Here is a 72,089-nt window from a genome sequence, read left to right on the forward strand (position 1 = left end):
CCAGAGAGAGAGAACACAGGTACTTGAGAATCACTGTTATCTGGCATGTTAAAAAAATAGATCTCAGTTCTAGAAAAACCTGAGTATTTGGAAATGTGCTGAAATGAGTTAACGTTTTATTTCTATCTAAGCATTACACTTCCAAACCTGCATGTGTTGACATGCACTTTGCAGTGAAAAAACGTTTGGAAACTTGTTCTGAGTCCCAGATGATGCAACGATCACGTTATGTGGATTCTTCGAGAGATCCAGTTGATGTGCTGGAGAGACAACTCCCAGCCTCTGTACTGACTGAGGTTTGAGGTGCCATACCAGCATGAAGAAGAGAATCCCAAAGTCTTAATAGCCCAGCATACTGGGACAACCGTGAAGACAACGGAAAGACACGCTCCGAAGAGACAGGTACACAGAAACCCGGGAACGTTTGCCTTTATGTCAGTGTCCCTGCAATCATCAGTGACGAGGGAGTATCGCTGGGAAAAGGCGAGCAGCTTCACCGAGAGGGGATTATGGATATTATGCATTATACGACCAACAAACAGTGAACCGTGAAGACATAACGCTGTGCGCGTTTTATTGAGTCAAGATCTGAGACTGCTTGTTACAAGCTGCTGTAAAATTTCATTCGCAAACAATAAAAAAATATTTTCAAAGGGACATCAAAATAATGTTATTCCTGACTCCGTGGTTGGATTCCAAAAGCAGGCCTCGCAGCAATGAGAGATTGGCTCAATAGGACCACAACTATGAAACGAGTGTTGGAAAAAAACGACCACTCCCAAAACGAGCGCAAAGGTGACCTCCTTTTTGCAGCTGAAATACGTTGCCTGTAGCTTTTCATTAGCTACAGCAAGTGAAATAGGAGCCAGACAAGTCTAATATAACTCCATTATCTCCTGCTACTGGAAGGTGAAAAGTACTGACAAAACACTGCCTTTTTTTTTTTTAAAGCACCTGTTGGCATCTGGTTTGAACAATATATAATGCTCTCACTCCGTAACCCTCTGGAAAGCAGTCACCGAGATGGAGTTTGTCGGTGGGAACCACACGGAACTACAGTCATCGTTTGCCAAACGAAGTAGGGGCGACAATGACATGGCGGGGGCGGGGGGAAGTATTTTCAACTTATGGACCTGAATCCCAGGAAGAAAACCATGGAATTGGGCCAATATAGGCACTCTGAAGAAGTATTTCAATGTCCTTGCCTTTCCCACCTGCGGGGTTTGCAGCCTAACAGACAGCCCTTGCTTTACCTCCGGCACCTGCCGCCCGGCTCAGGAGCCGCTCGTACCGCGGGGGGTTGCACTCCCCTCCCGTCCCCCACCGTTCCTCCTCCTGCTCCTGCCTTAACAGGTACAGGGGAGAAATTAGGAAGGTGGAGGGGGAAGTTTAACCTATGAAAGGGGACAAAAAAATTGCAATGCCTACCATGGAAATAAACCTAGTATCATGTAATGGCTTATCTAAGATTTTCAAGCCTGAAACCAAATGTAAGCTTCCCTTTCTCCCGCAGGCATAGGGGGGCACCACTTACCTTCTGCAGTTGCATTCTGAATACGTTAGTTCCCTTCTCGGAGCGTACGCGTTTTTCCTTTTCTTCCAGAATTCTTATGTCCAACCTAGAAAACCATTTAAATCTTTAAAAAAACCCAAATAAGTTAAAAGTAAGTTAAACAAAAAGAAAGTCTAGATTTTTTGTAAAAATTGAAAAGTTTAGATGCTCTAATTCAGACACTTTTGCATGTTTTCTATTATCATTCTGCCAGAGCTGACAGCATCAGATGGATTAGGAGTTGTAATCCCTCATAAGGCGTAACAACAACCTACGCCAATGCGTTAAATTTTACCCTCTTCAGTATTTCACGTTTTACCCTTTTCAGTATTTCACATTGTAGTTGTCTGGTCGTTCCGCTCCCAACTCATTACACCTTCATGTGTTCAGATGGACCGAGGAGAGAGCAAAATAACCGAGAGCTCCGAAAAGGCCACTGTTCTCTAGTAGAGGAGGTTGGAAGCCTCGTGATTCTCTAAAACTGACCATTATCTCTGCATTTACAGTCTCTCTTCATTGTTTGTTATTGTTAAAATCTGCAGGAAGCAAATGAGCGTCTTCCATGTCATTTGTCAGCACGTACTTTTGTAGGATCCCTTAATTCACCACACATAATAAATACTTGTCGGGAGCCAGGCTTTTTTAAAAAGGTCGACCTTGTCTTTTGAGCAAAGGACAAAAATACAATATTTTGCACATGGAGAGCAAAGTTTAACTGTACGTACTGCCAACCCCTGCCCATCCTTCAGGGGAGGCAGCTTTCAGACTTGCAAAGAAAGTTTGTACACGGGTTCCACAGAAAATAACTTCAGTCTGCACCAATCCACCCGTCTGCTTAAAATAAAAAAAATAATTTCAGATCTTCTCGTGGTCCCTCTTCTCCCTTTGAACCAACAGGTGTGGACAAAACACATATTGCCCGTGCAGTAACTTAACAATTTCTACAAATACAGATTTCTACGCCTACCCAAAGCAACACAGGACGTGCCAGCAACTCCTGCAAGTGGGCATGACGTCGGAAAAAGATTCTGAATTATTTTTGCAGCTTCCTTTGGTAAATGAGTACATACTGATTTGCTATTTATTTTTTTTAGTACTGCAACCTTTGGAGAGGTGAGCACACAACCCCCACCAAAACCCTTTATGAATAATCCTGTATTAAACTTGTCACTTCTAAGCAAAATGTTTATGCCTTGCATATCTGCAAATCCATCGTCGGTGTCCATCCCCCGATTTTGTTTTGCCATTCTCCTATTCCTATGTTTTAATAGAAGACTTTTAACACAGTCTTTTCCCCAGCCATTAAGCAAAAGGATTTTCAAAGACTTTTCCTCTCCAGTTCAATTTAAGAACTGTCAAGTTCTCCTCCCTTCCCAGTTTCTGTTACTTTTTCTCATTGGTCTTGGAAACTTACGCTGAGTTTTGACATCTGTCGCCACCTGCCTTTATTGAACAAGGAGGCAGAGACTGTTCTTCCGTCTCCGCGCACTAAATCGCAGCGATACTCTCTCACTTACGAATACAGCTCAATATGTGAAAAATTTTGATAAGGCCCAAGCACAACCAATTCAAGCCTATTTCTTTTTCTCCTCTCTGATTTTTCTGACTTAATACAGAAATTTTAAGTGCCAGCTTTCCCTACCCCTCATACAGTAAGCCGTGGCACCTGAAGGAAACTACATTACCCGTCAACACTTTCTAATCTTAGCTCCTGCCTTTTTAATTCTGCTTAACATTGCTGCCTTCCAACAGAACCAGACGGGAGACTCGGAAACAAGCACAGATTTGTCTCATATCTTCAGTGTTTAAGTAGAAACTGAACAACTTACCATCAAGAAGTACCAATTCAAAAATAGTAATGGGTCAGTATCAGCCTCATAAAGCTCATAAAGGCTCATTTATGCCACTACTTAGATCTATGGCTACAAAGTTTTCACCCTGAACGCCTTAATTAATTCTTTTACCAGGTTCACATTAACATCAGAGTTGTGCTGAATTCTTCTGAGAAAGTAACGAATAAAATAATTGCTAAAGAAAGAAAGAAAAAAAGCCCTTACTCTTTGCCAAGCTGTTGTTACTCCGCTGCTCACCAGCAATTAAACTTTTAGTGGAGCTTTCAGAATACAATTTTGGGCAGCTAACGATCACCCAAACCAAACCCATTTCCCATTAAAGAACCTGTGATCGTCCTTGTTTTCTGTCTCTAGGGCCAACTGCTGCAAAACATCATCTCTCAGGTTATTTACTCAGACACTGAGCACATCAACATTCCGGACCAGGTTTCCTTGATGTATAATATATTCCTCTCTCTGGCTGCAAAGTCTCCACGTTGGCAGACCGTTTGCATTTTAATGAAAGTAAAGGATAAATAATTTGCAATATAGTACTAATCATTTTTACACTGCAATAAAATACTTCATTTTGTCATTTTCCATAGATTATTCCCCCTGAATCAAATATACATATATGCGTATACATACACGTAATGTGTGTGTGTATACACACACACACAATATATAACTAAATTTTTGGAGAAGTACTTCAGAAACTGACCGAAATTAGGCAATTTTATACACTGTCAATCAATACGACTGATTTACAGAGACTGTCTTTATTGTGAGGCACACCATGCTCCAATTAAAACTCTAATCAGGGCTTTCTTACACTGAAACTAAGCCGCTAGACTATTTTCTAGACTTTACTTACAGCTAGAAAAAGTACATCCATTATCATAAAACTGAAATAATTTGGACTTACTTTAAGAATCTCACCAGGAATTGAAAAAAGTAACCCCATTTTTACAGTTGAGCACTACCGCAAGAGTCCCACGATAATATTTCCCATAAGCTTCTCCCAGGTTGTAAAACCACGAGTTGAGGGCACAGATCTGCAGGACCGAATGAGCTTCACACGGCAAATGTACAAATTTCAGAACGCTGCACTGAAACGGAGACAACTCATACATCCCTGTAGGCTCAGTCTACCCATGGCTTTCTGTTCGTCAGACAAGTCCAAAATGATACAGATGTCACCACAGGGGTAACCGCCACTAGCCATGCTGTAAGGTGTTCTGCATCTAGAAGTTCTCCATCTAGACAAGCCAAATGTCCAAAACCCACCTTATTTATGGACAAAGGTCCTGGCCTTTTGCAAATGAATCTTAAAATACTGAATAATCTCCTCTGATAATCAAACATCACGCTTACTATAAGACACCTGTTCAAAGACAGATGAATAAAGAACCTCTATACATTGGGTGGCGAACCCAAATCCTCTACCGGTTCTTCATTGCCAAGAACGGACAAACACAGGCTCCAGAATTACGGCTGCGTTACAGACTTCACTGTTGACAGAAGCCTCAAAATGCCAAACCTGGAAAATACAGATTATACACTTCAGCTGCTACTTCAACTATTCATAATGGTTTGAGGAAGGAATTTTCAAAGGGATTTAAAGGAGTTAAAATCATATTTATCGGAAACTTCTAAAAATTCATTCTGTTCACCTTCTTTGTATGTTCCAAACTCTCAGGCTTGTCCTTCAAACATACAAGTGAGAAACTTCTCACGTTTCATTCTGTATGAGCCAATTATCCATCAGATGTTTATCTGTATTTCCTTAAACAACTTCTAAGCCAACGTAGGAGAAGCATCCTACGAGCCAAGAGGAAAGGTATGTGAACTAGGAAGCAGAAAACAAGACTTCACTGACATGGGTCTCAGCACAGCTGAACGCATTTCATATTTTGAGAAGTTGATTATCCACATTGACGTAAGTGTACCTGCCTCCTAGACAAATCCCAGACGCGCAATGCTTGTTGGCAGCAGCTGAGAAGCAAGGAAGAGTCAAAAAGTTTTCTATCAGCAGTCTGCGGGGTAGCACGACAACGGAAAGGAAGTGGTTTTCTTTCACCACTTATTTCCATGCTTTTAAAAAATCATAAAGCGCAGGCAACGTCCCGCTCTAATTTAACCTGTGCAAATTTTATGTTTGCTAGTAAAGGCTGGGAATTAATATTACTCAAAGCCAACACTTCATTAGTAATAATATGGAAGACGTGACTAATCTGTACAAAGGATAACCTCTACTAAAACCAGCCCTAAGCATTGTGCCAGCCCAGAATAAAAAACAACAACAAATACACCATCAGCGTTCAACCCCAGTGCTACAGATGACATCTTTGTATTAAATAAAGACACACAGAGATTTTTAAAAGTTTGGTTTTATTATTGTAGTGTGACTGCATTCTTATCTAAATAAACTCTTCAATCACTTTTACAGTGTATTTTCATCATAAAGGTTTCAATACGGAACGCCACACAGTGTTCTCCAACCTTCACACTTCGAAGTATATAGAAACATTCAGTATTAAAAGGCCTTTGCAATGCGTTTCTTTTAAAAACATCAGGTTTATAAATCCAAGTGTATATTAAAGCAGATTTTTTTTCCAGACACCCATTGACAAACAATTCTATGTGATCTGTCAAAGAACAAGTTTGCGTGTGCTTACATTAACTCTGTAGCAACCTTGTCCGCGAGTACCGCGACCAAAACCAGGAGTGTTGAGGAGTGTTGTAGTCGTCAACGCGAGCCAGAATTTACCCCACCGGTAATGACCATTAATTTTGCTCAACTCTGTTGCTCACCAGTTAATACTTAAGGCAAATGCCATTGTATACTTATTTTCCCAAGCTCAAGTAACTATATAAGCATTGTTTGTAATACAACGAACAGAAAGTATTTTACGGTGCATGTAAAATCTGGCAAGAAGAAATAAGCTACTTTGCAGTTAAACACTTCTATTCAGAGCACTGAAACTCACATTTTCAATTTGTATAAAAAAACATCATTACTGAAAAGACTAACCTTTCAAATTTAATCATAAATGCTATTTTAGATTTGAACTAAAAGTTTTATGGAGTTAAAGAGATGTCTGGAAGCTGGTGCTCCTTTAGGAAGGAGTGTAGAAGACTTGTCGACAAATACTTGAACATAAGGAGAATCCAATGCACTATTATTTGAAGTAAACAAGCCATGACTTACATTCAAATAAGAGACCTTTTACAGAATACGATTCTTTTCACAACTGCGTACTAAACTTCAGTAGCTCCAACAACTTGGTAAAAAGAAGAATTTTATTTTTTAGCCTAAACTGATTTTCACATGCCACAGTCTTCAATTTGCAAGGGTAATTCAACATCAGTATCCACTCTCAGCTGTGGAATTTCTCAATCAGTAATAAATAGAAAAGATACATCTGACATAAGAAACAATAATGCAAAAAAGTACTTAAATACTGAAATACTGGCACAAAAATGAGAAAAGATGTTATTGGTGGCATCCTTTATTACCTGGCCCATAAGATGTGTTAGCGCAAAAACTATCTAATTAAAAAGCTAGCATTTGGCTTTGCACAATGCTTTTTTTTTTTAACCTGTTGTTAATCACACATACAAATAACAAAGAAAACATTAACTGGAGACAGCGTTAGCAGTCTCCTGAGCATTCTGCAGGAGCCTACCTTGCTGCTTTTGAGGTAGGATCTTCTCCCCTCCTTTGATCCCACGAACCAGCCAACACAAGGCAGAATTTAGTCCCTAAAGTGTCCACTCCCTGCTCACCTGAGAATAACACGGAGCATAACAATACCTTAATTGAAAAAAAGGGACGTTTTGTGGATTTTTGGAATGTCAGGAGACTTTTGTAAGTAAACCTGTTAAAGATTCTGTTCCAGACAGTTATGAAAATAATAATACAGAAAACCGATTTAAAATAACAGTAATTTTAAAGAGAAAAATTGGATTGAGAAAACATGATGTTCCAGGAAAGAACTGTGTGTTTTGACATCTATATTTATTCTTTAAATATATTTATATTTTTATAGTACAGATTGAATCATTTATACATATAAATACAACAGTAGTGAAGAACTATAAAGATCTGATTTTTAGAAGTAAATGGAGTAGACTTTTACACAGGTACAGAACTCTTTCAGCACATTTTTAAACTTGATTTCTGCTGTAGTCGAAAAGGTTGGAAATATTCTTGTATAATTTTACCATAGGCTTCTTTCCCCTCTTGTGAAAGCGAAGACAATTTTAACATAAAACCAAACATAAAACAGGTCTTAATCTTGCCTCCACACACACGCTTAACATTTGCTCAAATCACACATATCCGCTATTACAGTGATTCAAGAGAAAAATGTGTTTTCACACAGTGGAATCTCAGTCTGAAAGACAACCCAAATCTCCTCATAAACCCAAAATTCTTACTCTTGGGTCACTTCCTCTTTAGGCTGTTTGAGCTCCATCAGTAACTCTTTACCAGTTTCTCCTGCTTTTGAGGCAAAGAGAATAGCTCCCTGTTTAAAGCCCAGCAGCTTCAAGCTTCTGGCATAATCTGCATATACGGCGTGGATCAGTTTATGTAAACGAAGCATTAAGGAAAACACAAATGAATAGCAAACTGGAAAAACTCAGACTTTTGGGGTTTTTTTTCTCTCCTTGCTTCTTAGCTCTCCCAAGCTGAAAACGCTGAACATTGCTGTCAATTGTGCTAACCCAGTATTTTTCAGCACAAATAAAGATAAAAAAGTTGCTTTAAATTCTACTACTGAATGCGCATTAGCATTTCTCATGCAATATGCCGAGTTCTAGAAACTAAACCAGACAGATTTCAGATAAGCATAAGTACCTACCATAACACCACATCATAACTAGCAAAAGAAATTAAGAAACTGTAAGGTCATACTACAGGATTTGGTTGTTAATTAAATGTATCTGGAGTTGTCTATATGACTTATTAGTGGCTTTTTATAATTTACAAACCGACATCAGTAATGACTCCATAAAAAACAAGCAGGTATTATTTAAATATGCATTATTGCTTATTGCAGATACCTAAACGTAAATGTTAGAGCAACTATTCAGAGTTTCCAGAACAGCAGGTCAGATGTGCAGTCCGTACCGTCCAATACTTTAGACACCTTTTAAAACACTTACTGCATTTTCAGCTCATCTGATCTTGACCTTTAATTTTCTCTGTTTCCACTGTCTCAGAAGTGACTCCTTCATAAAGCACTTCAATCACTAAAACAGTATGTTGGTGGACAGAAGGGTTCAACGCGGGGATTTTTCTTCCTGAGATACAGTGTTTAGAAGACAGAACCACAGATTTCGTTACACAGTCTGCGGTAATAATTTCCAAGTTCTGCAAAGAATATTTTATCATCTGTTATTTTCTCTCCTATGTTTTTTGAGGGTTTTTTTTGTGGTTTTTTTTTTTTTTTTTTTTTTCTCCCCACTTTTAGTTTGTTTTCCAGTTCCACTGGCCTCACAGAGATCAGGAGGAGGTAATGTTATGGATTTATGCAAATGGCTCCCTTTTACTTGTTTCCTCATACTTCCTTCAAACTATACAACCTGGAAAATGAAAATAGGAACTCTATTCCTGCGCAGACTAGTTCATCTAACATTGGCTCACTGTATATGAGCACACAGATGCAAAACCAGGATTTCAGGAAAAGGATATTTGTGTCATCATTAACTTCAAATGCCCCATACTTCAGACAAGCTTCAACAAATAAAGCCGCTCTATCGAAGTACCTCATACTGTTAAATGGGAAAAAAAAAAAAACAAAATTAGAATAATTTGTTAGGACAGGAAAACAGCAAAGTACGGCAGGACATTGCACCAAAACACTTGCAGATAAGCCTTCTAAGATTTTGCACCTAGGTCTGGAGGGGCAAATCTCTTCTGCGCGGAGGGCTGAACAAGGCTTCTGATCACCGCCAAGGTTAAACAGTGCCACCATGGCACATATTTGCAGCCCCAAATCACACACTGCTCTCCGTTTCCAACATTGCTCTGCCTTGCTCTCTGCGCCTTCATGCTTTGTAGGCCTTAAGGATTCACTAATCAGGACACGGCAGCTTTCCGGATGGCAGTGAACGCCGTATCCTGCTCCCAGGCAGGACAGAGAACAGGTCATACCCTTCCCACGTACTGCCTCCTGCTCCTCCGGCACCCGTTACAATGGGTGCTGACAATCTGAAAGCCTGCAGTAAATTTAAATGCCAATATACTTTCTGAAATTGCAACAAAAACATCAATTCCAGCACACAGAAATGACGCGTTGTTGAGGTCAATTAAAGAAAAAATGCTAAAATAGAAACAAGTGTCAGAAATCAAACTGCAGGCCTCCTCCCACCCCCTTGAATTCTGAGTCACAAATGCTTAAATAACATTTTTGGACAAGATAAAATACGGATTGTGCTGTTTCTTCTTTACCTGTGCAACATCTCTGCAACTTTCGTAAAGCATCCAAGTGACAAGAGGACAAGAATGGCTTTGGACTTCTGGTTGACTTGTGGCGAGCAAAGGTGATCTACCCAACGCTTTAACACATCAGCACACTCCTCTGAGTTCAAGCGAACCTTTAAGAGAGGGGAAAGTCAGTTATGAATTCTCAGCTGCTAACTAAAGACAGCACTCTGCCTATGGTTCATTCTTTTCAGTGAAACACTTTGGGCAGAAGTAAAAGCATCTCAAATTACCAATTTCTTTATAAAAAGTACACCAACCCCTTGAATGAATACAGTATGAATGTATGAATACAATACATACAGAAGAAATCTATAGACATTAAAAACTCCACTCTGGACACTTGATATTTACATCTGATTAACATTATTTTTACCATATGGCTTTGTTAAAACCTAAAGTATCAAGAGGCTAGAAATCTTTATCCTTTACTGAAAACTTAAGAACAAAACAACTTCATTTTTCTTATGAGTGAGATTCACTCATTTAGAAAATCTGAGCATGACTTTTTCCATACTTTCTGCAGGAAGCACAACAGAAACTTTACTCGGAGACACTGAAAGATCACCCTGACTGACTCCTGTCCATTATAAATTTGGAGAATGACTGCTTTGCTTTGTCTAGGCTAATGCTTTGCTTTTACTGGAATTACGTCTGCATACCAAACCAGAAGTTGATGCAACTTTATGTGGTTGGTGATAACTTTAAAATCGGCATGCATGCTACATGGAGCTCAGCAAAGTCACTGCCTAATTATTTATCCACTTCCAGGAGTGGTTTTTTGTAGTTTATGATGAACTCTGTACCGCTGCAGCTACATGCAACTTTACAAACCACTGCTCAAAAATTAAAAAATTGATGATTCCAACCATTTTTAGGCCGCAGTCTTGTCTTTTGATGACCAGAGCAGACTTTTGTAATTCAAAAGGCTGAAGAAGAACCTGTCAACTCTGATTGAATGGATTGGCTTGTTATAGATGAACACATGGAAAGAACTGATGATGATATTTCAAACCGATGTTTCAGTTTTTTAAACTTTGGAGAACTTCAGCGCCCGCATCGGCCTTCATACCTACATATACTAAGTAGGTAATTTATGCTAGGAAACTGAAAACTGAGAAATTACATACCTTTGCAAGCCATGCTGCACGATTCCATTCGCCATAGGTTTGCAAGTAGCGACAGGCATCAGCAGCCTTATCGATCAGACACAGTAACTGTACACCCTCTGGAAAATAAAACCCACACAATATAATAAGTTAAGGGAAAAAAAAGAGTTGCTACATAAGTGCGCCCAGGACCTTCAATCCCAGAAAAAGGATCTCTCTCATATCCTTCTTAGCATATTAAGATGTTGAAACACCCTAATTTCTACCACCTGGCTCTCCACATAACCAGGGTGTCAGTTACCATATCTTTTTCTTGGGCTACAGAGCTTAGAAGGACCTAACACAGCTCTCATTTATCATTGTCCTGAATATAAATGACAGGGAGTTCACTTGACTTCTCATCATAAAGAGAGAGTGATCTTTCTAGGTCAAATAAACAGATTTCAAAAATAAGCCTTTATTTTAATTTAATGCTATCCGTAGTGTAATTATTAACAGTGAAGTGTTAATTCTCCACAGAGTGGAAAGCATCTTTTTTTCAGGCAATTACAGACATTTGTACTTTCTCTGCATGCCATTGAATACTTCAGTCAATCATATCGTGACTATCTATCTCTTGCATTAAGCAAAATTAACCTGTACGTGTAAGAAAACACACTTTTAGAAACAAGCTATGAAATGAAAAGGAAAGTCCATATTTCAGCTTGACTTATAAGAAACCATTTTTTAATTAATTCTGTAGTTAGAAAAGTGGGAAATACATAGCTTTATGTGCTTGGCCTCTTTTCATGCAAACAATGGCTAGAGAATTGCTCCAGAAATACATTTTCCAATGAAAGTTAGTCTAAAGAAGTTAAACTTCATAACTGAGTTACCGATAATTTTTGTGTTAACTACACTAGGTAGTGCACACTATAACATATGCAACATGTAAGATCTGTTACAAGAGGACTTTCTCCTCTCCTATCTCCATCAGCAGCCTTAATAATGATTAGAATTCCTAGTTTACAAGCAAACGGAAAATTCAAGTCACATTGTACCTGCGAGCTTTCCATTGGCTATCATGTTGGTTGCTACCAGTTTAATGGTACTTTGAGACGGACCTGATGAGGTGACGGTTGTGACCAAGCAAGCTTTGAGGGAATCGCAGTAATAATGGGCGTTCTCTGAACTTGTTTCTAACAATAGCTGCACTGCTCTGTCAGTCTGGCAAGAGACAAAAAAACAGCACAACTTTGACCACAACATACTCACTTTTAAACAAAAGTCTTTATATTTTTACCCTTTTTAAGACATGGAACAAATAACAATGAAAGTTATGCTAAAACAGACCACAATGATATTTACCAGCATAGTAATAATTAAGATTCTATTTCAATAAAACATCCTTAGTAAGGCTGGCATTTCAACGCACATCATGATTATAATGTTTAATCACAGACTAACATTCTAGAAGAGGCCAACGAAAAAATTTAATTCAGAATATTCATTTCCTTGTTTACACAATCTTTTGCGGAGTTATAAAATGAAGAGAAGCATTTTTATGATTCTATGCTAATTTAAAATAAGCAGAGAAGAAACAAAATTGTGAAGATGCAGAAACTGGCCAGGATGTCAAGGACTGATTTAATACTTGATATTTTAAAACAAAGGTAGAATTCACCCATTTAAAATGTTAGCTACAGCTGAGCACCTAACCAGTGGGGCTCATTACACTGGCTGCAGACACCTGTCTCCGAACTGAATGAATGACTGCAGGCACGTCATCGCTGCCTCTTACTAAAATGAGGTGCCTAACTTTTAGAGAGGTCAACGTAGTGTGGTCGATCAAGCTGATGGCTTAGATAATTACTGAAAATAATGAAAAGCCACATTAAATACATGTTAAAATACAGCAATCTTTTAACTTCTATAAACTGGCATTTTACTCAGACCATCTTAAGAATAAACATTTCTGGCATCTTTTACTGATAACATTTGTTGACATGCCCAAACGCACGGTAGCACAGAAATCACCGAAGTTCGAGCTAGTAACACCAAAGCTATTTTTGGAAATGCAGCACAACCGCATTAGTATGGAACTGCTCGTGATATGTACCGTACAAATGCAACAATATTCTTATCAGGGTCTCAGTGAGCAGCTCTGTACAGTGTCTCACTGCTCAGAACAGATCTGCCAGAAGCTTAGGTACATCCTTTGTTACCTAAAATGAGAGCACTAGGTGCAGACTGAGTTATCCCAAAGATGTTAAGTTTTAGTTATTTCTGTGAAACTCAAAATGTAATTTTTCTTTTCTAATCACAAGATAGAAAGAAAGGTTTTTATAGGGTTCCTACGAAAATGAAATAGTCTGAAGCAGGTAATACCAAACATTACCATATACCATGTCATTACACGGAGCCTGCAGTGTAATAACATACAAACACAGCAAAAACTATCCCCTGGGTGAACAAAAGTATGAAACAACACGTATGAGTTAAGCAAAACTTTACTTGACTAGGATATATACATAAAACGGACAGGGAAGAAGAATAAAAAATTCAAATATTACCCACAAACCTGGCCCAAGAGAAGAAGCTGATCAGCACATTTCCTGGTATGATCATACGTTGATCTCTTCACTTCCTGGAGATTTACCCTTTCAAGTTGGAATTTCTGCACGAAGAAGGAAAAATATTTTAAATGTAAGATGAACCATAAGAAATAAACCAAAGCCTTTAAAAGATATGGAAGTATTTTGAGAGTTTTTGGAACACCCCCTATTTTTAAGTAATAGGGAGTGATTTAATCCAGAGTGGTATATTACTAATAAAAGTGAAATAAGTCTAGTGAAAAGCTATAAGATAGTAAGGTTACGCTGAGCGTTTATTGTGCTGAGGACATTCTTATTAAATATATTTTTGAACTCCTTGAAATACCTGGAAGTAATAATTTTCACACAGTATGTCATAGCATATATCCAAGGGATTAACCAACTGTTCTTGAAGGATAGCCGTGTCTGTTGGTTTTGCAGGCTTTTCCTGGGATAAGCTGTGCAAATAGTGGGCAGCAATAGTCCAGAAATGCAGTTCTGATTCATCCCCATACAGTCTGAGAAGACACAAAGCCGGATGTGAAATATGTTTGTATTTTTTCACGTCACATGAAAATAGCGCACATTTAAAATATCTTTTTACAAAGACCACACATTATTGCGGGCACCACAAGTACTTTCAGTTATCAGTGGGACAAACTACAAGAAAAGATCAAGGAATGGCAATAAGCAAGCTAAACAAATTGGCCAGAAGATTGTACCAACAGCAATTAAACTCAGTAACTGTTCAACATATAAATATGTGGAAATTGATTTCATTATTATTTTACACTTAATCACTAATATCCTCTTTCAACTACAAGAAAGTTACTAAGTTGAAAAGCACCTCTGAATACAGAGAGACTAAAATTAGCTACAGTTTAAGTAGACTACCACCCCAGAACAAATATGTTTGAAATAAAAAACAAGCCCTCCCTTGTTTGCATGTAATCTATTGTGTGCTTGAAGTTCTGAATTACGTTTTTGGGCATTGGGCAACCAAATACAATGTAGTTAGCAGAACTGCATTTATGCAGGTACCACCAAGACTGAAAAAAGTTCTCTATACCCACCAAACAAACAAAACTGTTTCAGTAAGGTAACATTTCCATTCTCAGTCCTGAAAACACTCTGATAACAAAGTACCTTAGGAATTGTGCTGAGTTAAAGGACAATTAGTTGAGTACTTAAAATTCAACACATTCGAATGCATTAACAGGACCAAGATTTTATTAGGAAACCTTTGATACAGTTATCTGAATCTCTACTACCTGGCAACCAGGAGACATCTTTGCAAGAGAGTAAAATCCGGATTAAGCAAAAGTTTCTTTATGTCACTGCAAAAAGAGAAAGCCATAAATAATTTGTAAAATACTGTGCAAATTTTTTTGGTTTGTTTTTGAACACAAATAGGATATGTCACCTACAAATTAAAAACAATCAAAACAAGAAATACACAGTTTCTCTTCTGAACTGAAAATAAATGCATCTATCAAAACAATTACAACAGGAAGTATACATAATTTCAAATATAATTGATCTCAAGCAGCATGTCACCCTACCAGTTTAAATACAAGCAGCGCGTCTGTCAAGAACTCCTTCTTCTTGTAATAAAGGCAACAACCACAAGGGTGTAGACCAAGCTATAAATTAGTCTGTAGTGATTCTACAAATTACAAGATTAATTCAATTACAAATAATTTTGCAACTACGTAGTGTCATAGCAAAGAGGTCTACATGCATAAATTTAGGTTTTCTACATATGTTTCAGACTGGATAAAAATACTCTGTTCTCTCTTCCATCCTACTAAATGAAAGATGGAAAATGGAAAAACTTCCGTTTACTAGCTTCAAATATAATTTTCATAGTTTAAATGGAACATCAAAATCTGGATGAACATGAAAGAACCATACATCACTGACAAGTATTGCCCAAAAAAATTATGAATGCTCACTGCTCTATTACAAATTATATACTAACCTAATCAATATCTTTAAATCTCTAGTTGTTAGTCGCCATTAAGTCAACGTTAAAAATTCAATACTGACTTCCATCAGACTTTATATGGTCAGAACAGTACATTTTGACTGAAGAGTCAGTATTTAACCAACTACTTTGAGATAGTTTGCTTATTTAAAAACATATTTTTGAGATTGCATCATGGTTAATTTTTAATTTGAAAAAATAGAAATAAAGATGTAAAATCTTCAATAAAATGAATAAAGCATCACCCTTAGGAATTGCATAAAAATAAAAATTAACTGTGTTTAAAATAAAAGCTGTCACTACTCAAGCCTATCTTTAGAGAGGCAAAAAGAATTCTTTCTTCATTAAGTTGTGAACTGACACAAATTTCAGGATTTTTGCTTTCTCTGAATTCATTAGCTTACTCAAATATCAGTAGGAAAACTCTTACTTGGACAATGAATTCAACTGCTCTTGAAGAAGGTTTTTAATATTTTCATTCTCTGGATAATCACTGGATTTAAAAAAAAAAAAAAGAAAAAAAAAAGGAAATTTGTATATTAGCAAAATGACAGAATTCCCTGAAATGGAAGAGTATTACTGGTAATAGAAAAACTCAACAACGTATATAGAAACAATCTTTCCTATGGTAAGCCATTCATACAAAATTCTTTGTCCAGTTACTAGTTCCGAAATAGTAATAAAAGACTGGTTTTGCTTTCTCTCAACCTCAGTCATTGCCACCAATCCTTCTTATCACGTTTTTCTTTTATTCATTAACCTTGAAATGAATAAAAAATGACAATGCCTAGCCCATTATCACGCGATCACCAACAGTACGCAAACACAATAAAGGATACAGAAAGGTGCTCCCAGTGTGATGTGAAGTATGGCTCACTAGAAGTAAAGACATACCCATTAGAATCATAGAATCATAGAATTGTTGAGGTTGGAAGGGACCTTTAAGATCATCGAGTCCAACCTTTAACCTACCCTGACAAAAGCCACTTCTAAACCATGTCCCTCAGTGCCCCATCTACCCTTTTTTTAAACACCTCCAGGGATGGTGAATCCACCACCTCCCTGGGCAGCCTATTCCAATGTTTAATAACCCTTTCAGTGAAAAAATGTCTCCTAATATCCAATCTAAACCTCCCCTGACGTAACTTGAACCCGTTTCCCCTCGTCCTATCACTTGTCACCAGGGAGAAGAGGTCAGCCCCCATCTCTCTACAACCTCCTTTCAGGCAGTTGTAGAGGGTGATAAGGTCTCCCCTCAGCCTCCTCTTCTCCAGGCTAAACAACCCCAGCTCCCTCAGTCGTTCTTCATAAGGTTTGTCCTCCAGGCCCCTCACCAGCTTTGTAGCCCTTCTCCAACTCCTCAATGTCCCTCTTGTAGCGAGGGGCCCAAAACTGAACGCAGTACTCGAGGTGGGGCCTCACCAGTGCCGAGTACAGGGGGATGATCACTTCCCTAGTCCGGCTCACCACACTATTCCTGATACAGGCTAGGATGCTGTTGGCCTTCTTGGCCACCTGGGCACACTGCTGGCTCATATTCAGCCGGCTGTCAACCAACACTCCCAAGTCCTTTTCTGTCGAGCTGCTTTCAAGCCATTCTGCCCCAATCCTGTAGCGCTGCATGGGGTTGTTGTGACCCAAGTGCAGGACCCGGCACTTGGCCTTGTTGAACCTCATACCATTGGTCTCAGCCCATCGGTCCAGCCTGTCCAGATCCCTCTGCAGAGCCAACCTACCCTCAAGCAGATCAACACGCCCGCCCAGCTTAGTGTCATCTGCGAACTTACTGAGGGTGCATTCAATCCCTTCATCCAGATCATTGATAAAGATATTAAAGAGAACCGGCCCCAGCACCGAACCCTGGGGGACACCACTTGTGACTGGGCACCAACTGGATTTAACTCCATTTACCACCACTCTCTGGGCACGGCCATCCAGCCAGTTTTTTACCCAGCGAAGAGTACACCTGTCCAGGCCATGAGCAGCCAGTTTCTCCAGGAGAATGCTGTGGGAAACAGTGTCAAAAGCTTTGCAAAAATCCAAGTAGATAACATCCACAGCTTTTCCCTCATCCACTAAGTGGGTCACCTTATCATAGAAGGATATTAGGTTTGATAGGCATGACCTGCCCTTCACAAACCCATGCTGACTGGGCCTGATCACCCTGTTCTCCTGCATGTGCCGTGTAATGGCACTGAGGAGGATCTGTTCCATGACCTTCCCAGGCACCGAGGTCAGACTGACTGGCCTGTAGTTCCCCGGATCCTCCTTCCGGCCCTTCTTGTGGATGGGTGTCACATTTGCTAACCTCCAGTCAGCTGGGACCTCCCCGGTTGTCCAGGACTGCTCATAAATGATACCAAGTGGCCTGGCGAGCACCTCCGCCAGCTCTTTCAATACCCTTGGGTGGATCCCATCCGGCCCCATAGATTTGTGCACCTCCAGGTGCTGAAGCAGGTCCCTCACCTTTTCCCTTTGGATTAGAGGGGCTTCATTCTGCTCCCCATCCCTGTCTTCTAGTTCAGGGGTCTGGGTGCTCAGGGAACAGCTGGTCCTACTGCTGAAGACTGAGGCAAAGACTTCATTAAGTACCTCAGCCTTTTCCTCATCCTTGGTCACTATGTTGCCTGCCCCATCTACTAGAGGACAGAGATAATCCTTAGTAGGATTATCTTAGGCTATCATTAGAAGATCAATTTCAATTAAAATTTAGGAATCAACTCTGACTATTCTTACTTTAACTTCTTGAACAAAGAGAACACACAGAGTTGTCCTCTGAAGTAATATAACCTGTAAATGACATAAAAATATTGCCAGTACCTTAAAGTAAACAGGGGTTTTCAATAGCCAAGAGCTACAGAAAGTCAAAAGAAATAAAATACTTCACCTTAAAGCTTTTTCTATTTGTTACTTTTAGTAATAAATAGTGAAGCTATTATCTTTTCGGCTGTCCCAAAGACTGAGGAAACTTATATATCCAACAGTTACTTGCACAGACTAATAAAAGGCGTAGGAATTAAAAAAAAATAATTTTATATAAAGATATATATTTCTCCTTACGTGTTTATAATATCTAGAGAATATTTCTCATTCCACGGCTGATGCAACAAGAATGCTTTTAAAGCTAATGAAGCCCTTGGAGCAAGCAGATAGGGACACCATGCAGGTTCTGAAACAAAAGGAAAAGATTCATTGTGAGTAGCTAATGTGCAATAATGCTCTGTTCAGTAACCATAAAATGTATCACCTTGTTTGCAAGCACCAGAAGAAAAATCATAAATCACGGTCTTTTCATATACACAGCATGGGTTACTCGACATAAAAGCTTATCTTTACACTCAAGCAAAAACATTTCATAGAAGGTACAGGGTTATCAACCATGCCCAAATGAGAATTTCAGGACATTCTATATTGAATTTAGCCATAGGCTCCTGGAATACACTACAGTGGCGTTAAGTAGAGCTGTATATGATGATTATTGCTACTACAAGGACATACTGGGAAATAGGTACAGCTATACCAAAATGTACCACAACGGATGTTTTAGTTTTCCTTTGCAATCATAGTTTCTACAGTATAATACAAGGATTAATATCCCTCACCCCAAAAGGATGTTGTGAAGTTTAATACACGCCTACATCTGCAAAGAAATAAGATGAAAATTATAGTACTACCTGTTGTCATACAAATTTACAAGTCAGTAAGTCTGCATTCAGTACAAGGTTTGGATGACAGGCTACCCAGTGGCTTAGGAGCAAAACAAGCACCAGCCAGCTACATCATTAAATATCCAGCAATTCCCTGCACTGAATGATGTAGGAATCTTGTAAACGTGATTTTGTAATTCCAAGATTATCACAGCGTAGAGGCAGAAGGACAGCTAAATCACAGCCACCTTAACCCTGGCGCATCCTAATTTCAGTCTGCTTGGCTTTGGAACATTCATTTGATAGTAAAAATAGCTGCAATAAAATACGTTTTTCCTTAAACGGCCCACACCACAGCTCCTGACATCCCCATGTTGTTTATTAAATATGTCTTAGTCAGAATCTACATTTTTAAGGGAACTGTATGAGTAAAGGGAGGATTGACCAAAGAGATCAAAACAAAAGTAGCTACATTGGGAACACTTGTAATGAAATAAAAATAATAATAAAAAAAAGCTTAGTTAACTATTGAAATAGTTAAATATTTAAATTCCCTTCTTAAACATACAGCAAAAAAAAGTCAAAGAACATCAACATTGCTATTTTAGAGTTCAGTGGGAAATCTACTTTCAAGAGCAATGAATTGGTCTACAAACTGCCTTTGATATCTGGAAATACCAGAAAAGACATTTTCATCCATTAATAAACGTTTCAAAATCATGTAATGAATTTCAGTGGTATAGGTACTGATACCCAACTGATGTGCTGACGCTTTTTAGGCCAACTCGCTAGACATCTGTACAAAAAGCTCTTATTTTGCTAATTTATATTCCAATTAAGATAGTAAAAGTATAGTTTATTTATAAGGTTAAGCTTGTATAAAAAAACCTACCCATATGCCCTAAGCCTAGAAAATTTATCTGCATCTATGAAAATCACTCTAGGGACACCAAATCCCCTACATAGGACAATCCTCTGTTCTAATAGAAGTGCTGAACATTTTTATGGTCCACTTTCAAAATGAAATATCTAGCAGTCAATCGCAAAAAGGAAAACAACGTACCTATTAAGTCCTGTTCATCCATTCTAAAACACGATGGTTTCATGGACAACTCTAGAACTCTAATGCACCCATCATCTGACGCCAAGACCACTTTGTCTGAAGTGCACCAGTCCACATCCAGGATTCGGAAGTTGACGTTTCTTCCACTTCTTAAACTGCTCACCATTTGTACCTTGAAAAGTTGAGTTATTTTTCATTTTTAGTAGGCTCTCCATCACACGGTGTAAGACTCTGTCACACGCCCATGAGGCATACCAGAAAATTTGCAATAAAAGGTGAAGTAAGTTAATCATAAATCATTTTAATGATGGTCTTTTCTGGAGAGTAGGGAATTTAGAAACCTTGGAGTAGGGCACATGGTTGCTCTGAAACAATACTTTTTCCCCATTGAGAGCTGAGAAAAGATCCTTCTGAGCACAGCTGTACAGCTGTCTTTTTGTTACCTTTTCTGACATAAAATTTCCATGGTAAACTGGTGGAAATTTACATTCCCTCTTTAATTCCAATCCCTGATCTATCATACGAGCCTCAAGGCAGAAGTGAGGTTCTCATTAATTAACTCATGCTCTTCATCAACACATACTATCTTGATAAATACTGAACTTGTCTAGAAATACATTTAGACACACTATTACCGTAACATTATGGGACACACAGATAAACAAACCCTTCTAAACCGCACATTTAACCACAGGTCAGTAGTTAGACGTTTCGTAACCCTTCTGTAGCATCACAGAACATTACAATTGTTAATATAAGGAAATATTAACAAAACCTCCACTGCAATCAACATTCCGCTGTCTCCTTTCACTTGTTCTAGAGCAAAGCATGGAGTTAGAGAGATGTAAGATGCAACAGCTCGAGAGCACGATTACTCTTAGCACTGGGAGAGTTAGAGAAAAATGTGGAGATACTGGATAACTGGTTGTAGGCAAAGGTGAAGTTCTAAGGAATGGATTATACAGATAACAGGATTCATGGTATAATATTCTACTCTGCCTACATAATTCATGGTTGTTGGTCGTATCTGCTGTCCAACTCTTACCATCAATGGAGAGTTTCACATTGCTCAAATTAACCGTCTGAGTTTAGAACCGGTGCTCACTACAAACTACACAGGAAAAAAAAATAAAATTCTTGTTCCATACCCTCATAACCTGAACTTCCTCTGGGGGCTAAGTTAAACCAGTACAATTATCTTTCCTTCCCCATGGTACTATAATCCCCTGAAAGACCTGTGAAGCAAGCCCCAGATGATTTGTGAACATTAGTACAGAATTTTTGAATAAGATGAGAAGCTAGACAACGTTAATTAACAAGTGTCTAGATTTTGGGTATTCCCTAACAAATTAAATCCATGCACTGAAGAATACACACTCTTGAATATGCACAGATGTTAAGAAACTTGTAGTAAAAATATTCTCTTGTCCACAGATTAAATTCCAAGATTGAAGATTCCCCCTTAAATTTTCAACATCTGCCTCAAAAACATTACAAGAGAATGACAAAGAGCATCTCAGAGACACTGTCAGCTTTATGAGCGAAAGGTACTTTTCATTGACGACAGCTTAAAAATGCTTTATAGGAACTAAAAGCCTTCTGAGAAAAGACATAATTTTATTATACAACTGTCAGAAAGAAATCATGACTAAGTAAAACTTAATGCCTGACTCGTCCTGATTTTCAGAAGTAATATGTGTATTTTGCAAAGAAGCACAAAATCAAAACAACAGACACTGACCTCTTTTGAATCCCAAATTTCTGCTCCATCATTGTACATTGCAAGAAGTTTTTGATTTCCTTTCCCTGGGGCAAAACGTATCTTTTTCACCCAGCTTCGGTGTGTAGGAATCCCCCTAAGAAAAGTACAAGATTAATATCAATCCTTCTATATCTAATACTGTGGGTAGTTAAATTCTTTCCATGAACATTGCAGAAACACAAAAAATGAAACGTAGAGGACTGTAATACAGTAGGCATTTTCTTAAGTTTTACTTCAACATACATCCATTTTTCTCCCCAAACTCCTACAAAGATGAACAAAAATGAAGGCGGGGAAAAACATTCTAACACTCGTTATCTCTGACTTCATTTGCGTTCATACCTGGATACTCTAGCTTTCAAATCCCAGAAGTTTAAATTTCCATCAACATCGCCAAGAACCAGGATATCCCCTTTCCAGGCAATACATGTAATGCTACCCATACTTCCCTGGAAATATGTAAGAAGCGGAATAAAATTTTGTGATTAATAGAGCCAAACACAGGAACAAACATTTCACCATTAGTATTTAATTTAACTATTGTATGAGACGATAGACCAAATTCTGCTCAGTCAAAACAAAACCAATTCTATTGAATATAAGCATTTATCAAGTCAGTCATATTTGCTTCAAGACGCTTCAAAAGAAATCTCCTTGTAAGAAATTTTGGGTTTAAGGCAACGGAAATCACTTCTCTGTCTCTTGTTGCAAGGAAAATACCAACATGCCACACCTCGTTAAACACAATGCTAGCATATACTAACGTAGGAAACAAAAAAATAGAAGAATTCCTCTTTGTAAGTTCAATTTATCAAAGCCTTCAAGAATAACTAAAAAAAGAAAGATTGCTCTTCCGAGTAACTGGAAAAAACCCAAACTTAAAACTGACAAAAGAGTGCTCTGGCCCACTCAAGTCCTCCTTATGATAAGATAAAATCCATTAACAGCGCATAAACTTGTTTCAATAGCACCCTCTCTGTCGTTCAAGCTTTTTGTATACTCATTACTAAAATTCTTAGAAGTATTTCATGTAATTTATTCAGAGAGCAAGTCAGGGCCCATGAAGATTCTAACTTGTAAAAAGATAATTTATTTCAACACTGTTTTCAGTATAAAAACTATAAGAATGTGAAAAGAAAATTGCTACCGTTTTTGAAGTTGGAACTTTTATTTCGAATTTCAAACTACTGTGTTAATGACCACTTGCCACTACAATGCATATCCCTGATTTTCTTTTCTGGCATTCGTAGCTTAGAAAAAAAATTAAAGCTTTAATGACCCTGCTTTGGCAGGTTGGTTGGACTAGATGATCTCCAGAGGTTCCTTCCAACCCTATGATTCTATGATATAGAAAACTGGAACTCACATCAGGAGGAATTCTTGCACTGTCTTTTACTGTGTTTCCTTCTACTGTGAGATGATAAACCTGCCCATCAGCACCTGTAAACACAAAGTGCTCTCTGGCAGAAATGTTCTGGCTCAGCTCCGATTTGCTTTCGGCTTCCTGTAACAAGCTTTAAAGAGAACACAGTGAGACACAAGTATTTCTTTCTTGAAATTAGAATCGTGAAGCTAATTTTCCCTAACTAATGCACAGAGGCAGCACAAAAATGTGTACTTCCTTCAAAACAATTTACCAGAAACAACGTTTAAATCATTTATATACTTGTGGAATCATTCGGGGGCAAATAAGAGTTTTACTTCAAGAAGCAGGTAACTAATGGACTGCTACAGACACACCTGAGAGAAAGAGGTATACTGCGTCTTTCCTTCAGCAGTCAATCAAAGATCCACACCTAAAACCTAAAGGGAGGCCCAGAAAGTTGTTTTCCTGGTATATACTCAAGAATCAGGTCCAAAATACCCTGTTCTATAGAACAAAATGGCGCATGGTGGAAAAACATCAGCTGATGCAGAACAGCATTAAATCAGAATGAGAAATACCTGATAACAGAAGACTCTACGCTGCTGACTTCAGTATCTGACGCAACCGTCTGTCGGGCCATGGCCTCCCGGGCTGCCAACTGCTTCTTCCTCAGGCTTTTTAAGTTATGAGAAGGTGACCACTCCTGTGAAAAATTGTCCAGGAAAAATGGAAGAGACAAATGTTTACTCCCTGAATTTACTGGGGACTTTTCTGTTAGTTATAATGATTTCAATGAAGATTGCTTTCTACGACGCCTCCCTCCATCACCCAAGGAGCAAACCAGATTTTTACACCACTACCTCCTTTTTACTTGCTTCTATTGATGACAGATGAAAACAGAAGAGCAAAAGCACTTATCTGTATCCTACAGATTCAGTAACGTTTTGCCACAAAATTGTTCATAGATTTTTATACTGTCTTAACATATTACATTTAATAAACAGTAAGTAATAGATTTTATTCCTTACCAAAGCAGTTGCTGTAGGGAAGTTTTTAGACATTTCTCTGAGCAGAGTGCATGTTCTGACATCCCAGATCTCCAGTGGTTTGTCTTTAAATACTACAGCTAGATACTGCCTAAAACAAATAAGAATTTACTACATCAAAAGTAATCACTCAATTTTAATTTGAGCATTTTAATTCACATGTGTTGTTCATATCAGCGCTCTGGAAACCCTCAAAAACTAAGAGGAAGTGGAGTAAATTGATTTGGCTCAAATCCCACTCTGAAGCTTGTGATTTCCTTGAGTCGTTGAGGTACAAAAGAGAGCCTGAAAAAGAGTCCTCCTTCAAAGCTAAAAGAATTAGAAATTTCTGTCAGGTGGTACTGCTCAATTACTGTAAAGGAGACAAGGGAAGGAGTTCAGTGAAAGCAGCAGTACCTCTAATTTAGCCATATTCAGCCCATGTCGATGACTGCACAAGATAGCAGAAAGACACACCAAGACTGTAGGTTGGATAGATTTTTTCTTTATTTACTCCAGACGCATGCCACCTCCCTAATCCAGTGATAAATGAACATAAAATCCTCTTACGCTAAAGCACTTGTCACTCATGTCTTCAGACCTTTCATCTGTGGAGCTAGAGGAATAAAATACCTTCAGTCCCTCACTTTTCACAGGTTACTTGCAAATCCAGAGAGGCTCTGCAGCTCTATGCGCTCTTCACCTGCATTAATCTCTATTCAAATGAACTATCCATTCTTGTTCTCACGTAACATTCTAGTCTCTTCATCTAAGCCTACGGCTGTTCTTAATTTTTAATGTATTAATAAGACCATTACGTGCTTGAACTCTTCCAAATTCTCTGGAACACATACATACTTCCGAAAATATTCTTATGCGAGCTAGAGAACATTAACTTTTATCCTCCACTGTAAAGAAAAAAACTTTTAAAATTTAGAGACAATGCCTTATTAAGTTCAACACTACGTTAATTTAATTTACCCAGGAAAGCAAAGTGATCTCACACAGTACTACTGTTATTATTCTTGATACTATGAAGACCAGGGTTTCCTGTCACAGGCCTGATCTCAAAATAAACAGGATTTGATGGTAAAACAATTTCATCATTTATCAGACGACTTCTTATAGCCCCTTCCAGTACTCAATGGGAGCCTACAGGAAAGATGGGGAGGGACTCTCTACTGGGGAGTGGAGCAATGAGGGGTAACAGTTTTAAACTGAAAGAGGGGAGATTTAGATTTGATATTAGCAAGAAATTCTTTACTCTGAGGGTGTTCAAGGCCAGGCTGGATGAGGCTTTGAGCAACCTGGTCCAGTGGGAGGTGTCTCCTGCCCATGGCAGGGGTCTGGAACTAGATGACTTTTAAGGTCCCTTCCAGCCCAAACCATCCTACAATTCTAAGATTCTCAAACTATACCTCACGTCTGGTCTTCCAGTAGATAATTATTATAAAGGTGTGAAATACATACTTAGAAAAAGTAATAAACATGTGAAAAATCATCCCACCTTTAATGCCCATCCTCTAGTTTTAAATGAGGTTTAAGTTTCAGAACAGGGATTAACTCACAACAAAATCAAAGTTGAGAAAAATTGTTCAGCACTTTTATTCTCCCTAATATTATCAAAATGTCCAATCACTGAACACAATCCTTAAAAGAACTGAAATATTAATGACTGACCTCGCAATGTGTTTGGATCCTGAAGTGACAAAGTCAACGACAGAAACATCCCCAGCTTTTGTATTTTGAACTAATATTCTAGAGTATTTTTTTCCCCTGTTGCTGTTCCACATTTTTCTATACTCTCTGGAGTGGTTTTGCCTGCAATTTCTATTATTTTTATTAAGTCATGAGGATCTTCACACAGTACAGTAAAATTTATACACTTCCCAAGGCTAATCTACTCACTTCAAATGAGACACCTTTATCATTTCAATAGCTGGCTCGTCATTGCCTCGCTCCCCACGAAATGCGATGCTCCTGCCTGGAACACAAAAACGACATGGGCGAAAACAGAAATAGTTACTATACTAAGTACAAAGATAGAAACAAACAGTTTAGTTTACAAACTAAAATAGAACATTTTCCAAGTAATCTGGCCTATCGTACATTACTCTTGTCACTGTCGCAGTTTTAATGCGTTTCAAGGGACTAAATATAATGTAAACTTCATTGTCTAATGTAATACCTGACTGGCTTCCAGAGCACAACTACTGAAACTGATGCATAATCAGCATTATGTAAATATATAGAGAGAGTTCAAAGAGTTATTATTTTCCACTGAAAGCCAATGAGATATACTCAATTCCCCAAGGAAGAAATCAATGAGTAGATTTCAGGTTTTGTAAGATAAATTAACTCTGCCATAAACTGAAAGCATTTCCATGCTGAAGGACTAACTCATTCTGCATTTCGCAGAGCCATTCTTTCTCTCTGTCTAAAAGAATGGACACTGCTGAAAAGTCCTAAGAATTTATAATCTTATCCCCAACAAAATTTTGACTCACCTGTAGGAAGTGTTGCAGAATTAAAGGCATTATACATATCACTAAAATAAATAATAAAAAACATCAGGGTATCATACCATCTCCCATGCAAATTTCATTCTCCTTACCTTTCAAGGAAAATTCAAAGTTTTCAGACTTCTAAATTACTCATCTTATGCCAATTATGTGAATAAATCTAGTTATCAACAATACTATTTAGAGCTCTCATGTCAGAGGCCACCCTGCAGGAAACCTTCCAGCTCTATTTTCTTCACTAGTGATCAAACACCACAGGAATTTTCTTTCTTCTTGTTGTTCAGAAACATAAATGAGAATTCTGTCAAAGTGTTCATGAAGTAAATACAAATCAGCACAGCCTTCCTAAAACTAAGATAGAAAGTTGGGCTAATTAGCGATGGAAGACCCAACGATCAGTGCAGTAGCTGTGCCTTTCTTGTGAGTTTTAGAAGGGGAAAAGTAACTTTTTTTTAAGCAAAACATATGCTAAGGTGTCAGGTATTCACATTTACTTGGAACGCAGTTGGCTGCAGAAATACTAAACCTTTTATCGCTTACATTTATAAATGTTTCAGTGCTGATTTACAAGCTGAATGAAAAATCAAAATACCACTTTACATGAAATTAATTTTACAAAGCGTGTATCTTCTGTTTTGATTTTAAACAAACGAACAAAAGACATTATCAGGAAAAAAATTAAGATATTTTTATGTTAAAAGAACAGCCTCTTTATGCAGCACCTGCAAATACAAAAATTGAATCTTTTCCATAAGCTTAATAAAAATAACTAAAAAAAAATAAATCACTTTATGCTCCATAAAGCAATTCAGAATTAGCCACGTGTTAAGAGACCTAGGCTCTTCAATTAGAAACTAAATGGCTCCAGGTTTTCCCATTCTAAAATAATTTAAAATTATTGAAGTGCTTCCTATTTGGGGCTGTCTAGCCTTCCAAATTGTACCTCCTGGTATTGTGCAAATATAGAACTCAATCACAAATATATTTGTCATCCATTATAAGGCTGGTGCTTGAAAAAGACAATCTGACTGTTTTGCTATCAACTGTATATTTTAAAAAGTTATTTATTTTTTTACCCTTCCAATTCTTCACAAAAATATCCTTTTTTTATTAAAATATGCTTTTTACATTCATACACTCAAATTCCGGCCACGCGCCTGGCCTACCTTGAAATATTACCTGCTGCTGATAGAAACCACAATAAATGGTTCAACACTGTTTCAGGTGCACATGGAACTATAGGCTATGACAAAACACATTTGGAAATATATTCATTTTTTGACCAAAATACAGCACTACTACCCATGCTGCGTGAATGCTTCTAAACCTCCTGCTGACACATATTCACTCTTTTAAGAAGTCCAAGCCACAGACACCTTTGCAAAGGCGATGTTTCAAGTCTGTAGAGCACCAGATGGAAAACATGCGGCTTCACAAGGACGGAAGAACAGAACCAGTTAAAATTCCTACTTATTATTTTACTTTATCATGACAACAGAAGGAAAAAAAAGTAGTAGTAAGAACTTGAACTTATGTCTGTCGCTCCCCAGCAAATCTGTCAGTCGCTCGTAGAAGTTTCCCAGGAAATACTAACCTGTTGGTAGGTCCACCAGCTGCAGCTCATTCCTCACCAGCCCCAGATTGTTAGGCGTTGATGTGGCAAAGGAAATAAACCCAGTCAAGCTTATCCATTCAATTCCCCTGGCATCGGAAGGGAGGACATGGAGCACATTAGGCTGAAATATTCAAATGGCTAGAAAATAGCCTGGACTGAAGCACAATAATTTTTTTTCATGCATATTCTTCAATTTGAAAAAAGCACAGAAGTAATTTTCTACATCTCATGGAAACACTATATTTAAGCATAAAAAAAAGCTACGCATTTACAACTATAATGTAAATATAAAGTTACCAAATTAAATTAAAGAACAGCTTTCTTTTCAGACTGCACCAGTTCTTGTTTGGTTAAAACAAAAATTTCAATTAGAAACGCTGGTAACTTCTGCAAAAATCCCTCACGGATATTCAGCACTACAGTAGACTAAAATCACTGCTCTCATTAAATCAGTGATTTACCAGATGGGAAGAGCAATCAAATAACTCAAATTTGCCAGCATAAAGAAAGCGAAAAATATTTGTATGGATAGCAAGGTGGGGAGACATGATTCTTTCAGTCCAGAGAGATGAGAAACAAAGATGATAAAATAAGAGAGGCCCTGAAGAGATTTCAAAACCTACGATAAAAGAACCAAAAACCCAATTTATTTATTTTTTGCTCTTTTAGATCACGCCAAGGCAGCCACAAACCACATCTTGAAACATTGCAAGGATGGAAAGTTACAGTATATATAACATACAGTCAGCACCCATGGATTCTAAGCAAACTCCTGAGCTATACCACAGGCCACAAGAGGACAGAAAGCAGCACTAGGTGGTACTGTTCCAAAATGAGATAGTCCTCCCCGGCCCCATTTCCCACACAGACTTTGTGCCAGCAAAAATAGCGGTGTGCTTTATCTGTGAAATAAATCTAAGAACTAATCTAAAAGAAAATTGAGACTGTTCTAATACATACATATGCCCAAGTTCATTTTAACACGGATAAAAGGATTTAGATTTTCCTCAAATCCTTCAAACACAGATTAATTAAGAACTATTCCCAGCACAACTAAGTCTCCTGTTACATCAACTGTAAAATCATGGCCTGTCTTGCAAGGACATATGCGAAATACGAGAAAGACAAATAACAGCTTTTATGATTTACTGTCAGTAAATCCAACTCACGTTGTATCAAGTACAAGTTTCCTAAATGCAACGTAGATGGCTGAAAGCAAAAAGCACTCCCATAATGTTCTGCACATGCAAGTTACTACCAGCTTTATTTTTTAGTTCAACCTTTAAAAAGAATGGGAAACTTTATTTTTATGTCCTCAAGTAAAGTTAAAAATTCAGGACCCAGAGCTTTTCCCACCAGGACCTATGAAAGTTCAACCAATAACTTCAATCAAAATGCATAGTATTCAATTATTAATTGAAACATTAGAGGAATGATTGAATAGAAACCTACAATTGTAATAACGTGCAACATTGCAAGTCTCCGAAGGGTCATAAATGCAGGGAGCTTTCTGAAATGGAAGAAATACGAGTTCTGACACCTTTCTAATTTTTATCTATTATTCTACTGTGTTTTTTGGAAAAAGTCCAGAATTTTCATAATGCATTGTTATTGCCAGCAGTTATTCACCATTCTTGTCCAAAGACCTGAGGCATTTCCTATACTTCTTTCATCAGCTCAGATTTAACAGGACAAGCCCTTTTACTTCGCTGCCGGCTGGCCGTCTGTCAATACCAATAAAAATCTACAGAATCCCAAGACACTCATAATCAAAAGGGAACCTTAGCTTACTAACTGCTTGCACCTGAAACAATATATTTTTTTGTTATTGTCATACATGGAAATTGAGAATCTGAAGACAGTGGTTCAAGATTTAATGAAGGAAACAAGTAATGTCTTCCCTACTGAAATACCTCCATTTGCACAATTTCCTAATAAAAGACAACTTTGTCTACTAGAATTAAGGGTTCCATTCAGCTGTAAACTATTTCTTAGACTACATCCATTCTTTTAAAATATGAAATTCAGGGATCCTATACATCCAGCTTGTCTCAGGGGTAAGATTCAGTTGTTTTGATTAATGTTTCCAATGCAAACAAATTACAGAGAGTACTGAAGTGGAAAAAAACCACAAATTACTTTTCCACTTGGGAATGGATTGTTGTGACTTTATGACAAGGCAGCTGCTACTAAAACTAATTATAAGAATTGTAAGAAAAGGAGAGATTGGAAATAAAACCATATCTTAAAGAAGACTATTAAAGTCTCAACCATATTATCAAAACACAATCTCAGCTTTAAATTTTAATATTTAAAAAGAATTTTCCTTGTACTTCAAAAGTATTTGTATGGTCTACATGTCCAAAGTGAACGTTAGTAACGGAACAAGTTTTTTCTTTTTAAGAAGGGGAAGGTTAAGAAAAAGAAATTAGAATTGAGTGCTGAACATGGGACATCCAAGATAATTGTACATCCTATAATGGAGACTTCAGAATTCAATTCCAAAGACACAGGATGTCATTGCAAGACTGCTTACGCTTGTCAGGCAACGCGTATTTACTAACGCACAGAAATAAATCTAGCACACCAACACCTGCATGACAGAAGCAGAAGGTGTTTTTCATTCATCTTCCTCTACGCGAGGAAAGTTTTTTTGAAGGAGGTGATGAATGTTTGCAAAGCAGCTTCCCAAAGGGGAGTCAGCTTAAATTCAGCTGCTAAAACTTGGATGTAATGCAGTAATTTCCCAGTTTTGCCTGCAGGCCATACACATTCTTGTTACAGTCAGTGAGATTTTAATTTTAAAAATTAAAGCTGTTGCAACCTTGAACTTGCTAAACTTCAGCAAAAACGAATGAGAAGCAGAGCTCCAGCCACACTTATCTATCAGAATAAGCAACAGTAGCAGCAAAAGGCATCGCGCCACATTCACTGAACTAGAAGTTACATCACAGGCATTTTATTTACATGCCTTGAATACATTCTCTTCTGCCTTGAAGATGTATTATCATTTCCTACCTTACCAGCTTAGATTGCTCCGCTTAGAGGATGGAACAGGTATCAGGCTTAGTTATTTCTTAGCACTAAGAAGTAATTTTATTTCTCTGTACCCTGAAGGAAGGAAGTCTGACTTCCCGCTCACAGGTGCTTTCAGCCAGCACACACGCTCTGCCCTCCCGCTGTTTTTCCCCTCACTTACGCTCCTACCAGTAGCCTGATTGACTTTTCCTTTCTGTGCTCTGAAGCATTTCTGCTGCTTCTTGCCTTGGTCTCCTAACAAACACCAAATTAAACTCAAAGGAAAGGTATTTACTCACACAATTCTAAACAAATAGTGAAACAGCTAAGTAATAATCATGGAAAAAATGAATATTCAAGGTTGCTCAGGAGTATGAACTACCTTAAATGGAGGACAGAAAAACAATTCACCCTACTCATCACAATACAGAACTGCAAAGTTTAACAATAATATTTAAAAAAAAAAATAAAAAAATCAGCATGTGACTACATATGTAGCTTCTATAAAACAACACTTTAATCTCAAAAAAAAGAGAAGTCAATTGCTAGCACCTAGACAACTCAGTGGCCGTTATTTTAGCACAGTTGATTGTAAAGGACGGTTGCCATTCCAAAGACATTAGTTTTATTACATTTGCTTCTCAAACTGGCACTGAAAACTCTGCTCGCCTTGAGTTACAATTTCAGAGTATCTCAATTACGTACTTAAATAATGGTGTTCCCTGAAGGTGTATTTTCAGATAAAACTGAAATAGGGGCATTATCCAATCTACCTACATTTTAGAGGTAAAGCAAGAACTCCCACTGAAAGAAAACCTGTTACATTCCATCAACATTAATTAACAAAAAAAAAAAAATATCCCTGTGGCTTATTCTACATTGCTTAAAGCATTCCCTTGAACTTCTAAAAATTATGTAGAAAGTCACTCAGACCATTAAGAGTGGGACTGAGGAAATCAAAACAAATATTTAAAAGACTTACCTAGAGAACAGCTCATGACTAAACAAAATTCACAATCATTTTTTGTTCTAAAAATACCATTTGTGCAAGGACAGTTCCTAGCAAGACAATGTATTCTTGAAGTTTTTAAAAAGTGTCAAAACCTTTGCAAAGTGAAAAGCCCAAAGTAACAGTACTTCTGATAACACATGAAGCCTGAATAAAAGCTAAAGAAATATTTTTTTTCAAAAGCGTATTTCCTCCTGTCTACCCACCTTCATTTTTCTAGTTTCTTTAATTTGTGAAATGTTAGCAGTGGTTTGTATTTTGAATTCTATAATCACCTTAATAAGAAAAAAACCACATTATTTTCTTGTGCTGCATAACAGAACATAAAATGAAAATAATTTTGTAAGTAGTTAATGGTATGAAATAAAAAACTCAAATAGTTCAGAACAGAAAGGGGAATTCTAGTCTTATAGTGCCTACTAATCATAGCACAAATGTAAATATACTTATGTGATTTTGGTGTTAGATTCAAAGCAGGTTTACATAATGAATTCTTAGAGCTACCTATTCTCAGCCACCTGTACTTTTCTTACCTTTTTTTGAATGAACAGTAAGACTAAGATCTTAGCCTGGGGCTTCATGCCACAACTCTGATATAAATTTTCACTACTATTACTGCTAAAAGTAAATGTTTCATTTTCCATGCTTTATTTTCCATCTGTCTGGAATATCCAGCAAGCACCATTTTGAGTATCTTTGCCATTAGTTATGCAAAAAGTTATGCCATTGTGGACACACAAACACACAGTAACAACTTTAAAACTTACTCTGTTCCTTACTTAGGATGGATAAATACTGAGTCCTCTATTCAGTCTATAAAATCTTTTAAAGATAAAATTAAAAATTTTGACTTCACTGAAGTCTAGAACTGTCTCATTAGCAATTTCAGCCCCAAGGGAGCAAAGGAAATACAACCTGGCATACAAAACAGAACTATTTCAAAGGATAAAATCTGCGAGTCACAACAGTTATATAAATAAGACACCGTAATAAAGATTTTTGTACTAAAATGACTTCTTCGTACTATAATACACTAAAAAACCTGGAAGTAGTTGATACACATCCTATATTAGCAGGCATGGATAAAATTCAAATATTTAGTTCAACAGAAGTTTCATTCTAATTTTGTCAGTGTGTTACTGCTTCTACGTAGCAAAAACATGGTTAGGGCAGACTGCTCAGCAGGCAATTTTCTTGAGTGTCATTAACAATGAAACAAGACACCCACACTGCTGGTACAACGTTAGTTAGATGTTTTAGTATTTATCTCCCAGAAGGCTTATAGTAGGAATTAAAATTAAAATCTTACTTGACTTCACAGGAATGGATGCTTAACTCTTTGTGTAAGAGTCCACTTGTAAGATGAAACACCAGGACAGAGCCATTACTTGTACCTATAAAAAGTGATTAAAAAAACCCACATAGATCAGTTTTATTCTTCTCTTCCACACTTTAGGGAAATTCAGGATTTATTTCTCTCTTTTTTTTTTTTCCTTTTTTCCATCTGTAACTATTGTATTTTATAATTTTAGAAAAGGTATTTTGATTTCTAGTGCTTAAATCCTGAATATTAAACCCTCCAAGGTTCTCTGCAACCAGTGAAATCCATCTGGATCAAGACATTTTCCTGAACCTATTTGCAGACCCTGCAGAAAATCTGTTCATTCTTCTTGCATTTCCACAACATACCCAGTTGCAGGAGAAAGGAATGTTTCTTTTTGTTTTGATTACTCAAGATGAGTAAACGCCTCAAGGAAGAGTATTAACTGTTACCCACCAATAACCCCATGGGAGAATCATGGGTAGATTTTACCAAATCATTAAAGCAATTCTGCTTTCTCATCCCTGAAATAATGACCTCTTTCAAACTACAAATCAATAACTTAGTGGCTATTAGCTTCAATTAGATCAAACGCCTTCTGAAACACTGAAAGTTACAATTTTCTATTAGACACTGGGAAGACTTACTTTTTCTTCTCTTTTTCCTTTATACTTTATCAAATACAACAATGGATACCTAAAGAGCCACTCAGGTAGCTTAAGCCTCGAACGCTGCAGACCTTGCTGTAAATGCACTTTGTACCTACCTATTGGTTTCCTAATTTTGACATTTCACCTATTTAACAGCTACAGATTATATAAAATCAAAAGTTACATTTAGTAGCATCACATCATGTAATGACAGCTCGCCTACATTTTAGAGCAGAACTATTGATGGTACTTTTAGCTCAGTAATAATAGGAGTACCAAGAGAACTGCACACATACATACATATGTTGTTATGGTGTTTTCATTACTAGAGCGAGATTCTCTTTGTAGGCTCCTCCTGCGTAACATTCACCATCCACCTGACGAGGGACAATAGTCCCTCGTCCCATCCAAAAAACCTAAGATGGCTCTACAGCACAGGCAACCTTAAGAATAACAAAAATCTCCCAAGTCTGACTTGCGACAGGCCCAGCCTTGACAGAGCAGCCCACAATCAACTGCTATCTTAAATATATCAAGAGCACGTTTGAACAACCCAAATTAGGAGGTCTAATTTTACAACCTACTACAATCTTTAAATTACAACATCTCTGTGTCTACTGTTCCAGTCCGTTGGCTGCAGAGAAAGAGAGCAGCCTGTCTGGGTACACTGTGAAATCCCTGATGTGGTCTGAAAAAGCATGCCAGAAAAATCAGACTTAAACCGGGAGAACTCGGAGTTAATAACTCAGGTGCTCACTGGCAACTATTCTAATATCTAGATGAGTTTAACCACATTCGTAATATGACAGAATAGATTCTGGAAAAATAATGTGCTTCAGTGTATTTTTTAGGTGCTTACGTGAGAACAAAAGTACAATCTCTGTTAAGTTCGTTTACTTATTTTAGAAATGTGGTTGCTGCAGAAGTTCATATTTATTGATGCTTAGAAGAACAGCATGTAAAATGCTGAGTGTATCAATGGACCAACATCATAGGAAATGAAAGGATAAATATAAACTTGCCAATACATGGCAATTTTTCAGGTAGAATGACTTAAACCCAAAGCAGGAAAAAAAGAATCCAAACAGTATTATGGATGCAAACTAATACAAGGGTCGCTATATGTGATTAGTAACACAGGATCAAAAAATAGAATTTTTTCTCTATTAGTAACTGTATTTGTATTTAATCTAGAACATATTCTTTTCAGAACAACCAATAAACTATTCAAGATACTTACCAACAGCAAGGATTGGCTCATACTGATTAATATTTTTTGTTGTAAGAGGTGGGCACATGCGGATAACAAATGGAGGCAAAGGAAGTCCTGAAAGAAGTCCAGTCAGCAGAAATTTGAGGTGCACTTCTTGCAGGAAAGAACCTTTTAATTGCTCTTCTCCAGCAACTGTGCCTTGCCCTGCTAAAAATTAAAGCTCTTGTTTGCTTGAGATGTTACGGAAAGTTATCAGACACAGGAGTTTATAAAATAAAAATCAGAAATAAACTATCACATGTATTAGCAATGTGTATTTAAAGAGGCATTGCTTCCTGCTGAACTCTATGATAAAACTTTTTAGAAGACTGCACTGGTTTACCAGAAAACTGGTAATTTGTCCAATACTAGCTTTTTTTTCCTAATGCTAAGAAGGAAAAAAAAAAAAAGGAGGGGAAGAAATAGGGGAAAAAAAGTAAGTGCAACCACTTCAGTCTTCTTCCAGAATTCAAGGTAGTTTAAATTGTCTCCATCTGCTTAAGACTACTTTTAAAAAATGGAGGGGTTTTGGCCAAATTCTATTTTAAAAATATTTTTTTTTTTCCTCAGTGACAATGGACTTTGAACATTGGTCCTCAACATAAAATCCTCGAAAAGATTAATTTGATAATTTCTTTAGCAAAGAAAATTATTTTCTTTCAGAATTACTAATTAAATTGCATAGAAAATAATTCTAACACATGTAGTTCTCAAATAAGCTAAGATGTACGATGATTCAAAAATTCTAGAAATGAGTAGCAGTAATAATACTAGTGAAAGAAATTCTTACCAATCATGTTGTCTAATGAGAGGTCTGGAAGTTTATTTTGGAATGCTCCTACTGGAATTCCACAGAACGAGACTGGGGAATACAAAGGTGATGCACTTGAACTGCTGTAAAAGAAATGAAAACAAGTTCTTAATACAAACTGGCTCACCTGTTGACTTAGGTCCTTGATTTTGCTTTTTCCCCAGGTTGCTTTTTCAGTATTCCTACCACGTATTACTTGCAGAATATTTTGAGATTATTCCCGACATCGACTTCCATGAACAACGGTACCGGGAGATAATGCACAGAAAAATGTACAAAATTTAAAATAACCTTTAGCTTCCTTACAAAGATGTTTGTACATAACAGAAAAAGTGACAAATGCATCCCTTGTTCTGAAGTCTACCTCAGCATCGAATGGAAGCTTTTAAATACATTGTGTATTAATATGTAGAGCTGTGTTAATGGAAACAGCTAAGGATCAGTTGTAAATATTTTGACATTTAAGAACGGATTCCCAAACTTGGGAATATAAACTTCTTATATAGCTTCCAGATGACAAAACCTGTAACCGAAGCACAAACATATGAAACAGGATCGCTTCTGCGTATACAAAGCTACAACAGAAACTCAGAGCAATACCTACGTTTACAGTCTTGGGAGGTATCTCTGCATCAGGTTTTGGTGTTATTTTTTCCCCAACGACTGTTACTGGGCACCAGAGCAACCTCCATCTAAAAGGGACCCTGCAGCCTGAGCAATCGTTTCTGGCTGGGCTGAGGACAGGTCTATGTCATAAGCAAAGACCAATGACTACTGGATGCACTTAGCTGTATGCAAAAACGTGATTTAAGGCACGTACAAAGCCCTTTTTCTTTAAAAATCTCACTTTAACAGACTTCAAATTCAAATTTTAATTAAGACCATAAAATCCAGCAAGATCAAGAGCTAATGGAGGAAGACTCCTTCAAAATCCATTAAAGACTCTGTGCCAACTAGAAATATGCTTTAGTTTCCAGAACAATCCAACCCTGTCCAGAATCCTCCACGCTCAGTGGTTCTAATATTATTATTACGTATTATTATTACATTTTTCCTGGTTATAAAATCATGACAAAAATCAATGTTTTAGAAATGACCCTAAGAATCCAAGAAGTAAAACCCAGCAACATGCGGATCCTAAACAGCTCTCTTGGATATGCATCACAAAAAATACACCTAACGGTATTTTTGAGATCCCAAAGAATAAAAACATTAAATCATTGATAAGCAACAAAAGGATCTATGTTGAAAATCTGGTACTTTCAACATCTAAAAGTGTACTAAGAATTCCGAATTTCTTTCATAGCAGTAAGTTATTTATTTCATTCAATAGCACTTCAAAGGTTTATTGCAGCAGAACGACCTTAATACACTGAATGTTTAAAGAACTATACTACTTCATACAGTATTTTTAGAGACTGCTCAAAATCTAAAACTCTAAAGGCTTTGTACATAAAAATATTATTTATACCACCATATTCCAGCCACCTGCTGTGCAGCCTCATATTGCTCTGTGTCAAATTCACACTAATGCAGCAGAAAAAAAAACCAAAAATCTTTTCCCCTACTAAAAATGTAGTCCTTTCCGGACTCATTTTGCAGTCCTTTCAGGTGATTGAAAGAGAAACTCATTCCTGAAGGAAATTATATAGTCTGAAGAAAGCCAAATAAGAATAAAATGTTCCCCCAAAATAATGTGAATATTCGTTCTTATCTTTTGTTTCCTTATTCCAACCACTAAGTATGGAATTATTTTTTTAAAGAAAGAAGAGTAAATAGAGTTCCTTCACTTCCCCAAAGCCAGGGAACTAATCCAGGTGGATGATATATTTTGTTCCTCTTCCTTTCATCCATACACACGTACCGCACGTAACACTACCATACACACAAGGACATCACTGTTGCTTTTAGAATATAATTAAATACTACACGCCACTTGTAAATGTAACAGATCAAAACTTCAATAAGAAAAATAAATCCTATTACCTGTTACGCACATTTCTGCCAGAAATACTGGATTTTAATTCCCAGATCATTACCCTGCCATCACTGACTATGAGAGCTGCAGAATTCTCATTTACTGGGCAACACACCATACTGAAGGGTCGAACTGTTTTTGTTACCCTGATTGCATCGCACTGACTTCTTAAATCATAAATCAGCTCCTGAACTGGGTCTGGATCTGCAACATCAATGTCCCACAGAGGACAAACAATTAGAACAGAAAAAACATGATACGATCAATCAACAGAGGTAAATTTAGGAATGGCTGAGCTCTTTGGTTAAAATCCACACACTTCCTGTGCAGCAATTAGGAAAAGTGATCCAAAACTATATACCATTGATCTTGCTGTATACAACACAGCACTGAACAGTTCTCCAAAATGTAACTTTGTCTTTAAAACATCTTATTCTACTTGAATCTTGCAAAATCTAAAAAATTACAGTTTCATAGCTGAGGAGAAAGCGCATCTGCTCTCCACAATCCAAAACTCATTTCATTTATTGGTAAACCTGGAAGCAAGTAACGTAGCTCACTAGAAATTACTAGCTCACTAGGAATTACCAAACTGCCAGAATGAAACCAACCAACCAAAAATCTAAGAAAATAAATAATACATAAATCGCTTATATACATTTACAGAACTGTTTTCCCTTCTTTTTTTCTAGTCTCCTCCATTACGTTTAAAAAGCCATTCTTAGTAATGTTTCATAAAAGAGACAAAGGTTTAATAATTTAGATTTTAATGTAAATTTAAGCCCATGTCTTAGCTCTAAAATCAATTCTTCCAAGTGGCCAAATGGCTTCCAAAACCTTGTGTTTGCCTGAAAAATATGTTTTTTCTTAAAGATAAAAAGAACAAACTAATCATCTTTTATTTAAAACTTTCTTGTATATGTGACTGTTAAGCCACTTCATAAATAAAGTGTTATTTAGTCATAAGAGGATTTCCAGGATATCTTATTTTACACTAAATTTCAGCAAAGTCAAGAACAATTCTGGGAGAATGCAGCATAAAATTAAATTTAAATTTAATGTATAAGAATAAAAAAAAAAAACACTAGAAGGCCTGTAATTCACCACCCTGTATGAGGCATGATGGTTAATATTGGTGTTAAAGTAATAATTAAAATGCCTCAAAGTTTATTTCTGGACATTTTTGACACAAAACTTACCTGGCTCTTCATTTGGAGTTCCAGTGATGCTGCAGTTAGGTCTGCGAACTCTTAAAGTTATACAGCCATTTTCATGTAGGCAAAATAACCCATCACGTTGAAAACAAGGAATTACCTAGGTAAAGACATACCACGTTACATTGGGTTGTCAAAATTTTATCCTTTGCAAAGTACACTGATGTATCCTGATGTATAAGCGAGTCACTAAAAATGTTACCATTAATGGGATGAATTTCTTCATGAATTTCTTTCACGAAGAAACTTCAAGAAATTCTTTCCAATGAATTTCTTCAGCTACAGTACCTTTGACTAAGGAAGTCAATTAATTTGGGAAATTCATTGAAGGTTGTTTGAATTGTTTGCTGGTTTGGGGTTTTTCTTTTTTAAACATGAATGCACTCATATATATTCTTTTTAGCTACCACTTTTTTTAAAAACAAAAAAGTTTTCTTTTTTAGTATTGGAATTCACCATTCCAAGAGAATAAAGATACTTTAATAAGACCTCTAACTAGACTTAGCTGTCTAATTAAGCAAAGGCAGATGCTCAGAGAACTGGTATTAAGATGTGTGTGAGCAGCTGAACCATCAGAGACTGAAGTGTCCTTTTTCCACAGCACTGTTTCCATACTGGTAACTTTTCTAACACCACAAAATGAGGTGGGTTTGCTACAGACTTCAGAAAACTAAATTAAACAAGGTTTGTTTCAGAGGACATTTCTCCCCCCTGGTGAGCTAACTTCTTTTCATCCTCTAGAACCAAAACACAGCTATCGCTGAGTAATGAACTTATATATGACCTTAATAAACTATTACAATGTTCGAAACCAATCAATGTTTTCATTACCTGTAGGAAAGGCACGCCTGTTCTTTCAATTGCAATCACACCCACTGTTTGATTCACTTCCAAGTCAAGAATCAAAATTTCTCTGGGATACAATAACAGCATGTAGTTTCTTTTGGAAGGCAAATATGACAACTGAAGACAATCGTTGAGCGTTACAGATTCAGCACTGTAAAACATCAGATACGAACAAGTTCAGTATCAACAAATACTTCAAGTTCAAATTAAAATTAGCAGCATAAATTTTCCTGCAGCTGCGTTTTTTCCATTATTCCCTGTTTTCATCACTAGGGAACCGCAGATTTCCATTTAATTGCTACAGCAGTGCAAAGCATCACTGACCTTTAAAAGACACACACGCTGTTGACTTTTGTCTAAATAAGATTATAGAGTAATTTTTAAAATAGTATGTAATCCAAATGGAACAAGTGTAATTCTTGCACATCTGAAATACAAAGCAATTCAATTACAATCAGTGCTAGCTGCCATGACATTTAGTGGTATTCATGGGAAATTACCCTTAAACATACTGCTTACTTCAATTTTTATATTATTATGCATATTACTTTATTTTGAAATGAACAGAACTAGCCTATCAAGAATACCAGTCTACAGACTCAAAGAAAGTAGCAAAGAGCAGGACTGTTCGTCATTTTGTTGATTGCCAACAGGAGACTGGCCACAAAGTAAAGAGGTTCATTAGGCACATGCAACCCAACAAACTCTAAGTCACATTGAAGAAAAAGATCCTCATACTGGGCTCAGGTTTGAAGGTCTCTTAACTGATTTAATGTATCATCCCTTTGCAGGGGTTTATTTTATTTTAATCTCCTCATTCTACCACACACTAAACCCTCCTTACACTTTTCTTGCATCTCATTCCTTGCTTCAGGAGCATTATTCACCTTTTGTCTGCAATCACTTTGCTGACAGTCTCCTGCTCCTCCTTCCTCAAAGTTTTCCCTAAACTAATATAACACCAGATAAACCATCGCTGCTACAATTTTTTTCTCCCTCTTTTCCAATTCTATTCTTTTCAGGTGTTCTGGATGAAAAAGGAGGGAGAAAAGAGATGACCGTCATATCCTTAGCAATAGTCATATAAAAATTAAAATACAATCAGGAGAAGAAAAAAAAAATGGTATCTTTGCTGATTTTCTGTTATTACAGAGGATACATAAGACAGCCGCAGCATAGGTACTGTCTCAGTATTTGCAAACCAAGTATTCTGTCCGATGCAGCGCAAATTAGGCATTACAGAACACAAAATGACAACACCATGCCCTTTAACTTCATACAAAAATTACAGTGTCTTAAATGATTACCTGAGGGAGCATCATCAAGTTTTCAATTTAAACACCTTATCAAAACAGAGTATAGATTTCATATCTGCATTAAATTTTGGTGTGAAGTGCTATCTGAAAATAGCCTGATTAGTTTGTTCTGAAATTCGCTGGATGCTCACGGAATACTTTTATTACTCAAATGGAAAGTACAAAATGAAAAAAGAATTACACCAAAGAAAAGAAAGTGCTCTAGAGAATTTCTAACAAAAAAAAAAAAACACATCAAAATGTAACAACATTTTGTAAACATGTAACATTATGTAAACATTATGTAAAACATTATGTAAACATAGGTTTAAATGGTCAGAAAAAAGACAAATGTATAAAATCTAATTTTATTTACACACTATTCACTTAAAAAATGCCTCCCACTGCAGTATCATGTATAACATCAGAATGACAACTCTTCTCAGGTATTTTTATTCTCACAGAATTTTTATTCTCTTATTATACCCCTTCTCATTCCGCAATTGAAATGAATTCCGTTAACCCATTTTCACTTTTTCCCCCCGCCTTAAGAAAGATGTTTCTGAATTTACACTTGCATGCAAATCTCTTAGCGAAGGGAGAACATTATGTCATTAACTTATGTAAAACATGCTGGGATGATACGGCTTTTTATGGACAGAACGGGATGAATGACTGTCAATGTTATATCCTTACACAATGTCCTCAACACAGGACATCCAACAATCTGCCTACTCCAGTAAATTTTCTCTTTTAAAATTAATTATCTTACAGACTTTAATGTAATTCCATCTATAAAACATACAGGTATACAAAACCTTATCTGAGAATAAATACTTGCAACCTACCTTGGCTTTTCATTACTGATTAAGATTTTTACTTTGTCAAGGGCTTTTTTGGCCCCCGTGGCAGCAGCCAGCTTGTTGTGCGAAGGGCTGGAATGGGGACTAGAGATGTAAACTTTCTTCCCAGAGCTGGCAGGAGCTTTGGAAGGAGAGAAGTCGGAGATGAACACTATTCCTTCACTGGTGAGCACTGTACCAAGAAAAACAATTTTTAGTATAGCAAAATACAACCTGCAATTTGATTCTTGTGTTCCATTTTAATGAAATTTTGGTGGGGAGAAATGCTAATAACTTTAATAGTACTGTATTAGGCAGAAAACTCATAATTCTAGACAACATGCAGCTTCTACTGAAAGAACTGCAGATCATAGAATCACAGAATTGCCTAGGTCGGAAGGGACCTTTCAGATCACCTAGTGCAACAATTAATTAGATCCACAAAACTCAGTTTTTCAAAACTAAGTCTATACTAAAAAATTACTGTGCAGATTACTGGCGGAAATCTCTTGTTTCTTCCTTACAGTTATTCTCTCTCAACTATTTTTCTTTAAGCTTCTCAATGCAAATAGAAGGCAGGGTTGCCTACATTGGCTATATCCCCAGTTTTTATTCTCATGCAGAGCACGGCTCAAAGAATTGTTAACTCACATTATTTATGTTGCAGCATAAAGATTCAGCTAAGCTGTAAAGATGTAGCTAAGATTTTACTACGTTTATACAATTTTAGGTTGAATAGTATGGCAGATAAAAAAAAGACAACTAAAAAGACTGGAAACTGCACTGTCTCATTATAGAACAGGAATGATCAAGCTAAATTAAAGAATAAAATGTTAACTCTCTTATTTCTCTTAGTTTCTTTCTGCTAAAATGTCAATAAATCTGCACTAGGTCCCCTTTGACACCTGAGTTGCTTCAAAACTGAAGCTCACACTCCATTCCTTTAAAAAAAAAAAAACCTTTCTGTTGAAAATACCATTTATTCTTGGTCTATCCATCTCACTGGATTCTCCCTCAGCATCCATCCTTTTGCAGCTTTTTATGTCAGTTTAACAGGGCTTTCTATACTTGCCTTCCTCTGGCTCCCTATCTACATGCTCTCCACCTTCTTTATAAAGTCTCAAACGTTTATTTTCACATCTCTAACTTCCCATGCGTACTTTTCCCCTCCTCTCACTGAATAGCATCTTATTTTAGAAGATTCCACATTGGCCAAAGACTCCCCTGTCTTTTTGAGACTTCTTCTTGGCATTAATGACATTATTCTCTCCAATTCATTACTTTAATCTCAATATTAACATTTTACTTAAACATTTTTCTTGGTCACACATGTTCACAACACTCATTTTATACATGCAAACTTACAAGCTAAGTGTGATGGATCAAAGGGGTCAAATGAAAAAGACAGAATATTTTCCGCGTAACTTTTCTTCCAAAGTTTGGTGCCTGTGTCTGCATTCCACAGTACGATATAGTTAGGTGGATGAACAGCAAGCAGTAAATCTCTAGAGGCATCTTGATTCCACAACCACTGCATGTCTGTCAAAAGAAAGAAGAAACAACAGTGAAATTAACTTTTTTTAAAAAAGTTTGTTCTATTTAAAAACTATTTTTCTTCTGCAATACCTCATCTTTAAAGAAATGTGTAGTGACTTGTTAGTAACAAGATGTTTCTATTTCACAATTCTAAAAAATAAGTCCCTTTTACAATCTGAATTTATGGTTTTAACAAGCAGCAATACGCTGGGTTACACATGTCCACGCACATGCACACAACACACATCTGATCTGAAGAAGTCATAACTCTTCATCCCTGAATTCCTACCCGAAACAACATACTGTGTTGTACAGAATCCCTGCAGAGTCAAAATGAAAAGAATCATAGAGCATCCCACTTAATATTTGGGATGACACCATGAACCATACACCCTCCCAAATTAATATTTGAGCTGGTATCAGTATTGGACCAGTATTTGGAAACAAACGTCTTCTCCACTTCAAATACCTTTTAACAGCCAGTCTTAAGTTTAAGAGGAAAATGAAACTGAGTGTAACACACAATCAAGAATACAAGTACAATGCCTAAATGCTAGGGTCAGTCTGAAGAGGTATGGGTGCCAATCATCATGGCTGGGCATCATTTAAACATTCAAGATAAACAGGCATAAAAGACTATGTTTTCTGCAAATGAGAACAGAGAGACACTTCAGTTACTTGACAGCAGCTGTGTTAGAGCTACCAACATGCTCCATGGGGCAGTGTTTTAGACAACAGAACGGGTCACACAGGCAGTGGACAAAATCACCCCCAAGTCCAGCTCCTACCGCTCACTGCATGGCCCCACCGAGGCAGAGCTTCTCTACAGCATGGTCAGATGTATTAAGATGTCAAAAAAACTCCCTTCTTCAGCCATTCTTATGTTTTATCAGTTCAGCTTTTTCAGAGCTAGTAAGCGCTCCCCACTGAATTTCAGGGAAAAAAATAATAATCCAGCCACGTGTGTCCTAATCAGTTACACTGTAAGTATACAAAAGGTTAACTCCTTCTCAGCTGAATGCAGAGTTTGGATTAAATAAAGAAGAGTGCCTTACACTGATGCACTGCTTTTCTCCTCATTGAAACAGTGAGGCTCCAGCTGTTATCCTTCAAAGCTCTCGCAGATAACACACAGAGAACCAGCAGATCACCCTGGTGCTCAATCTCTCTGTTTGCACCATTTTCTACAGTCTCATAATAACAGCCAGAGGCCTCAGAAACAGATGGAAAGGAAAAGAAGCTGCTTTTGTTAGAGGCTACTACTATATCAAACCAGGGACTTAGGAAAGAACAGAATTTTAATTCTGTTGCTTATTTTTTTCTCACCCAGAAGACTGGAAAGCCTTCACTGGGGCTGAAAACCTGGAGAAATCTTCAAATGGCATGGTCAAAACTCCATCAAACATTCAGTGAATAGGTGTCAGGAGTAAATAAAACGTAACTTATAACATACAAAAAAAAAATAAAACTAATAAAATCAACCGCAGTCAATAGAATACATTTTCAATGTCCCACTATCAGACTTACAATATTGCATTTACTTGCACAGGCTTTATAAAAACAGAAATATAACAAAACCCCACCCTAACCTAATTTCAAAAGTGGGTTTTCAAATAATAGAATTCAAAATAAAAAGCAAGTGCCACGCAAGTATCATGACAAGTTTTTAAAATAGTCCAAATAAACTATAAGTTATTCTTGGGGGGGGGGGGGGGGGGAAGTGTTCTCAATTTAGCTTTAGAAATAATTTGTAAACATATTGCTAGTGTGGACTGCAGTAGCAATAAAGAGAAATCCAGAGCACACAGCAGAGCACGTAGATGTTGTGTACTTGCCGAGTTATCCCTCCCAGCTAACTGCGTAAGAGCCAGGCTGATGCTGGAAGCAGCCTGCTCCCAGCACCAGCTCAGGGACTGGACGCAGACCAGCCACAGTAGCGCAGCCACAAAGCTAAGCAGATTCCAGCGCTCCAGCCAGCTCCTGGTCAGCTCTGTTAAGAGCGGTGCCAATAGAAAGAACAGTGCCTAACATGAGTAATTAGAACCAAAAAACTAAGTTTTACAATAGTAGGAGAGTACTACTATCAACTACAAACTGCATCAATCAAAGCAACAGTAAAAATGATATTGAGTGCGTGATGCAACAAGGAATGAAGTCTAGATCTTTTGATTCCCTTTTCTGAGTTCTAACCGCTACCTTAACTTTTTCATTGATGAAGTACAAGATGCTACCTAATGAAAGGGAGCATTTGACTGATGACACCTTACTAATAGATGAGCACAAAAAGAACCAAGGAGAAAGACACTTAATTATTCCTTTCCAATATATTCTCTTAATTGTCTTATACCTGGCCAGTGGCTACATTTTCTGTTCTCTATCCTTCATCAGACCAATTAAGATAGTACTGACCTCCAGGCCAGGCTTCTAGATATTTCTGCCTCTAGCATAAGCAAACATAAGTCTTCTATAACTTATATCATCATAAATGCATAGCTCCTTTCTCCAGGCTTTTTTTTTTCCTTTGAGTTTTTTTGAGGGATTTTGGTTGCGTGGTTGGGTTTTGCTTTTGTTTTTTACTTCCCCCAGAGACTTGTGAGATCCCTGAAGAAGACGATATTTATTTTTTTTTTCTGGTAATGGGATAAGGAATCTTGAAACATGCAGCTGCCCAGAACTGTTCGGGTAGAGTTTATCAGGTATTTTTCAGACCTTCCCAGCTGCACTGAGCTACTACCCACAGAACAGAATCAAAAGCAGCAAATACCACCACTAAACTGTCTGCTCAAATGAAAGCCACAACCAGTTATTTATACGATCTCAAAATTTTCTCTTTCTCTTGACTGTTTGTGTTGTTACCATTATGTCCACCGAATTACACTTGCAATCTAATTAAAACGTGGCATACTCAGTTTCAAGACTTCCCACCGCTAACTCCAACTTTATGCGAAACCTGCCTTATTTACAACTGTCTTCTATGCTAAAATTTACACAATAACTTGTCCTTTCTCCATTTCACTTTCCATTTTTAATATTGCTATCTATGCATAAAAAAGCCTCCCTGTTCCTATGAATCAGACAACACCATAGGTGCTCAAAAAAACCTTCGCTCTCCAGTTGCACTGCAAATATATATTACCATGCTAGTGTATTTGACCAGAAGTAGCTACATAACAAACTAACTAAATAATTGTCAAAGTATATGTGCACAATCAAAACTCTTAACTTACAGCAATGTAACACTGTTAAAAGTACTACACCACTATAGATGACATCAACATTCAGGTGCAATGCAAACTGCACTACATCCCCAATTCAAAAGCAGGAACTTGACACCGTAAATGTTATTATTTCAATCAATAACATTAATAGACTGTAACTTTTTTTCAGATCTTGGAAAATATTACCATAATGAATTAAATCTCACAGCATCCCTCTGGGAGACAGTAAGTCTTTACTTACTGTTTACACAGAAAATCAGTAGACAAACATAGAAAGGCTAGTAATCCCAACAGTAAAATCCAACAGCAGAACTGAGCATAGGTTGTTAAACCTAGGCGATGGATTTGTACACAATGCTCCATAAAATAAGTTCCATACAAACATCATGCAGTATCATTACCTTGAATTGGTTTTGCATGTTCTTGTATTTCACAACGAGCTGTTCCTGTTGCCACGTCCCATACAATTATTTTTCCAGAAACATCAGCAGAAGCTAAACGTAAAGAATATGGAGAACCAATATTGTGATGGTAATTTTCTTTAGCCCACTTAACCTGAAGATACAGATGAAAATTGGTCAAAGGAGGCAAACATACATATAACAAAGACACTATACTTCATATTTTTCATATGGATAAACAAATAATAAACTACTTAACAAAAAAGCATAGCAATAGTTAACATTAATAACATCTGCATAACCATACTTTTAAGCTACCATCAGTCATGCAATTTTAAGGTATGTGGCAACTGTGCTGCATGACTGCATGGTTGGTACTTTCAAACTACATAAATCAACAATCCTTGTTCCTGAAGGCAATTACAACAATCCATAAGTATACGTTATGAATATAAAAAGTTTACTCAAATATTTAGAAGAAACTAAATGGCAATATTTAAGGTTCTGCGGGCATCTGCAACCTTATACCCACTGATTTCCAAACAAATGAAAGTTGAGAATTCACTATCCAACTTTTATACACATCCTAAAACATGTTCTTTTCCTCATCTGTCAAATACAAGTATATTATGGTATTGGGGAGGAAGGAAGTTTAGTCTTTCATCTATATGTTGTCTCATGTCAAGCTATTGCTGACATTTGCTATCTTTTAGGTTCTTTTCACCATATCGTCACGATTGATTTCCACATACTTCTTTCTGGTTTGGGATTTCAAGCTGCGTGGGCTTGCAAGTCGGCAATACTTATGAAAACTGTGTGTCTTGAAATGTGAAACATTCTGCCTACAAGTCTCCGAAGATTATAAGGAGATAATACTGACTCCTTCCTTATCTATTCAACATAGACTTGTTTTGCTATCTGCTTTAAAAGTGAACTTCTGCCCCTACAAGAGACGGAAGACACTAACAGAATAAAGAAATCTTAATGCTAAACTATTAGGAGTTTACCTACTACAAAAATGACGCTGTATCTAGCTGGCTGTGTGCTGTCACAGTACCTGACGGAGAAAGTACCTGAGGCCAAACACAACACTTTTTGCAGATATTGAAAGCGTGACATTAAAAAAATAGAAACAGAATTATCATTAGGCACCGCTAATTTTGCAACATGAATTAGATTTATAACGGCATTCAGAGCACTGTAGCCACCTTTGTGCTACCCCTCTCAGAGGTGTGACCAGGATGCTTCTCAAAAGCCTAGCTAAATAAATTAAACAAATATTGCACACGCACAGCAAGCAATCTTCAAAGAGCTCTAGCTATAAAGCCAAAGTGTGTTTCTACCAGAATAACAAAGAATTCTTAGGAGAATCTCCTCTACCTGCAAATTCCAGTTTTGCAATTCCCGATTCCCTGCTGTTCCAAAAAAATTACCCATGAGGTTACCTGCATGTAGCTATGTAGCTATTAAAAAAAGTAATTATAGAAATCTGCAAAGCTATTTCTTCCTCAGGTAAATATATGTTACTTTGAAGCAAATTCCAAGTCTGAAAAACATCACTTCCCACAGGAGGAGTTGTCACCAAGCTATGACCAACAAAAAGGAGATCTTTAACGCGATCAGTCTCACCCAGAGCTCATGCAGCTCTATCACCATAAGCCCTCTTTTCTCATTGTAGTCACACTGCTCCAACAAAACAAAATCAGACATAATCCAATCCGTGCTAAGCTATCAGTATCCCACAAACACCATATCGACCTACGGACCACTGACATGGATCCATTTTCACTGAAACCATTACCTGACACAGTTATGAGAGCCAAAGGCCAGGAAGCATTTAAAGAAAAACAGTTAAACAGACTGCAGAAGGATTATGAAACAACTGCTTTTCTCTTTGCTTTTTTGTTGCAGATAATGGTGCATTTTGAAAATTTTCAAATCTGAAACATGGGGTTTGGGGGAGAAGATACCCTGTAGGCTGAGTTTGCTGCTGTGAACCTCTACTACAAAGAGTTTAAGTCAGACGTACAGTAGATTTCTTACAGATCCCCTCCAGCTTATTTACACTTTCAGCATTTACAAAAAAAAAAAAAAGAAATCAGTTAGGGATCAAAGGAAATGTCATACAAATGTACATAAAGGTATCATAGTCTCACAATAATTTCTCATATAAAGCCTACTTCTCTTCGTTCTTCCTCCTCATAAATAAGTCATTTTCTTACAGTCTATTTCTGTTAATAAAGCACTAGATAGTAGTTTTGAAAAATCATCTTATAAATTATATAAAAACCATTTGGACTTCAGCATTTGGTTTCCTATTGAAATAACGTTACTTCTCAAAGCTAGTGAATGTCACCAAAGTGCACTGAAATGTTATCATTACATGGATCAAAACCTAATTTTGCTACAACTTATTATCTAAGCTAAGTGTAAATTTTAAAGCAGAGTCATCGTTATAGCTGCTACTTCCGTACCACTTACATTTTCTATTTTTTACACAATTATAGACACTGGAATAGATTTGGTCATGTTAAAGGGCAGCTTGAAGTCAACTGAGGCTGAGGGGACACTTACCCAAATAAGTTGCCAAAAGGCAAGCAAAGGTATTGACTCACAGAGTGCTGCTTACTCCACGGTTGCTGTCGCGGACACACCTCTGCTCTGAGATAACTGAGAAATAACCCTCCTTACTGAGAGTCACCTAAGTTGCCCCGCAGCTGTCACCAGAGAGACTACTCATAACAGCGGCACAAGTTCTAAGTTGACAGCAATGCCTGGGCAACCCTGAGAATGCTCAAAATTCACTGAAAGATTTGGGCAAATATACAAACATGCTGGAAGAAATCAGTTTTTGGTCCTTTGTGACATTTTAACACTATTATTTTTAACACATCACAGCACACAGTCTCAAAAAACAATGTAAAGTATCTCTGTTGAAACCTAACCCTTCCACCTTCCTTTTTTCCAGTCAGTTTCAAAATTCTCTCTAATCAAGCAAAACTAATTCCTAAACCTTACAAACATTTTTAAAAGCTACAACGTCATTATCTGTAAGGCTCTTGACAAAGATCTTGTAGGGATCTGTATTGGTTTTGCCCTACCCAATATTTTCACCCAGGATTTGAACAATTTATTTATTATTATTAAAAAAAGTGCACTTAATTGGGCTCTGTAGCAGAGAAATAACATCAAGTATTTACAGTTATTTAGAAAAATAATATATACACCAGAATCAAGTAATATACCTTAAAACATGTATGTCTCACCTTGACAACACTAGCTTTGTGTCTTTCCAAAACCTGTAAAGTCTGAGCAGTATTGGCATCAACTATCAGTACAAGAGAATGACATCCATATGCAATCAAACCTTGCCAGCCCCTAGAAAAGCACACATCATCATCAAACAAGAAAAAAGAACAAAAAGAACTTCCCATCAAGAATAAGGCTTTTTTTTTTTGTAAGTTGAGTGCATGCTACTAGACACAATCATCAAAGAGTAAAAACTATTTAATAACATAAAACTCAAAAGCATTCTAAAACACCGTTGCTGCCCTGTCTGCTAAAGCATTCGCTGATGGAACCCTAAGCCACCGCAAAGCGCCTCATTGTGTCCACCTATAACAATCCCCTTCTGTAAATTTAAGACACCACATAGGAATTCACAAAGAGCATTCCCAAATTTTATATATAAGCACACAGGTAAGCAATATATTTGCAATTATATAATTAATTGCATTTTTTTTATTTATTTATTTATTTAGACAAAAAAGGAGCATGTGAACAATGATTACAGTTATAGTGCAAATCTGCTGAGGCTTGTCTGAGTTTAGGAGGGGTTAATGCAGCCACCGATGACAATTATAGAGCTGTGGTGAACACCAAGCAAGCGGGATCAGTCAAAGGAGAAAAACAAAGTTTCAAACTAAGAACTCCAGAGAACTGCAATGGTCACTGCTCTGTGAGCTGACAGATGTAAACACCACGGTTTTCAAAAATTACTTGGTTCAGCAGCTATTTTGTTTTATTTCTGTCCCTAAGATTCAGCAGTATTAGGTTAAAGCTTCTCAGCACAGCTGGGTGAAGTCACTGCTCAGAAAAATTAATACAAAAAGCAATATGCTTGCTGGCTTGGTACATCACCTCTCAAACTATAACAGGAACAGAAACCAGAAGAAGCTGCTCTGATCTCAGCAGCTTGTTGCACCAACAAGACCTCTGCCCGCAGAAGCCAATGCCATTGCTAGAAGGGACCGGCCCTCACTCATCCATGGCCATGGCTTTGTTCTGGATGGACAGATGGATAGTGGCACCTCCACCGGGCTCCCTGCCCGCCTCCCCGCCCAGGAACGGGGCCCGGCAGGAGGAGGCTCGCCTGGGACACACCAGCACTACCGCTTGCAGGGACAAAAAAAGGGCCCGCGTATTTGCGGTGACGGCAGGGCACGGCACCCCGGCAGGCGGGCACAGCCGACCCTCCGCAGGGATCCGCGGGCTGAGCCTCGGCACCTGGACACGTACGAACGTCCCGCTTAAACCCCCGTGCCTGTGGGGGAGCGGGCGGAGGCACACCGGGGGCAGGCAGCGGGGAGCCGGGCCCACTCCGCGGCTCCTTCCCCTCAGCCCGGGGGGCTCCGCGGGGAGAGGCTCGCGACCCCCCAGCCGCCCCTCTCCCTCCCCCAGAGCCCGCCCGCGGCCCGGCCCCTCACCAGTCCGCCGCCCCCCTGTTCGGGGCGCTGAGGGCACCCGTCAGCGTCCGCGCCGGCAGATTGATGTTCACCGTGAAGCGCTGCATGGCGAGGCCGGGGATCGCCGGGACCGGCGGGGCGGCCCGAGCCCGGGGAGCCGGTAGCCGAGCGCTCCGCGGCCCTGCCCAGGAAGCGCTGCCTCGGCGGTGCCGCCGGTCCGTGCCGCCGGGGTCCGCCGGGGCCCCGCGGCTCGGGAACAGCAGTTCCGCCGCCGGCCGCCCCCCGCCCCCCCGCTCGGAAGGGCTGCGCCGGGCCCGTCAGCGCGGCGGCTGATCGCCTCCCGCCATCTCGGGTTTCCAGCCCGCCCCGCGGTGCCTCCGGGTAACGCCAGAGCAGCCACCCGGGCCTGGGGACACGGTGCTTCCTCGCTGGCTTGAAATGATGTAGCCTGGGAGGAAAAGGCGCCGCGGGGTCGCCAGAGGCCCCGTCTGCCTCGGCTGAAGGGCTCCAGAGAAACCTGAGCTTGTTGTCAGTCTGGGACTTGATAGCATGAGGGGTAACGGCTTCAAACTGCAAGAGGGGAATTTTAGATTAGATATCAGAAAGAAATTCTTTACTGTGGGGGTGGTGAGCCCCTGGCCCAGGTTGCCCAGAGACGCTGTGGCTGCCCCATCCCTGGAGGGGTTCAAGGCCAGGCTGGACGGGGCTTGGAGCAGCCTGGGCTGGTGGGAGGTGTCCCTGCCCAGGGCAGAGGGTTGGAACCAGGTGATCTTTAAGGTCCCTTCCAACCCAAACCATGATTCTGTGGTGACTGGGCTGCCTGAAGTTACCTCAGCATGCAAAGGGCTCCCTGCCAGATCTCCGTGTGCCCGCGTGCCGCAGGACTAAATCCAGCAAATTTCTTTCACCATAGTCATTCACCATTTCTTGGTGCCATACCTAATGCAACCAGTCTTCCAACCTGTCCCCAAGCTGCCGCTCGTGCTGGGCAAAGCCACAGAGGCTGACACATCTGCGGGCAAGGACGCCGCACGTTTGCACTGGAGCACACCAGGCTGCAGAGCTTTGAAACATCCAGAGCTTTTTCTCTCTGCCACAACATCAATAAGGTGGCCAGAATCACATGGCTCCAGGCACATTTCCTGACATACGGCCACTGTTTGGGGGTTTGTTTCTCTTCGAAATAGAGATGGCTTGTAATGGTTTATTTGGTTTTTTTTGTCGTGAAAAAGATGCCACTAGATGGCCAAAGTTGTCAAGATCATAATGCCAGACATGTTTTTGCAGTGCCGCAGTGTCACTTTGTCACAGAAGATGCAATAAGTGCTGCTCCTCTTGTTTCTTTTTCTTTTCTTTTTAATCACAATTGAATTTGTGCAAGTGGGAACTCAAGAAACAAACTGCAGCTGATGTCCTTCCATCTCACTTCTAAAGAAATCTGCTCATGAAACAGAGTACATTGCTCCATACCATTTTCGGGTCACTTTAATATTAGAACTAATTTCTCAAAACCTCCTTCTCCCAAAATTTCTCTCCTTACCCTTAAAAGCCGAAAAATATTTTTTTCAAGAACTGCAGCAATATTTTTTTCCTTTGTTACCATTTGAGGATGACATGATCTACACCTCCAGAAATCAATTTTGTGGGTGCCTAAGTAGCCACTAGCCTCGTTAATTTTAGCTACTTTTTGCTAATTCTGGGTTTTTCCTCTGTGTCCTTGGACATCCTGCTGGTGCTCATGTTTTGAGAGGGCTTTGGCTGGTTTCTTGGTTTGTTGGATTACGGTTTTGTGAGAAAGCTTTGGAACTTCTTTTGCACATCAGACAGAGGCTCTTCTTGAGAATTTTCCATCCATTTTCTTGACATCAGAAAACCAAGGGATAAATGAAATGCTTGAAAGAAATAGGTACTTTAAGGCAGTTGAAAATAAGGACAAAGGTACCAGAAGAATGGGGAAAAAGGACGAAGTGAGGGCTTGTCATTGTCACCAAATGATAGGTTGAAAAATTAAGAATGGTTTTCAGGGTCAGTGGGGTGAAAATCAGGGTGCATCAGTCAGAGGAATACATACTGAAGATTTGTCAGAGGGATAGAGAGGAGTAGAGGAAGAGGTTTGTGAACAATGATAAGGATCACTGGAAGAGCTGCAAGGAATAAGAATGTTGTGAGATGTTAGAGGGGAAGAAGAGGCGTGCACTGGATGAACTACGTGTGGCTCCTGGGATCCATCCTCTTTAATATCTTCTTTGTCATTTAAACCGTTGCTAAGCCAGAATGCAAAATACTCACGTCAAGGCACCGAGTCCTTTCATTCATCTGTACAGACAATGATGCGCTTTTGATTGCTGTACAAACAATAAATATCAAACTTTAAGCTGTTTAACTGCATCATCAGTTATTATCATTGGATCATTGGATCTGATAAAACCTATGGGACTAGCAAATGTCCAAGATGTGATACCCAGAGGGAGAGGCTTCATTCCAGAGGGCTTCAGCTCCAGTTGTCCTCACAAAGTGTGTATGGAGAATGAGGTTGTGGGTGATCATAAAAACCGACAGAGAAAAAAACCTTCCAGTTAAATAAATAATGAGAACTATGATTTTATGTAGCTTTCGGCTCATGATTCTGAATAATTCTTCTGTGAGTTTGAACATGAAGAAGTGGGACCAAGGTAGAGATATGTGCACAGAAACCTTTTAGGTTTCTCTTTTATATTATAATAATTACTGCAGGAATAATCCTGTGAAAGCTTCTGGGACTTCTTTAATTTCCATGTCCTTAAGGTAGAGCTCCAGGAGCTCCTAGGATCCACCACTGAACCACCATGGTTAGAGACTGCGCTGTTGCATGCCATTATACAAAACCCAGTTTGAAATCAGGCCATGTAACTAATTCATATATGCTATGGGGCAGGGTTATATTTGCCTTACAAACTATGTTGCTGTTGCCTTAGTGTTATCATTTCTACTCTATGCATTTAAGGCTTCTTAAGTTCTCTCCTAATTAAGTGTCCCTTGTTAAATGGGAGCCAACAGTGAGGACTGTACACAGAACTGATGCTATTCTATTGGGGCTCATCCAAAAAGCACAAGATTTGCACAGTTGTCCTTTGCCTTATGCAGCTCCACAGCTGTGTGGACACCTCACCTAGCCCCAGTATTGTGCCATGTCCTGTGCACCCATAACTGGAACCTCCTCAAACGGTCATCAGACATAAGCTGCCCCTCTGCACCTCGAGGTCACCGAGTGTAAAGGCAGGTATGGTACAGCTGCATCACATCACAGACTCTGCGTTCAAGAAAGCCATGCAGGAAGGCAGTTCCCTTGAGAAGACATGCTCTCCATCACTCGACCTGACATGACACCGTCTTTTCTCAAGAAGGCAACTGAGAGGTCTGCCTTCAGCGTCAGCGGAGAATGAGGTCCTCTTTCAGCAAAGCGCTCCTCTCCAACAAAGAAGCCTGAGCAATCACATCCTTATGCAGCAAAGCACGCGGTACGACGAAACACTTCAGGTATTTCTAAAGCTGCACTAAAGAAAGGGGATGGAAGCATCTCAAGGCATTCCTAAACACCGGTGGAATTCAATGTGTCCTGCCTTGTTTTGAGTGTTAATGTGGATAACTATTATTTAAAATCAAGCAAGTGGAGTTTTTTTGCAAAGGGAATGTAACAAGTTGAGATTCATTTAATCACAGCCTAACTTTTTAATCTTAAATAGAGATATTTGTCTTTCATGTTAACTGATGAAAGATATTCTATTTCTGGGACTTCAGAGTCATGCTAAGATTAACATAAAAATAAAATCAATATATAAATTTCAGAGTGTGAAATAATTGGCACCTAGAACCCTATCAGCTTTATGCAAAACCAGATGTTTTTGAGCAAAGGCTCAAATACTTGTTTCCTTTCCCAAATGCTTTCAACTCAAAAGCTCCAAAATTATCCAGAAGCTCTCCTCCAAGTGAGCACGTGTGGTTTAATCCAGTTCCACTGAACTTGCTGGGCATGTAAGTGTAAATTTTCAAAGGAGCAAACTACGAAGAGAACTCTAATGACTGCCTGCAGTCTCGCTTTGTTTTGACTAGGTGTCATCAAAGGAAAAACCGACCAAGTGGTCAACTGCTTTTCCCCAAAAATATTTTCCTCAGCCTTAAGCATTTCTCTTTTTCTAAGGGTCCAAAAAGATGAGGACATGTAGAACAAATGATTATTTTATTTACAAATTAAACTTCATTTTTATATGCTGGTTTTGTTCCATTTCTTTCTGATTCCATCCTAGCCTCAAGTATCTGTGACTGCTCTAACGCAGTCACTGAGCGCTCTGGCCCTTCTCTTTCCTTTTGTGTCCTTTCTTTGAATGCTTCTGCTGATGAACATTTGCCCACCTCCCTGAAATATATTGCAGTAACTGAGTTCACAGCTGGGGTAGATTTGCAATTTGTTGTTAAGGAGAATTTTCATTAAATTTAACTGTTTGGGTTTCAGGTGTGATTTCAGGAAATCTCATTTAGGGACAACTATTAAGAGAATAGCCCAGTGATAGACCAGTGATGCTCCTCTTGTGCCTGGTAAGAGTGATGCTGGCAGCCTCTGCCAAGGCTGTTTAGCTCTTTTGCGGGCAGAAATCTCACCTCACTGGTGTCTGTTCTTAGTGTGCAGCTCGGTATGTGTGTGGGGAGACCTGGAACAAGAGCCAGAATGTAGTCAACATGAGAAGAGCATGAGGACATGAGAAGAGCAGAGGACAGGATGAGCTTCCTACTGCAGTATTGCTGGTGGTTCTGCATGACTCACGCTGCCTGTAGTTGCTGGAGATCCTGTGTGTAAGAAACAAATTGCGTCCTCTGTCTGTTTTAAATGCGGACGTGTGAATTTTCCTCTTCTCTCTGCCTTTGTTAGACTTCTGTGAAGGGAACTCAAGAACTATTTAGGAGTTGGAACCATTCAGCGTAATGATGCTGGGCCACGATATTGGGATGGCTTGATCCTCTGAATGAGGGGTGAAATGAATCACAGAAGATTTCAAGCTTTTGTAAAAAGAAGAGAGGATTATTGCGTTACCCAGGCAACACCTCTTCCAAGTGTTGGTGCCATGAAATAATTAACTGAAATACTCTTGAACAGGTAAATTACTGCTGCGTCAACCTTGAGTGTCATAATAGTTCGTTAAATACTTTGAAACACAGCATCAGAGAAGTCGTAAATAAAACAAAGAGAGGGCTAATGAATAGGACAGAGAGCTCAGTCTAGTTCTACCACGAACTTGCCAATCTCTACATCGCGCCACCTTATCTAATGCTGACCAATGCAGTCCTATGCATTGAACGGTACCCAGGGAGAGAGAGTTTATCAGAATCTACATTTCTCTGTCTCATTTCCCACCCGGTACAAGATAAGGAAGCACTTTTTTTCTTCCGCATTCCTCTTGTGTGTTTGGTTTATGAGGCCTTGAGGCAGGGTTTCCCTGTCACTCCGCATTTGTACAGCGCCTCGTGTGCTTGGAACTCATGGAAAGTTCCAAGTTAAATTGCAACGTAGAGGCCCTACGTGAAAATAGTAAGGTAAAGAACAATGGTGTTCCCATCAGTCCTGTAATATCCTGTACACTGACAACGTGAAAAATCTCCTGAGAAATACGTCAGGTAAAGAGTCATATATCTGAAATATGGGTGTAATCACTCACGGACACAACGAGGGAATGAGGATTCTAATCCTAGATATCCACACTCAATGCCCCTTTGATCGATTTAAACTTCAAAAATTAGGGTTTTTTTCCTAAGAAGGGAAATCAAAGTTTCCACTAACATAAACGTGAGCTTTTTTGGTGGTGACTGTTGCTAAAGTTCAGACACTGGCTCTTGTCCCCACATATCTGCTGTGAGTAAGATTGGGAGTTTTGTGCCTAAGATGCTAGGCACTGTGCAGTGGATATCCACGCCACTAAATGATCCAGCAAGTGGGTAAAAGGAGAGAAGCTTAGAGTATATCAGAGCTTTGGAAATATCCTAGCAATCTGAGAAAGCGTTTGTTTACTATTTTATTAGGTTTGTACATAAAGTAGTATTTTTTGTAGCTAATAAGCAATTTATCAGCACCAGTGCATTATACTCTTAGAGGATAAGAGTGACAGATGCCTAGCGATGGGAAGCTGGTATTTGAAATCTATGCGAAACAATGCAGTATACTCCAGACTGATAAATCAATCAGTGTTTCTGACAAACCGATGTTCCATGACATAAATGTTTAAGGAAGAAGAAATCTCAAAGACGTGCTTCATGAAAAAATCATGGAAAATGAAGTAAAGACTGATTTTAAGAGCCATCTGCAACTCTATGACTACAGCTAATGAAAATGTGAATGTAGTAATTTACTGAATTTGACAAAGTGTATATTGAGAAATAAAAGTGTCCTCATGTATATTGCATATTAAACGGATGGAATTTTAATTCGTGTTATTAATGTTTTGGGTTGTGTGGGTTTTTTTAAACTAAATTCAGAAATTCATATGTCCAGAAACCACGGTAACGGTGTATATCCTCTAAAGCGTTATTAATTGCTGCGTGTAATATATCCTACATATCAGTATTTCCATTAGATACAGCCCACAAACGATTCTTAAGGGAGCATAAAGCTTCAGTTATTCTTATTTCATAATGTATAACATTTTCATTAAATGGTCTTCACGTTCTTTGGAAAATTATATATTAGGACTTGTCCAATTCCAATGTCCAGTGAAGTTTGGCAGTTGGTGTCAAAGTATGGCCCTGCTTCAAGGGTTTAGATGGAGGACATCCATGGAAAATCTCAATGTGGTACAAAGCGACCGTGGATGATTCAAGCTGCAGCAGCGCAATCTGCATGGGGCAAGGAAACAAACAGCCACTTGAACCGTGATGATCCCTGCAGCCCCGTCGCTCCTGCACAAACCGGGATGTGAATTCGGTGGTCTGGCCTGGTTTATGACTAAGTCATGCTGTGGAGTCTGAGCCTCTCAACTCTTAGAAGCTCAAAGGGTGTTTAAAGCTTGGTAAGAGGATATAATAGAATCAAATAAAAGGCTAAGATGGCCTGTGAAAGATAACGTCCCTGTTTAGACACAAATAGCATTAGCAAGCAGACAGTGACATTATTTAAGGTAAGATTTTGCTCACCACATCTGATGGGCCTCCAGTCCTCGTGGCAATTACTCAGCTGTCAGCTGATACCATGGATGACTATTACAGGTTATGGATGTATTCCCACTGGTTCCTCTGAGAGGTACCAGCAGCTTTAGGTACTAGTTTCTGATAAGGCATTAAATATTCAATCTCATTTTTTTCTAATAAAATAGCTTTTAAGAGTGTTACACAATGTTGTGCTGTGAGATCGGGGTTCTTTGTTGAACCTTACTGCTCTTTTTTGAAAAAATGTCCTGAAAATTGCTCTGATCTCTTTGGTATACTGATATATATTAGGTGGAGGACCCAAGCCTTACAGGTAAGCAGAAGTAAAAAAATAGAAGTTCCAGGGAAATTCTGGAAATATGATGCACAAAGCTTGTTTTCCTTCTTACTCAGCACAGTGCTGACCTGTGACTTCTCTCTGGCTGTGCCATGATTTCTTTTTCCTCTGGAGTAATTATAAATTCATCACAGGCAGAAAGAAAATGTGCCGGGTTTGGAACACAAGGTGTAAGCGCACCAGAGTTCCTGGTCAGCTTGATTCGGGATTTGTCACTTTTTCAGCTTAAGTAGAGCAAAGAATGATCACCTAGGAACCAGTCTGTAAGAATCAGAAAATCTGGCAGAACAAAGTTATATTCTATGCAATCCGTGTATTGGCAGCAGAAAAAACATACCCAGATTTGTGACAGTCAGAGAGTGATTCTACACAGCTGCTGGAATCCAAATATTAAATAAATATGTTTTTAAAAAAATCAGCTCATGAAGTTGGTTCTGATGACGCTTTACAGGCGACTTCGCAGGTTGTGGCTCTCGGTCGTGCAGGGGAAGGACAGTGATGGGTCCTGGAGGAAGGAATAGCAAATGCCCTTTGAGGTTTGCTTTAAGGATGAAAGAGGACTCCGGAAAAGGCTCTGAAAGCCAAGCAGGGCGGTGAACAGCCTGGAAACGCGGGTTGCCGGTGATGGGACGCTGTGGGTTTGGATGGCCTTCACCTCATCAGAGGGGAACACGGCGGCCTGTGGGACAGACTGGCCAGAGCAGGTAGAAGGCAGCTCTGCAGGATCATCACATGTCTGAGAGGTGGAAAGAACTGGAAGTCGATGGCAATTAATTTAGATTAGAGCCTGGGAACCATGGGAAAGGGAAAAATACGTGGTAGAGGAGGGAAGGCAGGTCACAAGGGCTTTTTCTTCAATAAGGCTGACTCCGGCCACGGCTGTTTTTCACACTTTAAACTGCTTTCTCATGTGCCATTATGTTAATGAAAGAAATCGATTGATTCTTAGTGCTTTTTCTGTGGTGGTGGGTTACTGTTCAGATTTCAGATTTTAAAGAGCTTATGTAAATGTTTCCCATAAGTACAATAATTATTTGATCTGACTTTGAAATACTGCTGAAAAAGCAAGTTTTATGATTACTGATAAAGGTAATGTAGAGGTAAAAATCCTCACAAGACTCATCACATTTGACATATAAAGTGTCCTGATCTTATAAATGTCTGCCGGGTAGGAAATGACTTGGCTGAAATACTGCATCTATTCATAGACAAATATTGAGTATCCATACATGAAAATCATCCTCTGAAGAGTCCATTTAAAAAAATACTGACACTGGAGTAGAGACCAGACCCCTGCCTCACCAGCTATGAATAAAATATATTCCTTCCATCCTGTTTAAGCGATATACGTTGGTTTATATTCTGCAGCATCAGCAGTATTCATCTATTTTTCCCTCTCAGCGAAAGTGAGAGAGTTGTGTCTTTGCTTTATTGGTGTTTTTTTTTAAAACGGTCACATCCTCTTCTTTAAAGGAGATTCTTTAAAATGTAAAATTCTTCTCCCAACATGCAGTGGATGTCAGAGAAATAATAATAGCTGTTCGTTTAGTTCATTCTCCTATATGCAAGACACAGTTTCGACTGGCTTCAGCCGTGTGATAAATTGACTTTAAGGCCTTCCGTCCTGTAGCGATATTCCCATACCTAATTTCATTTACTTTTCCATTTCTGACTTTTCTCTCTTCAGCACAGAAGAAAAACAAAGGCAGATTAAAAAAAAAAAAAAACAAACAAACAAAAAAACCACAAAAAAAACCACACACAAAAAAACCCAAAACCACACACCAAAAAAACCAAACCAAACCAAACCAAAAAACCCCAGGCCTTCAGAGGTTGGCATGAAATTCTTTTTAGGAGTTTTATCAGTTAAAGATATCTCATGCCTCAGAAGTATGATCTCTGTTCAAGTGGGAATTGGGATGAAATGCAGGACTAAGAAATCTCTCAAATCTAGGACTTCTACAAGGATACACAGTGTTCTTCCGTGCCTCATTAAGCTTGCCTGAAATGACCCAATCAGTGTTGAAAAAGTTCAGAACGGATAAACTACTTGAGAATTTTTATTTTTGTTTAACTTGACTCATTGTAGGGTCATAAAGCAGAGCTATAAGAAATGCACGTGGGAACTAAATTTACAGGGCAATTTATATAGGAATGCACAAATGTGTAGTGATTTTTTCACACGAGTAACATTTGGAAGCATCTGACAACTGCTTTTTCAAGACAAACTTACGTGGAAATAACCTTTAAAAGCAACACTGCATAAGGTAATTTAAGGAGTCAGATTTTTCCAGAGTGGGAGGTGGTTGAGGAATTTAAAGTCTACGGCATTAAGTGAGATTTTGTTACTTGTGAAAATGTACCTCTATCTCTCTCTTGCAAAAGATTTTCAGATTGTTGCCCTGAAACTCTGCCACAAAGGAGTCACTGTATTCCTCTACTGCAAATACCAGGGATGATTTCAGTTTTCTGTTGTTTCTCCTCTCCAAAGTAGGACTCCCATGAGATCAGGAAGGAAGGAAGGAAGGAATATATTCAGTTTGAAGCCAGTTCTCTCAGGCCGTATTTACAATAATATACTTGATGACTGGCATTCTTAATGGGACATAAATTGTGAGAGTAAGAAAGCTTTATTTCCAAATATAGTTATATGTAACTATTTCTTTTCCTCCCCCCCATAAAACAATAAACCAAATTTCGCTCTAAGTCAAGTCATCAATTCTGACAGTGCTGAGTGTTACAGAAAGTACTCATTTCGCTTAAAATTACAGGTGAACTTTTGCTGCTGCATTGATCATTTCTGTACCTACGTCCTGGAGAAAGTGCCCTTTGTGCTGCGTGCGTGGGCTGGCACAAAGGGGCATCCCTCCTGAGGTGCCTGCCACTGGAGCCTGCCCATCCAGCTTCCAGTTTGTTTTCCTAAATTGTGGAAGTGCTAACGGTAGGTTGAATACAAAGCAAAACTGTTTCTCTTCCTTGGATTAATGGGATACTTGCCCTCATTCAACCAACAGGCAGTTCACTTATGCCCTTGTCATCTCATTTTGAGATGCGTTTGTCTGCAAACTTTACCAGACCTGGCAAGTTTAGATAAAATATTTCTGTACTTCATTATGCTAAAACCCCCTGGATCCCTTATAATAGGATTTTCACAGTATCTCCAATATGGGAAGCAAGAATATCCTTTTCCTAGGCCAATGACCTGTATTCATCTCCCCTTGAGAAGGAAGTAATTGAAAAAATTACTACTGCCAAAATTTGCGTAGTTTAAGGACTATCTATTCCTTAATTCTTACTGTGTATCATTTGATAAGTATCTGTACTGATGACCACGTGGCATCAGTATACTTGAGGCTTTCAGTATGGGAGAAATGATTTTTCTAAGATTGTTAGCGCTCGTGGTGGTTGTTGGAAGAAGAATATTTTATGAACTCACTTTGGGAAAAAACAGTGAGTTTCAAGGCTTATATGTCTGTACTAAAAGCACAGTATTTAATGTCACGTAATTCCCAGCTTCAAGAATTTAACGTGCAGCCAATGTAAACAACAGGTGGCTGCTTGTGGTAGCAATGGAGAGAGTTACGTTTCTGCATGCTGCCTGGGATGCAATGCTCAACACATCAAGCACTTCTCGCATACTTTTAAGAAGCAGAGACCATCTCAATCCCTTCTCCTCTCTGTCAATGTGTACAAAGCATGAAAGAAAGGAAGCTCAATGGATTTGAGAAGCCCCAATCTGCAGAGCAGTCAAATGAAAAAAAAAAAAAAAGTGCTCACATTATCACACTTTAACAATTAAAGCAATATTTGATAAATTGTAGTAAACACCATGCATATCAGAATGTTAGTGCCTCCTGCATACCGTGGGAAGATGATCAGTTCTCTCCAGTCCCGGGATGAGGTTTGTTCACACAATAATGTTTGGAATTCATGGAGTGCCCTAACTCTTCCAAGTCAAAGGTCTGCATCCCTCTTGGAATGTACTCCTGGACACACAAATGGCATCAACCCTGTTTTAAGCAAAGATCAGTTGTATGGTTTTGGATTTTTGGGGGTTTTGGTTGGGTTTTGGGGGGTTTTTTTGTTTTGTTTTTTTTTGTTTTTTTTACAAAGGAAAAAGATTATTGCAGTATCAGAATGAGGATATGTTTCCTGAGTCTGGAGAAACGCTCATGCCCTCTCTCTCCCAAGGAAGCCATCATTCTCATTTCAAGAGGCAGCTAGTTCCCTAGAGCTCAACATTTCCCTTCGATCATCATTTCATCACCCAAAGAGGCTGATGTCATGGTCCATGGTTAGAATTTTGCACTTGGAACTCAACAAGCCAAGCTCCACAACCCAGGCGCCTGAGAAGCTACAGAAGTATCAGACCAGGGACAGCAGGGAAATTCAAAACGTGAAGGACTACAAGAAGACAATGAATCGATGCTGATCAATGTGACTAAGAGCTCCGCTGCTATCAAACCAGTGGAAACATGGGTCTGTGGTAAATATAATTTTCATAGGCTAAGTCTTCAGCTACTCTTGAAAGGCTTCCTTCATTTTGTTTCCTGTTCCCCTGCAAGCTGTTTCTTCCAGCAATTTTGGAATTTCTGCAATGAGAAGAGATCTGATATTCAGTTTTAATACAAATTAAACAGCCAGTTTTTCACTGACGAGATCAATAGATTTAAAACTGTGAGCCCAAAGCACCTTTTCCCTGCTTATCGATTCTGTTCCATCTTCATCCTTGTATTTTCATGTTCATTCTCTTTGTCCCTCTTTGCTACATTTTGCACGTACTGAGGAATATAGATTTTTTCATATAGTGGCTTATTGTAGATGAGTTTTCCATAATAAAACAGTTCTCTAGCTCCCTACTCTCCACAGAATTTTAAATAAAATATCCCTGATTTGAAGACGGGATGATCAATCTGAATCACATCCCAGATGTGCAATCTTCAGAGCAGAAAAATATTTTAAAAAATAATAAATATTTAGCATGAGTTATACAATATTAAAACCAAAGGAGATTTGAAGTCAGAGTGGTGATATTTACGAAGCTTTCTCGATTTTTATACCAAAAAATGTTTAACCTGTTAACAAATAATTTCTCAAATAAAACCAGAAGTTCCTATATCTAACTTTCTAACTTTTTGTAGAAAGCCTCTCTGAGATTTTAATATGTACCACTCAAAAGTTCTGACTTGCATTTGGACAGGTGAAAAGGACATCTTACATTTAAATTTCTTTTGCTTCATAGATATGAGTATTCTGACTTTTTAAAGCTTTCTAATAATAAACCTTTTTTTTTTTATTATATCAAATATAATACTGATAGCCCTTGCAGAGCCATTATCAGCCTAGTGGGAGTCCAAATCCTCCTGTCTCTAGTAATAAACCCCTCGGTGCTTACTTACCCAACTGAGGTTTCCCTTCAGAGAGCTCGGGTGCGAAGACCTTTTTCTCCATTCTGCCTTCAGTAGAGCAAGAATTGCTTTCTCTCTGCAAGAGGAAAGGCAGCCAAGGTAAGTTGCATTCCAGCTCCAGGAAAGGAGGAGAAACCTTCCAGAAAGAGAGAACGCGCTACCACAAGTTAATCTTTCTCTTACTTGAATATAAGAACCTTTCGTGCACACTCTACGTGCAATATTATTGAGCACTCAAAGCGTGCTATAGAAATTAGGCAGACATAGATCGATAAAGTTTTGCATCTTTCAAAATTGCTTTAAGTATGAAGTCTTAAATTCCAGAAGATTTTAAGTCCCCTGACTTTCCAGGGTGTCAAAATGCTGATTGGCATGTAAAAGTCAACAAATTGGATAGATGTAGGTGATTTGCGTGGCCAACAGTCATGACTTCTTGCACAATTTGAAGGAAGAAAACCAGTTTTGAAACATAATCTTGTATTTTGTAGTCCTTTGTAAAGTAATTTAAACACAAGTAATGTCAAGGGCTTGATTTTTACATGGTATCGACAAGCATGTCTAATCCATTATGCTACAATTTACTAAGGGATAATTGCTCATTTACAGAGAAAAAAGAAAAAAGACAAAAAACCTCATCCATTTTTTTCCCCTCTGAATGATATCACTTTTCTCCAATTTTTGCTTTATTTTCCATGTTTTTAAAACTTGGAAGAACTAGTTACGCGACTCAAGGAAGTATTTTTGCAACAGATGAGACTAATTATGCTGCCACTGCAAATATTTACAGTGTTCTAGCGCTCTTCATATCCGTATTTCTGCATTAAATGTTGGGCAGCAATTTGACAATTATTTTGGCAAGATTAGAAATTACACAAGGATGGTGGCAGGGAAGAATAAGAAGAGAACCAAATAGAAACCTGATTATTTCAGGTATTACCGTTGGGATCGTATAATTAAGTGCATTCCTCATTTCATTACAAAGTTCAGTGAAAAGTATAACTGCATCATCATTTTAACAATCAGCAACCTTTTTCTTTTTTTTTTTCCCCCCTCCAATTTTCATGTTGATCTCCTCAATCCTCAGAAGGGCTACCGGGCAAAATGAGTTCTTGCATCTTTGATTAGGTTGAAAACAATCTGATTTGCAATTTTTCAATATCCGTTCTATTCAGTTGGGTGAGTCACTGTCTGAGACACCTTAGCGTACAACAAGATTTAGTAATAAGCCATACCACCAGATTGCAGAGAGGTCACAAAATACTGGTAAATGGAGGAGGGGGGCGAATGATGGGATTTTTTTGTAAGTAGGTCTGAAGCAGGAATAGAAAAACTGTGCTACCCATATATTGTGTTTTCCAGTTACATAAAGGAAGCCTTTACGGATCTAAACTCAGCAGTAACCCAGACAGAAGTTTGCTTTTGGTTAATCGTGATTCCTCGCATGACGTGAAGAGGTATCTGCAGTGGCAATTAGTCCTGTTGACTGTTTGCTGCTGATTTCCTCGGTGTTCGTGGCCTGGCAAAGGCATTCACAGGGAGGGATCAACAATGGACATCTGCTTTAAAAAGAAAAGGTTTATTTACCTTCTTACAATTGAAATAAGAATATTTACGTGTCGTACTGCACTTAACATTCCTCACCATACCCCTACTAACAGAAAGAAGTATCACCATGCTTATTTTGCCGTAGGAGAAGCTGTCTCACCGGAAGATGAAGAGGCTCATCCAGGTCATCCAACAAACTGGTGGCACAGCTAGGCAAAACGCGTCTTGTGTCCCAGTCTGATGCCCTATCCGTGTTCCCTGAAATAAAAGGATTCACAAACAGCAGGAGGCTGCGTAGCAAAACCTCCTCATTAACTGATGCATTGTGGATTTCTCATCAACTCTTCTTTGAAAATCACTGTTTAGCTGCAAGTAACCCAGGCGTTACCCATAAAAGTACCTTCTCACACTGAAGCCACTTGCAGCTCCTGGGATACAAAGCACATCTGTCAAAAGAAGATCCTCATTAATAACGTACAAGAATTCTGGCTCTTTTACAAAGCCTTAATGTGACACAAACCCCCTTCTCACTGCTTGTGATGATTTTGCCTTTGAAAAGGATGAAGTTTTCTAATGTGAGCTCACATCAGCGGATTTACTGCAAGGGTGGATTTGATCCATTCTTTTCTTTTCTCTCTAAATGGCAACGAAGAAAGCAGGTGCGATGAGAAGAAAGAGTTGCAAAAGACACATGAAAGCAAACAAGCTGTTTGAGCTCTTGTGGTTTGTTGCACAGATCCTGGAAGAGGAGCCGATGCTGTGCCCAGACTGGGATGGGAACGCTCTTGCCATGCACGTTTGGCCAGTCGCTCTCCCGGCAAAAGGGATGTTGCCTGGAAACGGTATTTGATCCGTTTGCTCCTGGCTTACCGAAATGCAGCCTACACCTTAATATTCCTCATAGTAACTAACCTCAGCCTTGGTATGCTGCTGAAAAAGCACAACAGCAGCAAATTAATTGTTTCAGTGAAAAAAATTCTGCCTTTTCAACAAAGCTTCCAACAGCAATTCGTATGAAACTTGAGGCATTTACATTTTTAATTTTCCCGGGTCATGACTAGTTTTAATTAACAAAAGTGACAGTGGCAGTGACTGGCACACATAGATGGTGGAACTAATTACTAAGATGGCATGCGTTAAGATTTAAAATGTAGATTTAATTTTGGAAAAGAACAATGTAAAATAAAAATCAACCCTACCGCCGTCATAAAGATAACTGCTTGCACCAGTGAGATGACCTGTCTCTAACAGGAAAGCAGATTTTGTCAGCATATTTGCATGCAATAGATACTCTGCCATATTTACTGTAGCCTTTCCCAAAGGAAATTGCTCGTACATTTGCAATTCCTATCCATCTCTTTGATTAAACAATTGAAGCCCCTCGTAGCTTTTCTATTTTTACATATTTTGATCCATTGGGTCACTGTAGGGATACGTTTTCAAAGCTGTCTAAAAGTACGCAAAGACTTTTGGAATTTTGATTGTATCACCTGGAGTCCTCAAAGGTAATGACATCTAATTAACAAACGGCTCCGAGCATATTAAAATGTATTCCCTCAAGTTCATGGTAGAGAAAAAAAAAAACCAGATTTAGAAGTTAGCTTGACGTCGTTTTTGTTGTGCTTTATCGCTCTTGTGTTGTTATATAGCAGGTATTTTCCAAAAGTCAAAGAATAAGGAAAGACAGACCAGAAATTGGAAGCAAAGTAGAAATGGAAAGAAAAAGAACAAAGAAAGGCCTAGAGAATGAGATTTCAGTCACATCTAGTAGCGATAAATCAAAGGTTTCTAAAAAGCGAGGTCGAATATGGCTGTTGTTTTCCCCTGCTGTATTTTACCCATGAAGTCAGCAAGTAGCTGACTATTTTTCGGTGTAATCAGTGTAAATCGTTTGGGTAACAGTCCTATTTTGTGGATTAGCCATCTGTTACTATGTCTTAACACCTTAGAGTTAAAAAGTTTGGATATTAGAAGTCTCTTCTTTTTGTTGAGTTTAAATATATATTCTACTTATCTATTTGGTAACACATGCTGCAAAATGTTACTTTTCTATTCATAATTTTTAATTCGTCTTCTGTGTTCCATAGGTAACTCTTTCGGTAACGTCCTTTTTAACCTGCTTTTTGAAACAGTTGCTTTTTTAAAGGGCAAGTAGCAGATCCCCCAAATTTCTCCTGTTTCTAGCTCATGTTTAAGGTCCATTAGGGGCAAGAGAATCTGCTTTGTCACAGTCTCAAGCCACGGGACTTTTTAGCCCTAAAGCTAAAGTCTGGATAGTCACAAGTCAGGACGATGGAGACTCCAGACTTTGTTTTGAATGCAGGCTAAACATCTCCTTTCTTAGCACCTCAGAAGAGACCCGTCTTTGAAATGATGGAAAAGTAGCCAGGAAAGCCTCAAGGCACAAACTATTTTAGAAAGTCTTATTCTAATATTGCCCAAAGCACTAACGGTAAAGGCTCCCCTCTGGATTAAAGTGTATCTTTGATTAATTTTAACAAATTTTTCCATTTCATTACACTGAAAAATATAACCTTTAGATTGGCACCTAGCATTATCGTTAGTTTCCCAGAAGTCAAAAACTGTGCCAGTAATTTCAAACTTCTGACAATTAACTTGACATCTGAGAGAGATGCAAAAGCGCTAGGTTTAATAAAAATTTCTAGTCCTGCTGTAAAAGAAGGATGCAATCAGCATGAAGCGGGACTTTATGTTCTTTTGCCTTAGCATGATTTCATGTATTTAGTTGGTTGCACGAAAGATAATAACCAAAGCGTGACCTACTAACTTCTAATGGAATGTAATCAATGACTTAATGGCAGGTCTCGGGCAGTTCTCAAAATGTCTCCGTGGGCTTCAGGGCCAGAGGAGCTCAGGCTCCTCGTCCATAGTGCGGCAAACGTGCATTCCTTTCTTGGCCCATCCATATACATCTCCTATTGCCTAATAGTGGGGTAGTATTTCCAGAAGCAGGTCATGGGAATGAATCAATCAATGATACAGTGATATCAAACAATGATACTGTGGGGATGGCACATGCATCTAAACTGATCAACGGTCTAAAGCTATAACTGATAGGATTAAGCAATCAGAGGGCAATCCGTCTTTCAGATCATAGGCAGCACATTTAGTAATGTATTGCAGATTCCAGAGGTTTACTGAGTAGTTTGGTTCTCTGTCAGTTTGGACTAATAGAACCAATTGGCTTTTAAGGAGAGTGAGGAAAACACATTACTTATTATAATACTACCTATTATGAGAAAGATACAGAACATACTTATTCTCACTGTCAGTAAGAGAAAATGCCTTAGTTCTACAGACCCGAAAGGGTGCAAGAAATGAAATTGTAGGAAGAAATTACTGTCTTCTCGCTGAAATGATCAGGCAGAGGAAACAACCTGCAGCTCACTGTGGCAGTACCCTGCAATTTCGTTATTAATATTACTGTTGTAATAATAACGTACAATAAATCTTCTCAGCCAGAGAGAATTTGATGAACTGATGCTTACACAGTGTAAAATGATGCTCCTCTACTGAAATGAATGCAGCTATGCTGACTCATACGTGAAGTGTGAATTAACTGATTCTTGTGAAAGCGGGAAAGAGAAATGACAGTGGCATTTTGGGCAGACGGAAATTGCTCAGATTTTAGGGATGCTAAATTTAAGATTCCAGCACGTGCAAAAAAGCGAGACCCAATCTTTCTTAACCACAGTCCCCGCCCCGTGAACTTGACTGATGCCTGCCACAAATGAAGGCACTTGCTAAATCAGGTTAAATCATTCCCTCAGAGAGAGGAGAGGGAAGGGTGCTGCCCCAGAGCTGACATAGAATCATAGAATCATAGAATCATAGGGTTGGAAGGGACCTCTGGAGATCATCTAGTCCAACCCCCCTGCCAGAGCAGGGTCACCTAGAGCAGGTTACACAGGAACACGTCCAGGTGGGTTTTGAATGTCTCCAGAGTTGGAGACTCCCCCACCTCTCTGGGCAGCCTGTTCCAGTGCTCTGACACCCTCAGGGTAAAGAAGTTCCTCCTCATGTTTAGGTGGAACTTCCTATGTTCCAGTTTGTGCCCATTGCCTCTTGTCCTGTCCCCGGGCACCACTGAAAAGAGCCTCGCCCCATCGTCCTGACACCCACCCTTTAAGTATTTATAAGCGTTGATAAGGTCACCCCTCAGACGTCTTTTTTCCAGACTGAAGAGACTCAAATCCCTCAGCCTTTCCTCATAAGAGAGGTGTTCCAGTCCCCTAATCATCTTTGTAGCCCTCCGCTGCACCCTTTCCAGCAGTTCCCTGTCCCTCTTGAACCGGGGAGCCCAGAACTGGACACAGCACTCCAGGTGCGGCCTCACCAAGGCAGAGTAGAGGGGGAGGATGACCTCCCTTGACCTGCTGGCCACGCTCTTCTTGATGCACCCCAGGATGCCATTGGTCTTCTTGGCCACAAGGGCACATTGCTGACCCCAGGATTAATTACAGTGTATTTCCCCAGAAGTCACCCATCCCATTTTCACTTCAGAAAGTGGCTGCAAATGCCTCACTCTACCAGGCAAACAGCACTTTTGGGGTTGAAACCGTCTTTAAGTAGGAATGTTTATAGCCTTCTCAGTCAGGGGTCACTGGGCGCTACTGGAGACCTGTAAGAAATACAAGCTTAGGAAGCTCAGGATGTCTTTAAAAAACACATTTTTTTGCCTAGAAAGCAAAGCCCTTTCAAGGACATTTGCTCAGTGAGACATCATCTCTGCTTGCATCCTCTTCTCCTCTGCAGGCAGAGCTCATGGTGCTAATGAGGGCTACAGCCAACCCTCTAACCCCTGTGGGAAAGTACCTGAATTTCCCACTGTTGTGAGATCCAGAATCACCAAATAGTGTCTTATAAACCGGAAACTTGCATCGTTCCCCCCTTGAGTGGAACAGAATGGAAATTTTCCTTTTGCTTTCCAAGTGTCCCCAAACTTCCTTATTTGCCTTAAAGAATCCCCTGTGAAAGAGCAGCCTTGGC

The 72,089-nt window shown here is 38.6% G+C and overlaps 1 protein-coding gene across 4 annotated transcripts; it reads right to left on the minus strand.

Annotated features, from left to right (window-relative positions):
• Nucleotides 1-5,774: 5,774 nt before the first annotated feature.
• Nucleotides 5,775-53,041, minus strand: WDR11 (WD repeat domain 11). 4 transcript variants are annotated; one of them, XM_063338849.1, is made up of 29 exons: nt 52,644-53,041; nt 51,204-51,315; nt 47,938-48,091; nt 44,148-44,321; nt 42,789-42,975; nt 40,631-40,796; nt 39,785-39,899; nt 38,594-38,789; nt 36,587-36,690; nt 35,785-35,961; nt 33,883-33,967; nt 28,526-28,632; nt 26,318-26,393; nt 24,413-24,521; nt 23,963-24,087; nt 23,385-23,532; nt 22,361-22,467; nt 21,998-22,112; nt 20,257-20,428; nt 18,607-18,715; nt 15,977-16,039; nt 14,831-14,896; nt 13,906-14,077; nt 13,547-13,642; nt 12,027-12,192; nt 11,008-11,105; nt 9,845-9,990; nt 9,083-9,165; nt 5,775-7,978 (listed from the first exon to the last, which is right to left on the minus strand). In XM_063338849.1, exons 1-29 carry the CDS (start codon nt 52,727-52,729, stop codon nt 7,824-7,826), a joined length of 3,669 nt encoding a protein of 1,222 aa, XP_063194919.1. In that variant the 5' UTR covers nt 52,730-53,041; the 3' UTR covers nt 5,775-7,823. The 4 variants fall into 4 exon arrangements, with proteins under 4 accessions (XP_063194919.1, XP_063194918.1, XP_063194921.1 ...); XM_063338848.1 differs by having other exon boundaries at nt 35,785-35,964; XM_063338851.1 differs by lacking the exons at nt 5,775-7,978; nt 9,083-9,165; nt 9,845-9,990; nt 11,008-11,105 and having other exon boundaries at nt 12,033-12,192; nt 13,539-13,642; nt 35,785-35,964.
• Between the last annotated feature and the right edge of the window lie 19,048 nt (nt 53,042-72,089).

The sequence above is a fragment of the Chroicocephalus ridibundus genome, chromosome 6 (genome assembly GCF_963924245.1).
Source record: "Chroicocephalus ridibundus chromosome 6, bChrRid1.1, whole genome shotgun sequence".
Classification (NCBI taxonomy): domain Eukaryota; kingdom Metazoa; phylum Chordata; class Aves; order Charadriiformes; family Laridae; genus Chroicocephalus; species Chroicocephalus ridibundus.

Bases quoted from the DNA above. Each gene is read 5' to 3' on its own strand.
- WDR11 (XM_063338848.1), bottom strand. From the start codon at position 52,729: ATGCAGCGCTTCACGGTGAACATCAATCTGCCGGCGCGGACGCTGACG. The intron at 40,797-42,788 runs GTAGGTTGCAAG...GATGTTTTACAG, and splicing joins ATCAGTAATGAAAAGCCAAG to TGCTGAATCTGTAACGCTCA. The intron at 13,643-13,905 runs GTATTTCAAGGA...TTCTTCGTGCAG, and splicing joins GTGAAAATTATTACTTCCAG to AAATTCCAACTTGAAAGGGT.